Raw genomic sequence first — 70,943 nt, forward strand, 5'->3', positions numbered from 1 at the left:
CAGGGATATCTAGCAGGGGGCTACAGATCCCAGTGAGACCTCTAACGGGGGTTGGAGTCCCTCTGACTACTATTTGTGATAGTGCACTATCACAACTGCTAGTCGACTGGGAGATGGGAGCATTTCTGAGTAAGAAACCTATCCCACAGAGAACACCTTTGGGATGTACTTTGAAGCACTGGGAAGACATCGGGGGTGATGACCCACTAACTCGGAAACCATTAATTGAATATTGCAATCATTGGTGCCCAACGTATCAATTGGAAGGTGGGCACGAATGGCCAGAACAGGAGACATTGCAATATCATACCATCTTGCAATTAATGTTGTTTTGTAAAAAGGGAAGGCAAATGGGAAGAAGTGGCATATGTTGATTTGTTCTTTACACTGTGGAATCATCCAGCGTGGCAGAAACAGCGTGAGATATGTCCACAGGATTCTACGGCAATGTTTCTGAAAAGAGGAAAATGTGGTGAGAACTTGAAGTGTTGCTCTACTTGTGATACTGGATACTTCACTTGATGGAACTGACAAGAAAATAGTATTGAATACAGCCAGAAGGCAGGTGCAGGGAGCACATGCTAACAGGAATTTACAGAGAACAACGAATAAGAATTTTCCATCTACAAATCCCGAGTGGGACCCTAATCAGCCAGGACCCAGGGGAATGTTGACTAGATGTCAGAGACAGATTTTATTTGGAGTAAGACATGCAATGCCAAAAGCCATAAATTCTGACCCATTTATTAAGTGAGACAAGAATTAAAGGAGTCCCCTTCAGCCTTTATGGAAAGACTGAAGGTGACCACCAGAAAATATACTCATTTGAACCCAGAAAAAAACAGAAAAAGCAATTCAGTTGGTCTCTATATTCATAAGACAATCAGCCCCAGATTGGGGGGGGCGGGGGGGGGGGAGTAAAAAAACCTTCAGAAACTAGAAGAACCTGAATCCAGAGATCTGGGTAAAATGCTTGAAGTAGCTTGGCATGAAGGAGACCAGAGGAATCAACCCTAGCTGAACACCTGGTTACACTGAAGCTAGGGAATGAAGAAATAGAATTTTTGGTAGATACGGGAGCCACTTCTTTGGTATTGAATACACGTAAAGAGAAAGTTGATCATAAACCAGTAGGTGTTGTTAGTGCGACAGGGCAAAGAAAAATTAGCCTTTCTTAGAGCCATTAAAGTTTAAATTGGAGAAGCAATGGGCAACTCACCAGTTTCTGTATATGCCTGAATGTCCACTGCCTCTGTTATGATGAGATCTATTAAGTAAATTAGATGCTCAAGTAACTTTTAAAGATGGAGAGATTAAATTACTAATACCAGAACAGAATCAAAAGCCACAGAGGCGAGAGCGTTTATGTTACAGGATTCCTCCAGGGAGGAACAGGTTCCCGAAGAAGTGGAAAACGTAGTAATTCCTTTGGTTTGAGCGAGCGGAGCTCCGGAGCGACCTAAGCGGGCAGAGCCGGTAAAAGTAACCTTAAAGCCTGGAGCCAAGCCGGTAAGACAAAAACAATACCGTATTAAGCGAGAGGCTCGAAAAGGATTAGAGAAGTTAATTATAAATTTTTTTCAGAATATGAGCTCTTAATAGAATGTGAATCAGAATATAGTACTCCTGTGCCGCCAGTAAAGAAATCTAGAGGCAAAGAGTATTAGCTGGTTCACGATTTAAGGGCTATATCTCAGGTGGTCCAAGATCTACATCCGGTAGTAGCTAATCCATACACTTTACTGACCTCTTTTAAAGGAGGAGCATAAATGGTTTACTGTACTAGATTTGAAGGATGCCTTCTTTTGCATACCTCCAGGCATAAAAAGTCAAAGCCTATTTGCTTTGGAATGGGAAAGCCCCACCACAGAATGAAAGACACAGCTAACATGGACCGTACTTCCACAAGGATTTAAAATTAGTCCTACGATATTTGGGACTCAGCTGGCAAGAAAAAAAATTAGAAATATAGAAATGTATAGAAAAAACAGAACCCAGGGAGAGGCATACTGTTACAGAATGCAGACGACATTCTGATAGTGGCAGAAAGTAAAGAATAATGTTTTGAAATTTTTAAATTTTCTGGGCCAAGGAAGATGCGGAGTTTCCAGAAACAAAACCCAAATAGGAGAAGCAACAGCCATTTATTTAGGATTCGAAATATCTCAAAGACAAAGACAATTAGAAAGTGAAAAGAAAGAAACTATTTGTCAAATTCCCGAACCTTGCGGCCCGAAGGAACTGAGAGCTTTTCTGAAAATAGTGAAATAGCGTCAGCTCTGGATTCTGAACTACAGACTGTATGTAAAACCATTATACGAGGCACTGAAAGAATCAAAGGATAAATATTTAACCTGGACGCCCGGATGCCAAACGGCATTCAAAGAACTGAAAAGAGCCTCAGTGATGGCCCCTGCATTAGGCCTACCCGATTTCGCTAAACCTTTTGAGCTGTTTGTCCACGAAAGACAACATTTAGCCCTTGGAGTGCTGACACAGCGACTGGGAACCTGGAAGAGACCCGTGGGCTACTTCTCCAAACAACTCGACCACGTGAGTAAAAGATGGCCTGGATGTTTACGGGCAGTGGCAACAGCAGCGCTGCCGATCCAGGAAGCCCCAAAGTTAACAATGGGACAAAAGATGACAGTATGTGTCCCGCACATAGCGGTGACTGTTTTAGAACAAAAGGGGGGTCGTTGGCTATCCCTTAGCAGAATGTTGAAATATCAAGTTGTTCTGTTAGAACAAGACCATGTGGAATCGAAGACTACTGCTATACTGAATCCTGCTATGTTTTTAACAACAGAAAACCTTACGGACAATTTCGAACACGATCGCTTGCTAACTATTGAACAAGTCTATTCCAGCAGACCAGGCCTGAGACACAAACCTCTGGGAAAATCCTGATCTGGAGTTGTTTACAGATGGAAGCAGCTCTGGGCGAGAAGAGAATGGCCGGATATGCTGTCGTTATCACCGCCGAGGGAATGGAGTCAGGGGCGCTGCCTGCGAACACCTCAGCACAGAAAGCAGTATTGGTAGCGTTGAAGCGAGCTCTGCGAATGGCAGAAGGACGAAGGATAAATATCTAGACTGATTCCAAACATGCATTTGGTGTGATCCACGATCATGGAGCTACTGGGAAGGAAAAAGGACTGCCATCAGCCCAAGAATCATTGATACAGCATAAAGAAGACATTCTCCAACTTCCGGAAGACGTGCAGAAACCAAAAGAAGTGGCGGTAAAGCGTTGCAAAGCTCATCGATTCGGCCAGACGGCTGTAAACATAAGCAAACGATTGACAGATAAAGCTGCAAAGAGGACTGCAGAGCAAGGTATCCTTGCACTAGTACCAGTAAAACAGATCGGAATTCCAAAGTTGAAACCGAGATTATTATAATAAATTGGATGAGCAATTAGCAGAACAATTGGAAGCATCACAAAACACAGAGAGATGGTAGGTAACACCAGAAAAACAAGTAATAATAATAACAACCCCACAAGTTATGACAGAACTTGCAAAAGAAAAGCATGAGCAAACACATTAGGGTGTAGATGCTACGGTTTTGAGTTTAAAAGCATCTGTAGCGTGTGTAGGCATGACAAGAATAATTAAACCCATGGTAGCTAAGTGTCCAATCTGTCCTAGAAATAATCCCCTGAACCAAAGGAAACCACCTTTAGGAGTAACAAAACAAAAAATTCTCCCGGAAATTATTAGCAAATTAAGTTCTCTGAGTTACCCAGACAAAATAGATATAGCAGTATTTGTTAGTGATGATGGACAAGTTTTCTAGTTGGCCAGAAGCTTTCTCGTGCTGCACCAACAAAGCTAGAGTAGTAGTTAAAATGTTGCTGAAAGAAATAATACCAAGATTTAGAGTGCCAACAGGAATGTCCTCTGGGAGAGGACCACATTTTTTTGCAGAGGTAGTTCAACAAATTAATAAAATTTTGGGTATAAAATGGAACCTGCATATGCCCTAGAGACCACAATCAAGTGAAAACTTTGAGAAGATGAACCAAACACTGAACTGACATAGTGGAATATTATTGATCTAGGATGGAAGTATTGAGAAAATGATTATTTCAAAACTTCCAAAGGGGGGAAATGTAACCAAAGCGATGAAATCAACCAACCAGAGACGGTGTTCCATTACGGGAACACGGAGCGTACGAATCAGCGCATCTGTCGATCTGCATTTTAGTCCCTAGGCGATCGTTAATGTCAGCAGAACAACAGACAACGTGCTTCTGTCAGAAACGGATGACAAAACGCGGTTTCGTGTAGCGGACTGAGAAAACTAGCCAAGACTGCCAAGATTAAGAGCCAAGAAGGTAAAAGGCAATTCTGGCAGGGGGAGATCGCGACCACCGACTCACGGACCACCACCGAGCCTGCGCAGCGATTTACATACGGAACGAGCAAGTTTGTACCGATCAGTAGACAGGACGATAATGAATATGTATGAATACGTAAAATTTTGATCTACAAATTCTACGGGAAAGGTGTGTGAGGTACGCACGCCAGGAGAAGCGATCCCCCGTGCATCTGGCGCCGTGAATAAAGAACGCCTGCTCTTTAATACTAAATCGGCGTTGAGGAGTTGTTTCCGATTTTACCGCGTTTTTCGGTAACACACGGAGTCAGACCAAGAGGGCCAGAGAAAGACAAAATACCGACAGGCTACAGAACAGAGCAGGAGGAATAAAAAAATAAAAACGGAGCCAGAGCCAGGCAGAGAGAGGCGGAGAAAGAACAAGTAGCCACAGGCTACAGGACAGAGAGAGGGAGGCCTGAAAAGACGGGGAGGCAGGGAGCCACTCAGAGCGAGATGGAGAAAGAAGGGGCGGGGGGGCGCCAAAAAAAAAAAAAAATAATTTTGCAGCAGGTAAGGAAAGAGAGGGGGCCAGGGGGGAGAGACAGGGAGGGCCCAGGACGCACAAGAGAGGCAACGGGGCCCCAGTGGCCCAGGACTCACCGCGACTCTCGCTCTCAGCGCTGCTGGCACAATTTAGCCGTTCAGATGCTTCTTTCCCCTCCTCTCCGCCCTGCCTCTTCTGCAGCTCCAGACTCTAGGCCGTCCTCCACCTAAAGAGGATACACGGGTGTCTTACCGCTCTTACGAGATGAGGCTTCCTAGGCACGTAGCGTAGCCTAGCTCGCTCGTGCCGGAGCTGGGGGCAGGAGCACGGGGCAAGGGGGGCCAGGGGAGGCTGAGGGGGAGCTCTGGTGAGCTGGGGAGTCGGCTATCTTCTGCACCCTGGGCAGGGGGAAAAGGTCATCCTCCTCCTCCTCCTTTCCCTCTTCCCTTCTATCAGCTCCCGGGTAACTCCTGGGGCTGCCCTCACCCGCTCGCCTTTAGCATACCAGAAGCCTGCCTCGGCAGGTCGTTTGAAGCTTCCCATCCCACCAGCCCCAGTAGTGCAGGCACACAAGGAGACACCCCTGCACCCACCAAAGGGGCTCGCTCACCTCGCCGGCAGCCCTAGGCCTCACCCGACACAGGGAATCGTGTCCGACACACCACCACGCTGCAGCAGGAGCGGAGGAGGCCTTTCCTTACCAGGAAGCAGCAACGAGCACGGCGGCATCACCTCGCAGGCACCGCAGCATCGCAGGGCTGTCACCTGCGGAGAGAGCAATGGGGATCACAGGGACGCCACCGCGCGTGCGCGGCTCCCGGGCTCAGTACCCAACTCTGGTCGCTGGGCAGCAGCATTATCTGAATTACTCTTCTCGATTAATACCATCCAGAAACCGTAACTTGGCTGCATCCACAGAGCTTCTATTCCTCTGCACCTTTCCCCCTCGCAGCCCCAGCAGCACCGTTCATTGCCTCTGCACCAAACAGCAAAGCGTCTCGAGCATTTCAGTCCTTTCCTCTCGACTGCTTAAAAAAATCTGGTGCTTGCTACTGTCCATGCCACTGCCCGCCCCCCCCCCATGCCCGAGGGAGGAGAAGCAGCACAGCAAACCTGGGGAACAAGGTTGGGTCCCCCACCCCCGCAGAATAAGCCCCAGGAACTGCTTGTAGGCATGTGGCATCAGGGTTGTGATAGGGTTTTGTTTTGGTTTTCTTTTTTTTCCCCTGCCTTCTTTACATAATGTATTAATTGGGGTTGCTTTTCCAAACTACTGAGTTCTGTGGGGACTTTTTGTGCTTTTACCCTACAAAAAATGGTCATTTTCACTTTCGGTTTTGTGCATGAGAATGGTTGGTGGGTGCTTTTAGGTGGTTGTTCCTTCCCCACCACCACCCTTTTTTTCCCTTTCCAGCTGCACAAATCCAGCTGGAGTTGGCTTTCCCAGAAGCCCCAAGTTGTTTTCTTTCCACCAGAATTCTTCCTGTATTTTCACCCCCCATTGCAGACCCAGAGTCAGGGGGTTTGAGGTATTTTTGTGCCCAGGCAGCAGCTCCCAGGCTGCATAAGCAGCCCCACAGGGGGAAGTCCCCGTTTGAGGGAATCGGCCCCAAATTGGGATGGGAAAGTGAAGACAAGGGAAAAAAAAACCTGAATAACCTGAAAAAGAACACCTACTCCAGCCCACCAAGCACCGGTCACCTTGCCTGACTCACCTCCAGGGCCCAGATCACGCTCGGCTCATCGCTTAGCGCCCTCGGATCACAAAAAAAAAGAGTAAAACCCATAATGGAGCCCTATAGCCATCAGTCACATCTTCCCTCCAGTACTACACAGACTCACCTTCTTCCAGCGCTCCCCTGGGCTCTCCTCCGTTGCCCTGCACGACTCATCCACCTGCACCTGGAAAAACAGTGTTACTGAACAAGTCACCTGGAGGCACAGCAACAGCTTAACCATTCCACAGCTCTTGCGCCCCCGTAGGAATACCATCTAGAGCCCAACTACAGCCTGCCGTTAAAGGAAATGCGTTAAATCAAACGTTAAGCCCTCGCACGTACAAGCCGGAACAGCAAACACACGGCACGCTCGCGCACCCAGGGCGCAGCCCGACGGAGGTCCACGGGCACCTCGCCGGTCTGATGCGGAGCCGCCCAGCATCCCTGCGAGCACAGCTGCAGGCGCAACAGCAGTTTCACCTACACCCATCTCAGCGCGCAGCGCTTCTGAAGCTTTAAGCTGAAAGCCCTACCTTGACCCTTGGCCACACTAGAAGCGAGCCGTGGCTAGGACTCCACAGAAACACAGCAACACAAATTGCACACCCACAGCGGCGACAGCCTTGCAACTATTTAGACCAGGAACAACAGAGAAAAGTAAAACAGCTTCATCACCCGCACAGGAAAAGCAGCAGACGGAGACAAAGGGTCAGCATTCACAGCCCTTACAGAACACAGGCGTTCTCTCTCCTTCCACTCCTAAACCCATCCCCACTCAGGTCTAAGTATCGCAGCCCTGCTGGGGCAATATCGAGAGCGGGGAACAAGAGCCCTGCCGCCGGCCGTTTGTGCGGCAGGACACAAAAACAGAGGGACATGTTTTGCCACACACAACCCTGAATCTCCTGAAAATTTATGTTTACCAAAAATAGCCATTTGGAACATATTCCCAAAAACATTCGGCAATGAAACGCTTACGTGCTTGACACCCGCACATTTTTGGGGAACTTGCTATTTGCTTCCTGGTTTTGCTGGTCTTCCCTCAGAAGTTCTACCTGCAGCCAAGTTATTCCCACCCGCCCGACCGGTTCAACCGTTCACCTTCCTGGTATTACCAGCACATTGACACAGGCGAGGAACTTAACTGCTCTTCTAAAACTATCCAAATGACAATTACAGCCCTGAAAGAGGAGTGGAAGAGAAGAAAAGGAGAGATCAGGCAGCAAAGATGCCCTGCAGGCTGCTGCCAGCCAACACTGCACTCTTTTGTTAAAGCCACCCCACCCCCCCAAACGCAAAAATAAACCCCCCATGACTTTGTGGAGTGCGGTTTTTTTTTCTTTTCCGCAGTCCTTCTGGAGCTCATCCCTGTCTCAGCATCTTGTCTTGTCAGAGCATGAAGATGCAGATGATCTGTATCCCGACGACATCTGCATGGGATGAATACATTTTCAGAAATAGACCAGATCTGTGAGACTCCTGTCACCTTTGTGGTTTTAATAATCATAACTCAATTTTGTCGACTGACACACTTGTGAGAACTAACTTTGAAACTTAGCCTCTCCTTGGGGAAAAAAACGTGTCAGACACCAAATGAAACTGATTCAGAGCTCCGAACCACGATGGAGCCGATAGAGCTGCTGTGACTTAGTTTGTATGATTAATTAATTGGTTAATAACTATCCTAAGCAGCACAGAAAGAAGAGCTGGACCCAAAGAGGGTGCGCTACGCTGGATCCAAAAAGCACCCTTCCTCCAGAGACCCGCCTCAGGTGGCGAGTTCGCTCTGGTGCATGCCGGCCTCCCGAACTTCGGGGTCCGATGTGACCGGACCCCCACCTCCGGGGAGGGTCCGCGTACCCTGCCCAACCCCTGCTTTCCCCTGCAGCCCCCAATGCCCCCACCCCACCCCAACCCCCCAGCCTGCACAAGCAGCCAAACCAGCTTCTGCTTTTGGCCCCCAAACCAGCTCACTTTGGGACCGTTTCTGAGCGAAAAAGCCCAGCTGCTGAGCCTGTTCTCAAGTCCCAAAAATGCAGCACTCGACCTCTGCTCCTCAGCCCCAAACCACACGACTTAGTCCCCTCGGTCAGGCCCTCAAAACGCACGACTCGATCTGTTTCAGGGCCCCGGCGTCAGCCACAGGAGCCTGCTCTCACGGCCCAGGAACAGAAGAGCTGCGCTCTCCCCGCTCAGGGACCAAACCAGCTGAGCCTGGCTGCGTCCCGGCCCCCTCCGCAGTCCCCACGGGCAACGCTCAGGGCCGCGGAGAGCGCAGCCACCCCGCAGCCCCGCACCCCCACGGCCCACGCGGGCACTGTCGGGGAGGCCTCGGGAACTGAACTGCGCGGGCCCGGCCCCGCACCCCGGCGGGGCAGCCCAGCGCCGGCCCGGCAGCGCTTTCCTCCTGCTCTCGCAGGCCTCGTTTCCCCGGCACCGCCGGGCCCGCACCCCAACCCCACAGGGGGCCGGGCCCAGCCCGCCTCCAGCAAACCGCGGCGGCAGCAGCCGGGGTCCCTGCCTGCCTCGCGGGCAAGGGGGGGACCCGCCCGGCACCGCAGGGGCCCCCGCCGGGGTCGCCGCCGCCGCCCGACCCCGACGAGGAGCAGCCGAGAGCCGGGTGGGGCTGCCCCTACTTCCCCACGGCCGGGCACGGGCTCGGCCCCAAAACCCAACCACCGACCCACGACAGCGCTCGGCCCGGGGCCGCTGCTGCCCGCAACCCCCCCCCCCCGGGGACTCCGCGGACCGGGAGACCCCACAGCCGAAACCCGCCGACCCACAGCGCGCCCAGCCACGCACGCGGCTCCTCACCTGCCCCCCGGCGCGGCTCCGGCTGCCCCACGGCCCGGCACGGAGCCGAACCCGGCCACCGGACCATCCGCCGCCCCCCCGCAACCCCCGGACGCTCCGGGCCGGTTCTCGTCCCTTTTCGCTCCGACGCCTCGAGCCGAGCCGGCCCCGCTCCTCCGAGCTACCGGCGGTGCCCGCTCTGCTGCTCGGGGCCGGGCCCTGTTCTCACCCAGCCGCGAGAAGCCGCCCCGGGGTCTCCTCGGTGCGTCCAGCCCCGTGCCGTGCCGGAGCGGGGAGAGCCGGGTACGAGCGCGGAGCCCTGGGGCAGGGGTTGCCCCAGTGCCGCCGACGGTGTGGGGGTGTGTGTCGTCGTCCCCCGCCCCACGCGGGGGGCGCACACACGGTACACCCGCGGGCAGGGGCATCCCCGGGGAGCCGTGCGGCCGGGCTGCGCCGTAGGAGGGGAAGGTGATGTTGGTTTCCCATTTTCCCCGCAGCCTGATCCTCCCCCCTCCCCCGTACTGAGTTGCCCCCCCCGCCCACCCCTTCCCGCGCGTTACAGCCCGCGAAAAAGCTTTTAACAACCCCATCGACAACACTCCCTTTATCCCTCTTCCAGCAGCAGCAGCAGCGAGAGATTAAGCCAACTGCAGCAGAGAGGAGGAAGGCAAGGAGAGCCTTTTCAAGCAAGGGCAGGACAAAAATGCACGGCGTGGACAGGCACAGGAGAGGCTGCGTTATCTGGAAAGCACAACACCTACCCAAGGGCAGAAAATAAGGAACGAATCGTTTGCAAGGAGCTGCAGCAGACAGGTCACCTTTTTCTTTATTGCTCTCCTGCCCTTTGTTATCCAAAGCGATAGGCATCACCACCGGGCAGAAAATAGCTGCCTAGATTTACACGGACAACCAGAAACAATCAAGCCACCCAGGAAAAAGTTCACAGCAGAGGTATAACACATCAGCAGCTAAAACATTTGTTACGCAGGCACAACCAGGCACTAAACAAAGGCTTTCCAACATTGGAGATCTAGAACAGGTAGACATTAGCACAGAAGCGCAAGGGGCTCCGTCACCCTGCACAAATCTCCCCGTGCCTACACACGCACACGTTCAGAAGTTTTTTATCAGAAAACGCCTGACTGAGCCATTTGCCACAGTCACGAGACTCACGACATGACACACGAGGTGGGCCCAGAGTTTTAAGGCAAAAATACCTCCCCCGCCCCCCACCCGAGATCTTTCAGGCTCCAGACCTGCCATCTCCCCGCACCAAACCTCCCCGGCCAAAGGGTTTCAGGTGGCCCAAAACACAGTACACAGAAAATAAACGGGGAAAGCCCTACATTGTGCAAAAGAGAACGATGCCCGACCAGGGCTTCTCTGCGGGGCCCGAGCTCGGCACGGAGCCCCCCCCCGGCACGAGCACGGGCCCGGGCCGGTCACGGAGCCCCCCCCCGCCCGGCCCCGGGCCCGGCACGGAGCCGACCCAGCCCCCCCCCCCCCCCGCCCGGCCCCGGGCCCGGCACGGAGGAGCCAGCCCCCCCCTCCCCCGCCCGGCCCCGGGCCCGGCACGGAGGAGCCAGCCCCCCCCTCCCCCGCCCGGCCCCGGGCCCGGCACGGAGGAGCCAGCTCCCCCCTCCCCTCCCCCGGGCCGGGCCCGGCACGGAGGAGCCAGCACCCCCCTCCCCCGCCCGGCCCCGGGGCCGGCACGGAGGAGCCAGCTCCCCCCTCCCCTCCCCCGGGCCGGGCCCGGCACGGAGGAGCCAGCACCCCCCCGGCACGAGCCCGGCCCCGGGGCCGGCGCGACGGAGCTCCCCCCGCCCGGCACCGAGCCCGGCCCGGGCCGGCGACGGAGCCCCCCCCAGGGTCGGGCCCGCACGGAGCCCCCCCCACCCCCGGCCCACACGGAGCCCCCCCCACCCCCGGCCCACACGGAGCCCCCACCGCTGCCCGAACTCACCCACCAGCGCTCTCCGGCCCCCGGCTACGGCCGCGCTGCTCTCTCAGGCGGCTGCCGCAGACGAGGATCGGGAGCCGCCAGGCCTCCAGGAGTCCCGAGGGGCTGCCGGCCACCGCAGGGGATGGCTGCCTGCGGCCGGACTGCCGCGGCGCTCCCCGCCCAGCTCCGAGCAGTCTCCGCCGGCCACGGGCTTCCCACGCCGGGCCGCAGAGGGGCCCCGGCACCGCAAAGAGACCCCTCGCGACCCGGCCGCCCCACGCACCTCTCCCACCTCCGCTCCGCCGCGCACGCGCCACCGGAAGCCCGGGCCCCGCGGGGCGGCCCTTAGAGGGCGGCCGGAAGGACCGGCCCCCACCGGCCCCGCCCCCGCGCCGGACCGCCCCCGCGCCCAGCCGGTGAGCGCCAGCGCCCCCTGCTGGCCGGGCCGCGCTCAGCTCGCGAGGGCGCCGAGGGCCGGGCGGGGCGGGACGCGCCGGCTCGGGGCCGGCTCCTTTCGGGGCGAGCGGGCGAGCGAGAGACCCCTGCGGGCCCCGGTCACGGCCGGGCAGAGCCGCGCGCCCTCCGGGAGCGGCTGAACGGGGCTGCCGCTCGTGACACGTACCGAGCCGTCCGCGACGGGAGCGAGCAGAGGAGGAAGGGGCCGGCGGCCGCGGGGCCCTGCCCGCAGGCACGGGGGGGGGGTGCGGGCTGGGGCCCGTGGGGCCGCCCTGCTGGGCCGCTGCCCTGCGCCGCACCGCGCTGGGGGCTGGGGCCCGACCGGCGCCGGGGGACCGGGGGCAGCCACGAGCAGGGGGCCTGAGCTTAGCCACGGCCTGCAAAACACCCCGCAGCGTGAGACGCTGCGAGGCCAAGGTGGTCCTTGGCAATGGGGGCGCCTGGGCTCGGCCTCCGCCGTACCCGTCCTGGGTCTGCGTGGCGTTCCAGGGGAACGGTGTTCTCCTTGTGCGGAAGGTGGGCTGGCCGTTCGGCCGTGCCCCGGCCGTTACCGATACTGCCAGAGGCGCTCGCACGCTCTGGCCCGTTACTGCTGCGGTACCGCGCCGTAGCCGAAAGAAGAGGTGTTGTGTTTTCTCACAAAAAAGCCTCCTACGGTCAGTGGAAGAAATAACCTCCTTCCGTGGCACTGACTCTTTTCGTCCAGTCCATAGCCGGCTTTCGGCTTTTGTCTTTACAGCATTCAGTTTGCTTTCTGCCAAGCTTTCTACCTGCTGTGAAACATTTGGATGGTTTTTTCTTGTTGCTTTTTTTCCCCCCTACTTGCTCCACAGCTCCCACACCAACCACCCAGCGCGGCTCGCCTTTCAGCCCCCAGACCCAGGAGCCTTGCCCTGGGACGGCCCGTACATGTCAGCAGAGTTGTTCCAGCTCTCACCCTGTCCCTACCCAGCTGAGGACGTCTGTGTCCGTGGCAGACACCCAGACACTGCCCCTGCAGCATGGCAGTCCCCTGCCCCGTCAGTGAAAACTGCGGCAATATCGGCTAAGTTTAAAAGCGTCGGCAGGAGGTGCAGGATACGTAAATAAAGCGGCGGTTGGCTGCCGGGTATGGGTGCGATATAAATACATTTTGTTTACAGGCCTTCGTGCCTATTCAGCGTTGAACGGCACCGCAGCCCACCCACCCCGGGGCTCACGGGGCTCGGAGAAGGGTCTCTCCAAGGGCACAACCTAAGGCAGCGCAGGAAGCCCAGCTGCCACGCTCCCAGTCGCTACGGGACGCTTGCTTACAGCTACACCGACGAGGGTGCGGATGAGGCTGGAACTAGCAGAAATGCTGACTCTTCTGGCCTTTTATTTGCGGAAGGCACAGCGCGCGAGCCTCGGCGGCTCACAGGAGAAGCGTGCGGCGCTGCCGGACTCTCATTCTCAGCTCACGTACTACTGCCAAAGCTCCTGCCCTGTGCTGTGCCAGATGCCGGCTGGCGTGAGCACCTGGGCTCCTGAGGGACCCCCTTGTCCTGAGAGCCAGAGGTACTCGCTTCCCTTTGCATGAGGCCTGTAGGAGATAGACCCTGCAATTTAAAAAATCTGTATCAAACGTGGCAGACTCAAAGGGGGGCATTTTAAAAAAGGCAGGTTTGTTTTCTTTTTTAACTTTACGATCTACAGCCTAGCAAAGAGCTCCCTTTCAGTGTCAGTCGCTTGGCCTTCTCCCCTACTGACGAGGTCCCAGCCTCCCGGTGAGATCTCGCTGGAGATATTCTCAGTTTCCCTCAGGTACGGGGCTGCCCTGGCCCGAGGCCAGCGAAGAAGCTGACTTTGCCCGTGCCCGAATCAGCAACACGTCCAGCAGGCGACTTGCAGAGCCCAGGGAACCCTCGTAAAGAGGTCTGGGGGTGGGCCGCGCCACATCTGCGGCATCGGCCGTGGGAAAGGACCGGCACAGTAAAGCAGGTGGGTGAAACCGCGGTCCGCGCCAATACGTGCTGCTGCCTGGGGCATGGCTTTGCTGCGGGTCAAGTCAGATGCTCTCTGTAAGAGTCAGTCAGGGCAAAGGCCGCAGCAGATGTCTTTTCTGCTCATTTTAACAAAGGCTGGACGGAGCCCATAGAGGAAGGCACTACGCGTCTTGCTGGGTCTGTTTGCCTGCCTTCTCGTAAGCCGTCGCGGAAACTTGCACGAGCAAAGCCTGTGCAAGCTGATGACAGCCACGCACGGTTGAAGAGGGAGCAGACGGTGAGAGCAGAGGTGCGCGCTCAGGCTGTGCGCTGGAAGCTAATGCTAATGCTGCAAAATAAAGAGTGGATTTTCTTTTTTGGGTTTAGGTGAGCGCTAAACATGACATGTGCGTGTGTGCGTGTGTCTCTCGCAGGTTTTTGTCATACACCCCACCCCCCCGCCCCAAAAAAACCACCCGCACATGCCACGCGTTAAACAGTGGTTTTCCATTGTACTTAGACGTGCTTACATAGGTGTGTTGGTTTTTTTCTTTTTTAATGCAGAAACAGCAATACGATAGATTTAATACAGCTAGCAATTAGATGGGTGTAGCTTTAGAGCGTCGGCTGTTTACAAAGCAACTGCACACCTTCTTTAACTCACAGTTTAAACAGGTAAACTTGCAGTGCATCACACGTGCTTTGTACAGTCACGGTCCACACGGCAGGCCAGATGCTTCCCCCTGCCTTGTCCTTGTTCCCCCGACTCCGACGGGACCGCCGAGGCCACCCTGGGGACAGCGCCGCTTTCTAGCAGCTGGGTTGCTTGCCTGGACGCCCCACAGACAAACAGTCATTTCCCCACTGAACCTCTTCTCAAATATTTTCCTAGCCCTGCAGGCCCCAGGTCCTTTGGTTCATATTTCCTTTTTTCCGGGCTTGATGCACAGGACCGACGATTTCCAGAAACAGAAACAGAGGCTGATTCAGTCCAGGCTAAACATTCTCTGACCTAAACCAAACTGCCTTCGAAGAGATAGCTGTACTGTAGGCACCACCTCGGGAACAGAAGTTGCCCTGTCATTAAAAAAAAAAAAAAAAAAAAAGCAGGAAAACAAGGCATTTCAGGCTGAGGAGGCTGAACAGTGTGCTGGGGGCGGTGGGGGGCTGGAAAGAAACAGTTCAGACGATTAGAGCGAGCTTGGCGTTGCAAAGCGTGCCATTATTTTTAATTCGGCAGTCAGAAGAAAATAGATTCTGACACTGATTTCCTGCGTGCTGCGGGAGTTCTCTCCTCAGCATTCCTGTGCACCATTTTACTTTTGTGTCCCGTCCGCTTCGCTTTTGCGCTGTAGCTCTCCGGTTCTAGCTACGCTTCCCACCACCCCCATTACGCTTTGACAAGCCCAGCTCTCACTGTGCTTCCCTTCCCTTCCCTTCCCTTCCCGTATGCGCGTGCAGGGAAAAGCCCGCGCGTCTGCCACTACAGGACACGCTCTGGGGGGCAGGAGAGATGACGACGCTCCCTGACAGAGGACACAGCTGAGGGGCGGTCCGCCGGGGCCGGGGAGATGGCAGCACCTTCCCTCAGCTGCCCCATCCGAGCACAGGTGCAGGTGCGCACTGAGGAGAGACAAGCAGGCAGGAGCTGCAGAGCGAGAGAGAAAATAAAATTCACGGGCGGGTGCTACTTGCGTCTCATTTTTAGCGCAAGACATTAATTCTCAGCACATTCTTGGAGCTGCCCCTTTGGGACTCACGGAGAAGAGGGAGGTTGGCCACGCGGTGCAGCCCAGCTCTGCTTCCCCTAAATGGTTTTACTGTTCAGGTGTTGCCCTAATCTGGCCGGTACCCCCGCAAAGAGTTTGGGATTTCTGCTGCCTCTCCGGGCCAGCCACAGACCCCGACTTCATCGCAGCGAATGACCCTGCACTCGTCAGAGCGGTTGCCGAGTCACATCCCGCTGCCTTCCCTGCAGAACTGGAGACCCTTTTTCAGCCCTTGCCCCCTCTTCTCTCAGCTCGTCGCCCATCCCTTTATCAGTGCCGGCACCGATCCTGCCTCCAGCTCGCCCTGTCCCCACCTGCGAGCGCCCAACAGGAGCTAAATGTCTCCTCAAGGATGCACGGAAGAGACGCGCAGGTAACCCAGCACAGACCCCCTGCAAACATCTTCTTTCCATTTGCTTTCCTCTCCTGACACGAAGGGATGACTTAGGAAAAGCGTACTGCTCGCGTTTCACATGCACCGCTTCTACTTTCACTCTCGCTCTCCTTGGCAGTAATTAATAGCGGTGGCGGGGGGGGGCTGGGGCATTCCCCCAAAGCGGCTGCGGTTACATCCGGGCGGTTGTGGCACTCCATTAGCTCTGTAGTTTTTAAATCTAAATCTTCTGGAATTGTTAGTTCTGGTCAGGAATCACCCGTACCTGCAAATTTTCTTAATAGCTACGCTTGACCCCAGCCACTGTTTAACAGCTCACCTTTATTTCTCTTCATTTAAGAACCTAAAGCTTCGTTTACTGCTTGGGTTGGAAGCAGGAGCTGTCGCTGCCTCTGAACTTTCTAACAGCCCTGTTACAATTTCAGTACTACCCGCTCCCAATTTAGCTTTCCGGGTCGATTTTCATTCTAGATTCTAAAATTTCCTTATTTTGTTTCTGATCAGGAGTCATTAATGCCTGCAGTTGATTTAATAACGGCTGCATTTAGATTGAGCTATTAATGACTCGCAACTCTATTTATGGCATAAAAAAGGACTGCCTTTATTTTTTTTAATTACAGATTAGGAATAATGACTGCCTGGTTTGTTCAGTAATAGCTGCGATTAAATTGAGTCACGACTCCTCCCTAAATAATATGTGTTTATTTGCACTCCTACAATTTAACCTCCCCTTCACCGGTCAGGGGCACCGACAAGTGCCCGCGCGTACCTCCGCGCCCCCTGCGCCGGCTCCCCAGGGAGCAGCCTCGTACCCTGACCAGAGTCTGCAGCGGCCCGTTGTCGGCCCAGCTCCTCGCCCTCGAGCGGCGGATCCGCTGCTGCCCAGAGGGGACGGAAATGGCGCGGGGTAAATGATAATGTGAAATGATAAACGAATAAAATGATCTCACAAGGGGGAAGAAAACCAGCAAAGCAAAAACCAAACCCCAAACAGAACACCATACCACTAAACCGCCTCACCGCCCCCTCAGCGCCCAAAACAGCATCCCGGGAGAAAAAAAGCAAAGCAGGCCACAAGGGACCTTTCTAGTACAGCTGCTGCCAAAGAGTGCCAAGCTCTGGAAGCCTTACCTCAGGCAACGCCTCCGCTTCTCTAAACGCCAGAGCACGCCTGCCCGGGGGGCTGAGACAGCCCCAGAGCTGCGACCGCCCGAGGGAACACGGGAGCCCCGGCGCCAGAGGAGCCCGGGGGCAGCGAGAGCTGCCCGAGCCCCGGCTGGGGCTCTTCGACCCCCGGGCCCCGCCCCCGCCCTTCCCACAGCGCCCCGCGAAAGGGGCGGGCCGAGCCCCCCGAGGGGTGAAGGCCCCGGGAGCCGTACGGGAGCCGCCTGGAGCTCCCGGCGCGGGAGGGGGGGGGGAGAGAAAACACCCAAACCGAGCCCCCCCCCGAGCGGAGCAAACACAGGCCCGGGCCGTTGCCGGGGGGCGGGGCCTGTCGCTACGGGGAGAGAGCCGGCACCGCCCCCCGGGCCGTTGCCAGGGGGCGGGGCCTGTCGCTAAGGGGAGAGAGCCGGCACCGCCCCCCGGGCCGTTGCCAGGGGGCTGGGCCTGTCGCTAAGGGGAGAGAGCCGGCACCGCCCCCCGGGCCGTTGCCAGGGGGCGGGGCCTGTCGCTACGGGGAGAGAGCCGGCACCGCCCCCTGGGCCGTTGCCAGGGGGCGGGGCCTGTCGCTAAGGGGAGAGAGCCGGCACCGCCCCCCGGGCCGTTGCCAGGGGGCGGGGCCTGTCGCTAAGGGGAGAGAGCCGGCACCGCCCCCTGGGCCGTTGCCAGGGGGCGGGGCCTGTCGCTAAGGGGAGAGAGCCGGCACCGCCCCCCGGGCCGTTGCCAGGGGGTGGGGCCTGTCACTAAGGGGAGAGAGCCGGCACCGCCCCCCGGGCCGTTGCCAGGGGGTGGGGCCTGTCGCTAAGGGGAGAGAGCCGGCACCGCCCCCCGGGCCGTTGCCAGGGGGCGGGGCCTGTCGCAAAGGTGGGTGGGGCCAGGTGGGTCAGCCATCAGACCGCCTGCCCGCCCATCGCCGGGGGCGGGGCCCGTTGCTAAGAGCGTGGCGAGGAGTATCAGCACCACCCTCACCGGGCTATCGCAAGGGGTCAACACCTGTCGCTAAGGGCTGTGGTACACGGCTCCAGCCCCCACGGTGCCGTCACCAGGTAGCGGGGGGGGGGTGTCACTAAGTGGCGGGGAGAAGTGAGCGCGGCGAAATGTCGCTACAGCCCGTGCACGGCTGCTGGCCGCAGTACCGCGGTTTGGTCGCACGGTGGCGGCAGAGAGCAGGAAAGGGCGCCACTGCGCATGCGCGGCTGCCCGCCTGCAGTACCGCGGTTTGGTCGCACGGTGGCAGTAGAGAGCAGCAAAGGGCGTCACTGCGCATGCGCGGCTGCCCGCCTGCAGTACCGCGGTTTGGTCGCACGGTGGCGGTAGAGAGCTAAAATGGCGCCACTGCGCATGCGCGGCTGCCCGCCTGCAGTACCGCGGTTTGGTCGCACGGTGGCGGCAGAGAGCAGAAAAGGGCGCCACTGCGCATGCGCGGCTGCCCGCCTGCAGTACCGCGCCTTGGTCGCACGGTGGCGGCAGAGAGCAGAAAAGGGCGTCACTGCGCATGCGCGGCTGCCCGCCTGCAGTACCGCGGTTTGGCCGCACGGTGGCGATAGAGAGCTAAAATGGCGCCACTGCGCATGCGCGGCCGCCCGCCTGCAGTACCGCGGCTTGGTCGCACGGTGGCGGCAGAGAGCAGAAAAAGGCGCCACTGCGCATGCGCCGCTGCCCGCCTGCAGTACCGCGGTTTGGCCGCACGGTGGCGGCAGAGAGCAGAAAAGGGCGCCACTGCGCATGCGCGGCCGCCCGCCTGCAGTACCAGCATCTGCTTGCTCGGCAACAGCAGCGGCCAGAGGAAAACTTCCCCCTCGGGAACGGGCGGCTTCCCGTCTGCCGTACCCGGTTTTGATCGACCGGTAGCTGCCGCGAACGGATAAGGGGCGGGGGGAAATCTCTACCAGGGTAGCGGAGCTCCCGCCTGCAGTCCTGGGCTCGGTCGCTCGGTGAAAGCAGCGAGCAGAAAACAACAGGTGGCCAGTGCGCATGCGCGGCTGCCCGCCTGCAGTACCGCGGTTTGGCCGCACGGTGGCAGCAGAGAGCAGCAAAGGCGCCACTGCGCATGCGCGGCCGCCCGCCTGCAGTACCGTGCCTTGGTCGCACGCTGGCAGCAGAGAGCAGCAAAGGCGCCACTGCGCATGCGCACTGTCCTCCCGCCTGCCCCACTCGCCCCCACCCCACGCCCGAGGGAGGAGAAGGAGCACAAACCACCTGGGGAAAAATGTCCCCTTTCCCACCCCCACACCCCCCCGGAGTAAGCCCCATCAGTTGCTGTAGGCCTGCGGCATCAGGGCTGGGACAGGGAGAGCAGCAAGTCAACAGGTCCTGGAGGGTTAAAGAAGAAAATCCATCAGGGGAACACAGCTGCCCTTCTGAAGGCAGGCTGCCCGGGGTGAGGGGGCAGCTGTGCGTCGGGGCACAGGGCAGCCAGGCAGACCAGATGCCAGCGGCTGCCCTGCAAAGGAGTTGTGCGCTGCTGAGCCTTGGGCTTCGTTGGCTTGGCAGCGCCTCGCCTCGCCACTGCTCATCCTGCGTAAGCACGAGGCTTCAGCGAGCACAGAACAGGAGGCCAGGGGAAGCGGGGGGGAGGAATGTCACCGGGGAAAAAAAGTCATGCAGGGGGGCCATCTCAGGGGACAGCGTCTGGGAGGGCACAGACACACGCAGAGGGAGGGCGGGGGAGGAGGCGGACACTGCCAGACAGGGGCATGTCTGGGCAGACACGCCATGGGGAACATGCATGGGGATGACTGACACCAGGGGGGTCCCCCCAGGATAATCCACAATGGGCAACTCACCTGGGCTCACCTGCAGCAGATGATCCGCTCCAGATAACCGACCCGCTCCGGAGAATCCATTCCGGATAAGCCCCAGCAATGCCCCTCAAACTGCTGCTGTTTCACCCCAAATTTTCCCCAATTTGGGGTTTTTGGGGCGGTCGTTTGGTGGTGGTGATTTCTGTTTGGATGGCTTGGCTTTTTTTGTTGTTGGGGGTTTTGGGGGTTTTACCTTATGGAAAAGCAAAAAAAGCCAAAGGAACAAAGTTGGGATTGCTTTTCCAAACGGTTCACTTCTGGGTCTCTTTGGCCCTTTCCACAACAAAGAAATCGGTGATTTTTGCTCCTGGTTTTGTGCATGAGAATGGTTAGTGGGGTTCCAACCCATCCAACCCCCCACCGCTTTTTTTCCCCCCCCCTTCCTTTCCAGCTGCACAAACCCAGCAGGAGTGGGCTTTCCCAGGAGCCCCCAATTGTTTTCTTTCCCCCAAACCTGTTTGGGTGTTTTGCCTGTTTGGGGTTTTTCACCCCCCATTGCAGACCCAGACTTGGGGGCTTTGGGGTGTTTGTCTGCCCTGGCAGCAGCTCCCAGGCTGCCTGCGCAGCCCCAGAGGGGGAAGTCCCCATCTGGGGGAATCGGCCCCAAATCGGGATGGGAGAAGGAGAACGGGAAAGGGGCAGCATTTGAAAGCGCTTTTGTGTCTTCAGTTGATTGGGGGGTGGGGGTGGGGTGTGTGTCCAATTTTTAAATCCTCTCTATAAACATCTCTGTCAACATGGTTTCTTTGCATTTTAAAACCTTATATAGCATAGACATTTGCACTTGTGTGTCTACTTACACATCCTTACAGAGTACATCTATATTTTATATATACTATCTATTTTACATTTACATACAACACCTGTTTAGACTTAGCTATTAAATTTACACTTACACCTACTTAGGCTATTTACACTTACACAGCATATCTATTTACACATACCTGTTCAGACTTCCATATTAACACGTATATAAACCACCTATTTAGGCTAGCTATCTGCTTACTTACCCTTTGACACTTCAATCTTTTTCGACTTCTCTATTTAGACATCTACTTACAGTTATACCTAGGCTTATTTCACTCTATATAACCTCTATTTAGATTACACATCTGCTTAGACTATGTAACACACACTAAGCGTAGATGCTCGCTCTAGTCAGACTTTCTTCTGCTTTGAATTCCTTCATCTATCCTTTTTCTTCATTTTAAACTCCTTTATTTTTTAATTTAGATATTTAGACAGTCGAGTTACTTTTGTGGTTTAAAACCCTGTATCTCAATGTAGAATTTTTGTATCCTGAAATCCGTTATATAATATAGGAGAGAGAAGTTCTTATTTTAAAATCCCTTTATACATCTATCAATTAATATGACATGTCAATATATATAAAATAAGAGGTTTTTGTAATAGCCCCCCTCAATTTTCAGGCATTTTGGGGCTGCAACCCCCCTTTTTGGGGGGGAACCCCTACATGACGCCCCCACTCACCTGTTCCTCTGACGCATTATCAGCTCCCCCAGTGACACCGGGGCGCCCCGCATGACATCATCACACCGCCCCCCCCCCCCCCCCCCCCCAATTTTATTCACCCCCAAGAAGGGCACTAAACAAGGGAATCTACTCCAACCTGCAGCTCATTACTTTAATAGTGCCATTTACAAAGGTACACACACACACACACACCCCACCCCCCAGAAAAGGGGGAGCTCTGCTAAAATCTAAAAGGTGGGGCAGCCCCCCAAACAGCTGCAGCCCCCCCAGCCCCTGTCCGCAGGCTAGCGGCCGCCCCACGGCGGAGCGGGAGCGTGCCAGAGGACGGTGTCACGTCTCTCTCGGGCTCTGCTCGGACATGTTCCCGCGCTGGGACGGGCTCCCCGGGGCGACAAACAGCCCCGGTCCCTGGGGGCCCCGACTCTCCCCACCAGGCAGCCCTCGCGGCCGCACCTGCGGGGCACCCGCTGGAGACAGAGCCGGGAGCCCCCAGGCAGAGGGATGGCCCCTTACCTTCACCACGCTTAACGACCGGCAGGCAAACCCGGGCCGGGGGGCATCTCTTGAGCATCACGAGACACTGAGAAGACATCTGAAAAACAGAAATCCCAAACTATATTTCAGCACGTGAATAAAATAGCACAGAAGAAAATGGAGGAGCTCAGTCAGCACAAGGGATAGGAAGGAAATTGAGCCGCAGCAAGATTCTGGGCAAACGGGTCATGTCAAAACACAACACCTCCTTTAAAAGCTAGAGGGACTGGAACACTTGAAAACGGTATTAAGACTAACCGATACCATTTTGAACAGATTCTTCGCGTAACACTGAACGCTCTGGCTGGTGCTGGAAAACGTCTCATCCCTTCCTTACGGCACCGCTGCGGGGAGATAACCCCGTGAGGCTGCGGGGCAAAGTTGTACCGGAACCGGAACCTCCGCTTACAGATCCGCCGCAGCAGCTACAGCCCTCGCCCTGCCGCCACACGTCTTGCTGCCTGGCTCCATGAAGCCTGAAGCGAAGCGTCAAACTTGAAAGAGTAACGTAAAAAATTAAGAATAAATCTCAGTAATGCACTTTGTGCTGAGAAGGCGGGCGCGTGTTTACGCACATCCAATATGAGCGTCTAGGCTCTGAAAGCTTTCCATTTTCCTTCTGCGCTCATTTAACTCACACAGCCGTTCACACCCGCCATAAGATTATCTATCTCCAAAATACACAGCAGCAACGTGACTGGGGGGTTTTGGCGTGTTATGGAGTCGGGAGGGACGTCCGCCCAGCTGCCCCGCCCGAGAGATGCTGCTGAACTGCCAGGGAAACGCGCATCCAAAGCGAGACTGAAATAAAATACTTAAGAGCGCTCCCTCAAAATACCGGCGGGAAAAAACCGCCCCCACCCCAACATTCAGTCGCCCCTCGTTAAATATTTACAACAAATACCTACCTGCTTAATTACACCTAACAAATCGTACGCTACATCTGCTCGGCAGTTACAGCTGAAACAGCGCAAGTCACGTCGTAAATCAGACGCTGTTAGCTTTTTTTAAACTTTCATTTATGACAGAAGAATCGGTGAGTTAAGAGATCCCCGATACGGTTTTAATTCTTTTGGGGAAAAAAAATACCACAACAAAAACCCACGCAAATCAAATCCCCAGTGTTGCAATACATGGGGCTACCAAGAAGGACCGGCAGATATGCTAATGCGTTTGGCTGTACCGAAGCATGCAGGGGAACCGTATTTTTATGGGATCTCGACTGTTACAACTGAGAACCCAAGCACTACCAATGCCATCAACATTTGGAGTATGTGCTGTGCTTGGATCTCCGCAAGGACCATTGATTTTTTCATCTTAGAAAAAAAAGCAGTACTTCGCAAGTCTTGTGCTGATGAGTTCTACTGACAAAGACATTGTCTCTAAGATGCACTCTGATGGCAAGTTCATAGAATGCAACCTCACTGAATAAGAAATATCTCAATTTTTCAAGATCTCTTCCTAACAAAAGTCACACTGTGGGGCTTTCAGATGGGCCAGATTATGAATCCTTTCACAACAAGAAACACACCAGCTAACCAGGATATTCTCGCAGTGGCCAGGTGCCTCTTCATCACGTGAAAAAAAAAACCAACAAAAAAAAACACCCCAAAAAACACCAGAGCCAGCAATAAGTATCACACGGGTCAACACAGCTCTCTTCCAGAGCACCCCCCTCATCAAAAGGAACATGCCCATCGGCTCACCTGCTCTGCACAGGTTCCAGCATCACACCCCGCTTCCGTCATCGCTTGTGGCACCAAATGTATCAACACACAGTAAACTACCGTTACGCTCGTGAGAAATCACCGCCCCGTGACTTCCTCGTTACTACCCAGCTCGCTTCTAATGCTCATACGCCGTTCCAAAGACGGCCCACGTGTTACCTACAAAACTGAAGAGCTCGACGACGGACCACAGCATTCTCTGGTCTCAGATGCTGGCCGCTGCCCCACCTTCTCAGACCTCTCATAGGCACGCGGCAGCACCGCTCCGAGCCTGCCAGCGGCACCTGCAAAAAGCCAAGCGAAAAGGCACCTCCCGAGATGCTGCCCGATGCCACAGCCTGCCCGCACCGATCCCCGTCTCGCACCCCTTTCCCTCGACAGCCTCCCTCCCAGCCTACGCTACGCCACTTCCAGGTGCCGTGTCCAGCTCGCCCGCCGTCCGTAACACCCAAACAACACGCATTGCTTATAACTTCCCCAGCAACACAACACCTCAGAAAAGAGCTGCTACTTCAGCCCACCAATCACCACTCGCCTTGCTCGACTTGCCTCCTTTGCTCATTGCTACGCTACTTCAAACCCAAAACAAAAGACAAACGCAAGGAGCAACGGAGTCATAGAGCCATCGGTCACATCTTCCCTCTATATACACCACGCACCACCTCACCCGCTTACATCGGTCCCCTCAGTTCCCCTCCGTCGCCCTGCACGACTCGTCCCTCGGCATCTCCAAAACCAATACCAAACAAGTCGCCTGGTTGCACAGCAGTACCTTAACGGTTCCTGAAGACCGACTATAACCTGCCATCAAAACAAACAGATGACTTCAAACATGAAGCCCTACGCACGTACAAGCTTGAACACCCTGCAGAGGTAATCTGCTCAGCTGAACTCTAGCCGCCTCTCCCAGACAGCTACGGTCACGGCCTCCGAGCCCACAAAATGTCACGGTGATTACGGTCCTCGCCCGCTGAGGAGGGCCACTCAATCCGAGATGACGGTACAACCTTTCCCCCAACAGCCTTGGCACAGCAACAGATGAACCCTAACCTCTCATCGCTGTGCCACCTACCCGACTCTACAGGGCCAGCAAGGCGGTCCGAGACAAACTCAAACGCACACACCAACGCTATGAGAAACGCTACAAACTGCGCGCCTCCGAGACGAGAGAACGCTCTCGGCAAACAGAGAGACAACTGGACGGAAGAGCTCGTCCAGCAACAAGACCTGCGGAACCCTGACAGTGACGCAAGGAGGCCCTAACGCGATCCAAAAAGATTAGAAGAGCGTCAGGGCCCGTGACAAGAAGTTCCTCTCAAAACTGAGAGGGAGGAGGCACAAGAAGCCCAGCTACAAGACCTAAGACTGTAAGGATGCAGGAAAGAAATCACGCTCCCTGAAAATGGACAGCAACAGAGCAGAGCTGTTCATGCATCTGGGAACGACGCCGCAGACAACTGCCCAGAAACTCCTCAAACACCAGAGTGACCCACACTTTAAACTGTAACGCAAAAAATGAGGCACCCGATGGGCGCCGGCCCCACAATTAGAACCTTGCCAGCCCCTAGGGATAGCGCTGTGCTCCTGAGAGCAAAGAGAACAAAGTCACCAGCCCCATGAGCCTCCTCACTGCGACCCAGCTCACCTGAAATGCTCCTCAAATAGCCTTCAGTCGCATCTTCCCTTTAATCCTGCACACGGACCCGCCGCCTTAGTGTGCTCTACTCAGCTCTGCTCTATCACCCTGCACAGCTCCATCTTCATCCTCTGCAAGAACAGCATGATAGAACAAGTCACCTGGACGCACAGCAACAGCTTAACCATTCCACAGGTCTTGCTTCCACGTAGGAATACCATCTAGAGCCCAACTACTGCATGCCATTAAAGGAAATACCTTCAATCAAATGTTAAGCCCCACGCACGTACAAGCTTGAACAGCTGAGAGATGCCCTCTGCTCAGCTAGCACTCTAGCTGCCTCTCCCAGACGGCTACGGTCATCCCCTCGGCACCCACAAAACGCCCCGGAAATTACCGTCCTCGCCCGCTGCCAACGGCCACTCGCTCCAACGAGGGTTGTACGGGCGTTGCCAAAACAGTCTACGCACATTAACGTTAACCATATACTCTTATTGCTGTTCTTTCCCCCGCTCTACCATTGCTACACCCCCAGGCGGAGGAGCAGCTCTGACACAGGCATCGACGTGCACGGACCGACACTGCTCACAAATACTACAAGCGACGTGATCGCGGCACCTCAGAAAATTCTCACCGAGACCACGGACTTCCGGCCCAGAGATGCCACCGGGCGAGAAGATCTGCAGGGCAGCGAGGAAGCAGCTATAGCATCCGCGGAGATGTCACGTACCATCACCACCTGCGAAAAAACCATATACCCACAACTAGGACGACGCACGAGCGACGAGCCGCTCTTAAAGACCTCAGAACGTTCAGGTGCAGGGAACAGGTCCCAGAAAAGGGCCCTGCGTATTCAGACTGCTCTTCAGCAGCAGTACTGAGGCCGCCTTAATCACCGCCGCAAAAAGATGACCTTCTATAAAGGTCTAATATTTAAGACACAAGACAAATCTATGCAGTAGACTTAAAATGCGAGAAAGGAAGCTCTCGGTTACCATTATGCCGATGAGCCAGGGCTTGCAAAACCCTCAATATTGCTACCTAGGTGCCTGCTCAGCACGGAGAACAGACACATCGAGACCCGAGTACAGGAAGGAACAAAGACAGACTACAAAATCCACACAACAGCACAAGCACAGGCAGGAACTCCCCTGCCTGGCAGATGCTTCTGTTTTGCAGAAAGGACAACACAACCTCTCTCGGCCCAAACGTGTCCGGTCTCTGAACGGTCCCCTCCACTGATTTGACAACCCCTGCCTGCCCCCCCTGCGCTTCCCGCAACCGACCGGCCACCTGCACAAAGACCGCATCGGCCCCTCAGCTTCGCTTCCAAATCCGGGGGCTCAAAAGCCATCCTTTAAAAAGGCCACACAGGCTACGTAGGATGGGGCTGCGGTCACACAGACACTCTTCATCTCCAAACGTGCGGTGCCATCACTCAGCGTCGCACCACTCAACGCCGGCCACTTCCGCAACGACAGCCTCCTCGGAAGCGCCGTGAACTTCCGCTCGCCCACGCTCTAATGAGGCTGGATGTCGTGGCCGCCGCCACCTACGGCGCCTAGAGAACCAGAGAGACAAGGTGACCGCTGCGCCTGGAAGCGGCCGCCCGCTCACAAACAATTCCACACCTCAAAAATAACCGCTGCTACAGTTTCCTGTTCATCGCTCACCTTGCCCGACGAGCTCGGGGCAGACATCCCGCTTTGCATGTAGTTTTGTGAGTCCCTTCGTTAACTAGTCACATAGGTGCTCGCACTGCACGACCCCTCCGTTGTCACGTGCTGACCTACCTTCTCACAATGCTCTGTTCGCCCCCTCCCTCCCGTGTCCGGCTCCCTGCCGTGCATCTCCACCAACAGCCACATTCCAGACTCATCCTTTCCCCTACCATGCCAACACGGCTCCCTCACCTCCCGATCCGTGCCTCCCGGGTCAGTGGCCGCGTCAGGCGCCTGCTCGCATACTCGGTCCGTCCCCGATGGCTGGGAACTGTCACCTTCAATGCCGGGCCCACTTCTGGGGAAATACGGAGAGGCACACAGATATTAGACACTGCTTTCCAAAAGCAAGAGCTCACCACGCAAAACAAACTAACAAATCGTTTTGACTGACTTGTTTGGCAACACAGAGACCCCAAAGGCAGAAATCCCAGACGAGTGACCGCACAGCCCGCCCCGTCACAGCACACGACGCCATCTGCTCGCCTTTGCTGCCACGCCTCGCTCGACTGTCCTGCTTAACCCTAGACCTATGACTTAAAGTGCAAGAAAAAGTCAAACCACGCAACACACAAAAATTACACCGATAGGGCAAACACCAAAAGCAGTACGGGAAGCAAACGGGCGTGGCTGGTGTAGTGACACACTCTCCCTTTGTAGGTAACTCACTCCTGAGCGACTCCGTGAACAGCCGCGTGGAGAACCTCTCGGCAGACAGCACGCTCGAGCGGCCGCGCTGACACATACGGGGAAGGAGACTGGGCTACCGGAGGCTGCTTGCACACAGAACGCGACCATTAGCTAACACTTGAACACCCCTTTCCCAACCATCCCCCGGTACCAAGACTTCAAAAACCCCTCCTCTCCTCCTGAACTGTCAGGGAAGGAACCTCACTCCTTCCCGACAGCTCCCGCCCTGTATTTGCACCCCTAAAGCCCCTCTGTCAGCCGCTCCTCGGGAGCTGCCCTTCCCACCTCTGCCCCGCGCTCTGCGAGCACCTCCCACCTTCCGGCTTCCCGCAGACTCCGTGCTCTCTACAGGCCCACAAAATAACGGAAGCCCCGATGCTTATAATCTACGAGGGACCTGCCGCAAGCTGCAAAGGTTCTCGGGACAACGTGGTACTCTGCGGGCGATCGGGAAAGGCGACGAGCAGTTCCGTACCCCGACACACACTATGCGTTACGTCCCTGCTGCTTTCTGAAGGAAGGCTAGAGCTCCACATACAGACGCGTACAACACGCTCACCCTAACCCCTACCGCAGCATCTCAGCATCAGTCCTATTGAGAGATAACGTCAACAACTTGCACAACACACAGGCAAAACTGGTGGGAAAAATATACGCTTCTACCCTCGGCCAAGTCATAAAATTCCTGCAAAACCAACCAAACAAAAAACCTACCACACACAAAAACAAAACACCAAAAAAACCCCAGACAAAACCATAACACTCCCACAAAACCAAACAATCCAAAACACACTATTAGACCATCTTGCTACCCCTGAACATCCAACACAAACTTACTGACCCGAGGAAAAACAAAAGCTCGTACAAGTATACTTCCTAGTATATATCTGCTGCTCAACTTTGACTGCTCTCTTACCTCAGCCAGAAACCTCCCCCTCTCTAAATGTCAAAACACACCTACCCAAAGAGCTTAGACAGCTCAAAACCTGCAACCAACTCAAGGAACAGTACCAGAGAAGCCCAGGAGCAGAATGAGCCTCCCGAAGAAAGGCTGGGGCTCATCTACGCCAGCAGAATGGCAAAGCAGAATGAAATCTTTTAAGAGCCCCTTCTCAAAAATTATCTCTGGTTATAAAGTAAATCATTTACTGTAAAACCATCAACCATTCGGAGTCACCTCAATGCTCTCTCTCGCTCAGTCCCTTAACAGAACTGAATCAGTCTCAAAGGACAAAAAACATGAAAAGAAACGTGGAAATATACAAGCGTATCGGGAACGGTACGAAGCAGCTAAATTAACACCTCAGTAGCTGGGACAAAACTAAATTGTAAAGGACAACAAAAAACCACCCCAGGAGACGCATCGATAAAAACAGAGGAAGGCTCTCTCTACTCACAGAAGCTCACGGAGAGACCTGAGCCAACGGTACACAGCTTTGGGGTAGCCGATACCGAAAAGAAACATACTCGAGACAGAAAACAGACTGCTGTGGAGCACAAAGGTGGCTTTGGCAAAGGTTCTGCCAGGACAAGAGTCACAGTTACAGGGAACGGACAGCGGCCGGCAGGGGAAACGCCGTCGGCGTGGCGGGGCCAGCGCGGGAAATGCCGCCCTCAGCTAACGCTGCGCTATCAAGCCTTAAGTGAAAACTGCAGAGTAGTTACAGGAGACGGGCATAAGACGGATGCTGAATATCACTTGATGGTCACAAAATCTCATGGGGATGGGCACCACGTAGCCTCGTGGACACCCCTTAGACCCAAACGCTTAACGAGAGACGCTTCTTGCCAAAATACAAGCTCGACGAGGAAAAGCCAACGGGGATGTGGGGGCAACTACCAAAATCTCAGTATGTGAGCAGGCGTTACTTAAGATGGTGCAGTGGTTCTGCCGGGTCCGTCCAACCTGAGCAACGGGTTCTAACGCCTGTCCAGCAGCGTCCATGATCTCTCTCACGGCCTCCCACATCATAGACACCTCCCCTGCCTGGGACCGCGTTTTCCATGTCCCACCCCTCCCCATCCCCGCAATGAAAATCAAACACAACAAATAAGTACTCCACTTCATCTTCTTGGCCTCCAAAAGAAGCTTCCTTCCACTGCTGAGCATCGACACCGACATCCTCATGCTGTTCCTCAAAAGCAGGCTGGCCCTCGGGTGCCCGTACTGCCAAAGGAAGAGAAAATGATTATGCTCTTATGATGAGCTCCATCATCCTCTCCTTCAGGAAATCAAATCCCGATCGCTACATACCAGAAGTTTGTGCAGGAGATGGCCGAGGCCAGCCCCATATATGAGGCACTCTGTGACCCTGCTCTCTCTTTTGGCCACAGCACCCGCCACCGGGGAGCCCCAAACCCCTTGTGACTCCCAAGGAAAACCAGATAAAACTAGTTCAAAACAACTGGCAGGTGAGAGGTGACCGACAAACACGTATAGCCCACCTCAAACCAGCCAGAGAGCTGACTACCTCCCCCACTAAACTCTCATCTTCGACAAATACACCAAACAGAACAATGTTTACGCTGAACAGAACAAAACCCTTACCCTCTGACACTCTGAAAAGGATTTGTGCACCCACAAAATATATATATATTCATGCTATCGACCGACGGACCACACTTCCTCAGGGTCAGCCCTGCAAAGACAGGAGGACGCCCGATGCTCTCTCCATAAATATAAAATAAAAAACTGAGCCAGAGCCAGGCAGAGAGAGGCGGAGAAAGAACAAGTAGCCACAGGCTACAGGACAGAGAGAGGGAGGACCAAAAAGACGGGGAGGCAGGGAGCCACTCAGAGCGAGATGGAGAAAGAAGGGGCGGGGGGACGCAAAAAAAAAAACCTAAAAATAATTTTGCAGCAGGTAAGGAAAGAGAGGGGGCCAGGGGGGAGAGACAGGGAGGGCCCAGGACGCACAAGAGAGGCAACGGGGCCCCAGTGGCCCAGGACTCACCGCGACTCTCGCTCTCAGCGCTGCTGGCACAATTTAGCCGTTCAGATGCTTCTTTCCCCTCCTCTCCGCCCTGCCTCTTCTGCAGCTCCAGACTCTAGGCCGTTCTCCACCTAAAGAGGATACACGGGTGTCTTACCGCTCTTACGAGATGAGGCTTCCTAGGCACGTAGCCTAGCTCGCTCGTGCACTACACGCCCGTACCCAACTCCCGGTTACGCGTACAGACCCTGCGGTGCACGTTGGTGGCCTGGCCCGCTGCGGGCTACGAAGGGGGATCCTCCCTCCCTCACCTGCAGGGACAGGCTCTCTCTTGCCTGCGGCAGGAAGGCAGCTGGCAGCCAGAGCGCCTTCAGTTTCTTCTGCTTTACCTTTCGTTGGCGTCTCCAGCTTCAGCCGAGGCAGCTCCTGTCCACAGCCGGGAAGGGCTCTGTGTGTCCCTTTTCGCCCCCGCGCTGCGAGGATGGCAACGCCGGGCAGAGAGAAGCCACGCAAGCCTGAGACGGCCGCAGTCAACGGCATCCCCGGGGGAAGGACAGACAACCACGTCCTCAGCACGGTCTCTGCGAGAGGGAAAGAAGAAACAGCGACCGTCATTACCGTCGATCGACCCTGGCCAAAGCCCCTCCTTGCGCAGGGGCTTCTGGACACACCGCCCCTTCCCCGCGCTACTGCTAAGGGCCCCTGCGCCGAGGGGGAATCCAGTGCGCTCGAGGGCCGGCTCGCTGCCTTCACGACAGGGCCTGGGGGCGGCCAAGGGCTACGCAGCACGCTTCAGGGGAGGTGCCGGGGCTGGGGGCAGGCGCACGGGGCAAGGGGGGGGCCAGGGGAGGCTGAGCGGGAGCTCCGGTGAGCCGGGGAGGCGGCGGCCATCATCTGCGCCCTGGGCAGGGGGAAAAGGTCCTCCTCCTTTCCCTCTTCCCTTCTGTCAGCTCCCGGGGAACTCACCGCTTCTCGGGGAGCGGCCGCACCTGGAAGCCCCCAGAAATCAACACGAATCCAACCCCAAAAATACACCGCGCCTACCGTACGCGGCACGGCCGCCCGGCACCCGAGCGCCGGAACACCGCGCCTCCCGCCGCGCCCCGGCGAGCCACGTGACAGGGCCGGCAGCCACTGCGCCAGGACTACAGCTCCCGGCACGCTCTGCGCCACAACACGGCCGCCCGGCAGCCCCCCGCCACAAGGACTACAGCTCCCGGCACGCTCTGCGCCACAACACGGCCGCCCGGCAGCCCCCCGCCGCAAGGACTACAGCTCCCGCCATGCTCTGCGCCACAACACGGCCGCCCGGCAGCCACCCGCCGCAAGGACTACAGCTCCCGGCATGCTCTGCGCCACAACACGGCCGCCCGGCAGCCCCCCGCCGCAAGGACTACAGCTCCCGGCATGCTCTGCGCCACAACACGGCCGCCCGGCAGCCCCCCGCCACAAGGACTACAGCTCCCGCCATGCTCTGCGCCACAACACGGCGGCCCGGCAGCCCCCCGCCGCAAGGACTACAGCTCCCGGCATGCTCTGCGCCACAACATGGCCGCCCGGCAGCCGCGCGCCACAAGGACTACAGCTCCCGGCATGCTCTGCGCCACAACACGGCCGCCCGGCAGCCCCCCGCCGCAAGGACTACAGCTCCCGGCATGCTCTGCGCCACAACACGGCCGCCCGGCAGCCCCCCGCCGCAAGGACTACAGCTCCCGGCATGCTCTGCGCCACAACACGGCCGCCCGGCAGCCCCCCGCCACAAGGACTACAGCTCCCGCCATGCTCTGCGCCACAACACGGCGGCCCGGCAGCCCCCCGCCGCAAGGACTACAGCTCCCGGCATGCTCTGCGCCACAACATGGCCGCCCGGCAGCCGCGCGCCACAAGGACTACAGCTCCCGGCATGCTCTGCGCCACAACACGGCCGCCCGGCAGCCCCCCGCCGCAAGGACTACAGCTCCCGGCATGCTCTGCGCCACAACATGGCCGCCCGGCAGCCGCGCGCCACAAGGACTACAGCTCCCGGCATGCTCTGCGCCACAACACGGCCGCCCGGCAGCCGCGCGCCGCAAGGACTACAGCTCCCGGCATGCTCTGCGCCACAACACGGCCGCCCGGCAGCCCCCCGCCACAAGGACTACAGCTCCCGGCACGCTCTGCGCCACAACACGGCCGCCCGGCAGCCCCCCGCCACAAGGACTACAGCTCCCGCCATGCTCTGCGCCACAACATGGCCGCCCGGCAGCCCCCCGCCACAAGGACTACAGCTCCCGCCATGCTCTGCGCCACAACACGGCCGCCCGCCCAGCCGGCAGACGCACCACCACAGCTCCCGCCACGCCGCGAGCCCGCCCTCCCCGCTCTCTCACCCTGCGGGGCACCGTCCCTCCCGCCGATGCACCCGGAAGCCCCACCGAGCCCTCAGCACAGCCTCGCTCTCCCCACCGCCCGCTCCGACCCGCCGCTGCCCCGCCGCAGCCCTCCTCGGGGCTTGACCCGGCACGCAGCGGCCCCCCACCCAGCCCCCGCTCACCTCCTCCCTCGCTACACTCGCAGCCCGCTGACGCTCGGCCACAGCTCCGCTCCGCTCCGCCCTCGGCTCACACTGGCCCCCCGGAGCAGGGCACCACCCCTTTTCCAGGGAGGAGCCGGCACCGGCAGCCCCACTGCCCGCACCTGGGGCTCCTCCAGCCAGACCCCGCCCACAGCTGAGGCGCAGCAGCAACGGGGGGCCCCCTCCCCTCACCCCCACAGTGCACCACCTCCTCCCCCGGGCTCCATCACAGCCCCTTGCCCCACGCCAAGGGAGCGCAAACGCAGCCCTCAGGCCAAAGGAGAGGGCAGCTGTTTGTGCAGGCGCGCACGTAACAAGTCCCAGGAGCGATTCGTGGCTCAGGGTCCCCAACGCTCCCCCTGCCCCAAGGCCACCTCGGCCGCCGTTGCCGCAGCCGCACGGAGCTGGTGGTGGCTGGGATAGTGCTCATTTTCTCCACAGTAGCTAGGAAGGGATACGTTTTGGATTTATGCTCAAAACACCGTTAATAATGTAGAGATGTTTTGGTTCTTGCTGAGCACTGCTTCCACAGTCAGGGCCTCTTCTGGTTCTCTCAGTGCCCCACCAGCAAGTAGGCTGGGACAGCTGGGAAAGCTTTCTCAGCTAACTGACCAAAGGGATATTCCATACCATTTGACATCATGCTCAGCACACGCAGCTGGGGGAAGAAGGGGGAGTCCTTGGGGGGGGGGGGGGCTACGGCATTTCTCTCCCTAAGTAACCATGACACATGACAGAGCCCTGCTTTCCCAGAGGTGGCTCAACACCTGCCCGCCGAAAAGGAGGAGTGAATTAATTCCTTGCTTTGCTTCCACGCACAGCTTTTGCTTTACCTATTAAACAGTCTTGATCTCAGCCCATGATTTTTCTCACTTTTACCCTTCCAGCTCTCTCCCCCAGCCCACTGAGGGTGGAGCGAGCAAGCAGCTCCCTGGTGCAGAGTTGCCAGCTGGGGCTAAACCACGGCACGCACTTGTCCGCGTTTGGCAGGGAAGGGACCGTCCGTCGCCTGGCTCCTGGAGCGACGGGCTGCTGGGCAGAGGGGGAGGCCGCCAAAGGTGAGGAGCAGGGCACAGGACAGTAGGAAGAGAGAAGAGAAGAGAAGAGCGGCAGCCAGCTGGACGGGGGCGGGGGGGCGTGTGTGCGTGTAGTGAGAAGGCACGAGGCAGGGAACAGGACGGCCAGAGAAGGACAGGGAGCCTGACGGAGGTGGAGATACAAGCAGCAGAGAGAGGGGAAGAGAGGCAGCAGAAAGAGGGGGGAAGAGCAGGACACAGACCAACAAAGAAGGAAGAGGAGCAGGCTGGAGACGCACAAAGAACCTGGGGCAGGCAGCACGACAGCGAGGGAGGAAAGAAGAATAGGGGCAGGAAGCTGGACCGAGCGCGATGGAGACAGACAAGACAAGCGACAAGAACAGGGCAGAAAGGGAAGAATGAAGCCACGGGGACAGGGAGCCGAGACAGCCAACAACGGAGGGAAGGGGCCGGGGAGGGAACACCACAAAACAAACCATGGGGCTACGTGGTACAGCGCATGAGAAGGCAGAGAATTAAGAATTAGGGACAGGGAGCCAGAGAAACAACAACAAAAAAAAACACCCAAAACAAAAGGAGATGGGGAGCAAAAGGAATCGCAATGCGTACAGAAAGGAGAGAGAAACAATTCTAAAACAGGGTCATGGGGAAGCCAGAGACAGCAAGATGGAGAAAGGACAAAAGCTACAGGCTACAGGGCAGAGAGGGAAGAATTAATGAATAGACACAGAGAGCTGGGCAGAAAGAGATGGAGAAAGGCTGAAGATCACACGGCCAACAGGGAAGAGAGAAGAGAGGGAGGAATTTTCAAAACAGGGGCAAGAAGCCAGAGAGAGGGAGAGAGGCGCAACAATAAAATGGGGACAGGCCACAGGGCGGCGAGGAGGGAATCGATGAATAAGAACAGGAGACCAAAGAGAACACAATGTAGAATGGAAAAAAGGAACAGCGGCCTACAGGGAAGGAGGAATTAAAGATCAGGCACTGGGAGGCAGACAGAGACACATGAAGAAACAAGTAGGAAAAAAAAAAAAAAACCACACAACGGCAATGGGCTACAAAGACAGACAGAGAGGGAAGAAATAAAACATAGCAGCAAGGAGCTGGACAGAGAGAGATGAGGACAAACAAACAGCACGGGTCTACGTGACAGAGAACGTGGAATTAGAACACAGAGAGGGGGAGCCGGACAGAGAGAGAGGCCGAGAGAAAAATCTAGACGGGCTACGGCGGGCAGAGGCAGGAATTAAAACCTAGGGACAGGGAGCTGGACAGAGGGAGACGGAGATCACAGGGAACAGCGGCGGGTGCAGGAAGAACAGGAATTCAAGAATAGGGAAAGGGAGCTGGACAGAGAAGAACTCAGGCAGGCAAGTAACAGTAGCAGGGTACAGAGCAGAGCAGACGAACTAAAAAGCGCGGCGGGAGCGTTGAGGCAGACAGAGAGAGATTAAGAAAAAAGTCACGGGCTACGTGGCAAAGCAGGAGGAACTCAGAAACGGGGATGGCAACCAAGGGAGAGTGAGCTGGTGAAGGATAACGGGTATTCAAAGTGAGGGACGGGGAGCTGGGAAAAGCGAGGCAGAGAAAAACAGAATCACAGAGAGAATCACACAAAGCCAAAAAAGAAGAAACTGAACAACAGGAACAGGTGTCACCAAAGCGATGAAATCAACCAACCAGAGACGGTGTTCCATTACGGGAACACGGAGCGTACGAATCAGCGCATCTGTCGATCTGCATTTTAGTCCCTAGGCGATCGTTAATGTCAGCAGAACAACAGACAACGTGCTTCTGTCAGAAACGGATGACAAAACGCGGTTTCGTGTAGCGCACTGAGAAAACTAGCCAAGACTGCCAAGATTAAGAGCCAAGAAGGTAAAAGGCAATTCTGGCAGGGGGAGATCGCGACCACCGACTCACGGACCACCACCGAGCCTGCGCAGCGATTTACATACGGAACGAGCAAGTTTGTACCGATCAGTAGACAGGACGATAATGAATATGTATGAATACGTAAAATTTTGATCTACAAATTCTACGGGAAAGGTGTGTGAGGTACGCACGCCAGGAGGAGCGATCCCCCGTGCATCTGGCGCCGTGAATAAAGAACGCCTGCTCTTTAATACTAGATTGGTGTTGAATAGATATTTCCGATTTTACCGTGTTTTTTGGTAACAGTTTTGGCACCCCAGATGGGAACCTGCTTTTGAATCTCGACGGATCCGCAGGACCGTGGGACCTGCAGCCAGCCCCAAGGAATTCTTGGGGAGAGCTTCCGATCCCCAGGCCAGAGAATTCTGAGAAAGATCCCCTGGACTGAAGTAAACAAGGCATTCGTTTACGAAGAAACTTAGGTAGAATAATATGTGGCGTTAGCTTCCCACATAGGATAGGATAGTGGGTTTGAGTCCCACAGGCCTGCCCGTAAGGCGCGGCAAAAGCCACGCAGGGTTGGGGCCAAGAGGTACCTCGGTTGGTAAGTCTCTGCTAGGCGAAAGCCTGTGGAGCGGGACCCGAGGGTAGGGGGGTCTTCAACAGGGGGTTGAAGTCTCCAGGGATATCTAGCAGGGGGCTACAGATCCCAGTGAGACCTCTAACGGGGGTTGGAGTCCCTCTGACTACTATTTGTGATAGTGCACTATCACAACTGCTAGTCGACTGGGAGATGGGAGCATTTCTGAGTAAGAAACCTATCCCACAGAGAACACCTTTGGGATGTACTTTGAAGCACTGGGAAGACATCGGGGGTGATGACCCACTAACTCGGAAACCATTAATTGAATATTGCAATCATTGGTGCCCAACGTATCAATTGGAAGGTGGGCACGAATGGCCAGAACAGGAGACATTGCAATATCATACCATCTTGCAATTAATGTTGTTTTGTAAAAAGGGAAGGCAAATGGGAAGAAGTGGCATATGTTGATTTGTTCTTTACACTGTGGAATCATCCAGAGTGGCAGAAACAGCGTGAGATATGTCCACAGGATTCTACGGCAATGTTTCTGAAAAGAGGAAAATGTGGTGAGAACTTGAAGTGTTGCTCTACTTGTGATACTGGATACTTCACTTGATGGAACTGACAAGAAAATAGTATTGAATACAGCCAGAAGGCAGGTGCAGGGAGCACATGCTAACAGGAATTTACAGAGAACAACGAATAAGAATTTTCCATCTACAAATCCCGAGTGGGACCCTAATCAGCCAGGACCCAGGGGAATGTTGACTAGATGTCAGAGACAGATGTTATTTGGAGTAAGACATGCAATGCCAAAAGCCATAAATTTTGACCCATTTATTAAGTGAGACAAGAATTAAAGGAGTCCCCCCCTTCAGCCTTTATGGAAAGGCTGAAGGTGACCACCAGAAAATATACTCATTTGAACCCAGAAAAAAACAGAAAAAGCAATTCAGTTGGTCTCTATATTCATAAGACAATCAGCCCCAGATTGGGGGGGGTGGGGGGGGGGAGTAAAAAAACCTTCAGAAACTAGAAGAACCTGAATCCAGAGATCTGGGTAAAATGCTTGAAGTAGCTTGGCATGAAGGAGACCAGAGGAATCAACCCTAGCTGAACACCTGGTTACACTGAAGCTAGGGAATGAAGAAATAGAATTTTTGGTAGATACGGGAGCCACTTCTTTGGTATTGAATACACGTAAAGAGAAAGTTGATCATAAACCAGTAGGTGTTGTTAGTGCGACAGGGCAAAGAAAAATTAGCCTTTCTTAGAGCCATTAAAGTTTAAATTGGAGAAGCAATGGGCAACTCACCAGTTTCTGTATATGCCTGAATGTCCACTGCCTCTGTTATGATGAGATCTATTAAGTAAATTAGATGCTCAAGTAACTTTTAAAGATGGAGAGATTAAATTACTAATACCAGAACAGAATCAAAAGCCACAGAGGCGAGAGCGTTTATGTTACAGGATTCCTCCAGGGAGGAACAGGTTCCCGAAGAAGTGGAAAACGTAGTAATTCCTTTGGTTTGAGCGAGCGGAGCTCCGGAGCGACCTAAGCGGGCAGAGCCGGTAAAAGTAACCTTAAAGCCTGGAGCCAAGCCGGTAAGACAAAAACAATACCGTATTAAGCGAGAGGCTCGAAAAGGATTAGAGAAGTTAATTATAAATTTTTTTCAGAATATGAGCTCTTAATAGAATGTGAATCAGAATATAGTACTCCTGTGCCGCCAGTAAAGAAATCTAGAGGCAAAGAGTATTAGCTGGTTCACGATTTAAGGGCTATATCTCAGGTGGTCCAAGATCTACATCCGGTAGTAGCTAATCCATACACTTTACTGACCTCTTTTAAAGGAGGAGCATAAATGGTTTACTGTACTAGATTTGAAGGATGCCTTCTTTTGCATACCTCCAGGCATAAAAAGTCAAAGCCTATTTGCTTTGGAATGGGAAAGCCCCACCACAGAATGAAAGACACAGCTAACATGGACCGTACTTCCACAAGGATTTAAAATTAGTCCTACGATATTTGGGACTCAGCTGGCAAGAAAAAAAATTAGAAATATAGAAATGTCTAGAAAAAACAGAACCCAGGGAGAGGCATATTGTTACAGAATGCAGACGACATTCTGATAGTGGCAGAAAGTAAAGAATAATGTTTTGAAATTTTTAAATTTTCTGGGCCAAGGAAGATGCGGAGTTTCCAGAAACAAAACCCAAATAGGAGAAGCAACAGCCATTTATTTAGGATTCGAAATATCTCAAAGACAAAGACAATTAGAAAGTGAAAAGAAAGAAACTATTTGTCAAATTCCCGAACCTTGCGGCCCGAAGGAACTGAGAGCTTTTCTGAAAATAGTGAAATAGCGTCAGCTCTGGATTCTGAACTACAGACTGTATGTAAAACCATTATATGAGGCACTGAAAGAATCAAAGGATAAATATTTAACCTGGACGCCCGGATGCCAAACGGCATTCAAAGAACTGAAAAGAGCCTCAGTGATGGCCCCTGCATTAGGCCTACCCGATTTCGCTAAACCTTTTGAGTTGTTTGTCCACGAAAGACAACATTTAGCCCTTGGAGTGCTGACACAGCGACTGGGAACCTGGAAGAGACCCGTGGGCTACTTCTCCAAACAACTCGACCACGTGAGTAAAAGATGGCCTGGATGTTTACGGGCAGTAGCAACAGCAGCGCTGCCGATCCAGGAAGCCCCAAAGTTAACAATGGGACAAAAGATGACAGTATGTGTCCCGCACATAGCGGTGACTGTTTTAGAACAAAAGGGGGGTCGTTGGCTATCCCTTAGCAGAATGTTGAAATATCAAGTTGTTCTGTTAGAACAAGACCATGTGGAATCGAAGACTACTGCTATACTGAATCCTGTATGTTTTTAACAACAGAAAACCTTACGGACAATTTCGAACACGATCGCTTGCTAACTATTGAACAAGTCTATTCCAGCAGACCAGGCCTGAGACACAAACCTCTGGGAAAATCCTGATCTGGAGTTGTTTACAGATGGAAGCAGCTCTGGGCGAGAAGAGAATGGCCGGATATGCTGTCGTTATCACCGCCGAGGGAATGGAGTCAGGGGCGCTGCCTGCGAACACCTCAGCACAGAAAGCAGTATTGGTAGCGTTGAAGCGAGCTCTGCGAATGGCAGAAGGACGAAGGATAAATATCTAGACTGATTCCAAACATGCATTTGGTGTGATCCACGATCATGGAGCTACTGGGAAGGAAAAAGGACTGCCATCAGCCCAAGAATCATTGATACAGCATAAAGAAGACATTCTCCAACTTCCGGAAGACGTGCAGAAACCAAAAGAAGTGGCGGTAAAGCGTTGCAAAGCTCATCGATTCGGCCAGACGGCTGTAAACATAAGCAAACGATTGACAGATAAAGCTGCAAAGAGGACTGCAGAGCAAGGTATCCTTGCACTAGTACCAGTAAAACAGATCGGAATTCCAAAGTTGAAACCGAGATTATTATAATAAATTGGATGAGCAATTAGCAGAACAATTGGAAGCATCACAAAACACAGAGATGGTAGGTAACACCAGAAAAACAAGTAATAATAATAACAACCCCACAAGTTATGACAGAACTTGCAAAAGAAAAGCATGAGCAAACACATTAGGGTGTAGATGCTACGGTTTTGAGTTTAAAAGCATCTGTAGCGTGTGTAGGCATGACAAGAACAGTTAAACCCATGGTAGCTAAGTGTCCAATCTGTCCTAGAAATAATCCCCTGAACCAAAGGAAACCACCTTTAGGAGTAACAAAACAAAAAATTCTCCCGGAAATTATTAGCAAATTAAGTTTTCTGAGTTACCCAGACAAAACAGATATAGCAGTAGTTGTTAGTGATGATGGACAAATTTTCTAGTTGGCCAGAAGCTTTCTCGTGCTGCACCAACAAAGCTAGAGTAGTAGTTAAGATGTTGCTGAAAGAAATAATACCAAGATTTAGAGTGCCAACAGGAATGTCCTCTGAGAGAGGACCACATTTTTTTGCAGAGGTAGTTCAACAAATTAATAAAATTTTGGGTATAAAATGGAACCTGCATATGCCCTAGAGACCACAATCAAGTGAAAATTTTGAGAAGATGAACCAAACACTGAACTGACATAGTGGAATATTATTGATCTAGGATGGAAGTATTGAGAAAATGATTATTTCAAAACTTCCAAAGGGGGGAAATGTAACCAAAGCGATGAAATCAACCAACCAGAGACGGTGTTCCATTACGGGAACACGGAGCGTACGAATCAGCGCATCTGTCGATCTGCATTTTAGTCCCTAGGCGATCGTTAATGTCAGCAGAACAACAGACAACGTGCTTCTGTCAGAAACGGATGACAAAACGCGGTTTCGTGTAGCGGACTGAGAAAACTAGCCAAGACTGCCAAGATTAAGAGCCAAGAAGGTAAAAGGCAATTCTGGCAGGGGGAGATTGCGACCACCGACTCACGGACCACCACCGAGCCTGCGCAGCGATTTACATACGGAACGAGCAAGTTTGTACCGATCAGTAGACAGGACGATAATGAATATGTATGAATACGTAAAATTTTGATCTACAAATTCTACGGGAAAGGTGTGTGAGGTACGCACGCCAGGAGGAGCGATCCCCCGTGCATCTGGCGCCGTGAATAAAGAACGCCTGCTCTTTAATACTAGATTGGTGTTGAAGAGATATTTCCGATTTTACCGCGTTTTTCGGTAACACAGGGAGTCAGACCAAGAGAGCCAGAGAAAGACACAATACCGACAGGCTACAGGACAGAGCAGGAGGAATGAAAAAATAAAAACGGAGCCAGAGCCAGGCAGAGAGAGGCGGAGAAAGAACAAGTAGCCACAGGCTACAGGACAGAGAGAGGGAGGCCTGAAAAGACGGGGAGGCAGGGAGCCACTCAGAGCGAGATGGAGAAAGAAGGGGCGGGGGGGGGTGCAAAAAAAAAAAACTAAAAAAAATTTTGCAGCAGGTAAGGAAAGAGAGGGGGCCAGGGGAGAGACAGGGAGGGCCCAGGATGCACAAGAGAGGCAACGGGGCCCCAGTGGCCCAGGACTCACCGCGACTCTCGCTCTCAGCGCTGCTGGCACAATTTAGCCGTTCAGATGCTTCTTTCCCCTCCTCTCCGCCCTGCCTCTTCTGCAGCTCCAGACTCTAGGCCATCCTCCACCTGAAGAGAATACAAGGGTGTCTCACAGCTCTTACGAGATGAGGCTTCCTAGGCACGTAGCCTAGCTCGCTCGTGCCGGAGCTGGGGGCAGGAGCACGGGGCAAGTGGGGCCAGGGGAGGCTGAGGGGGAGCTCTGGTGAGCTGGGGAGTCGGCTATCTTCTGCACCCTGGGCAGGGGGAAAATGTCATCATCCTCCTCCTCCTTTCCCTCTTCCCTTCTATCAGCTCCCGGGTAACTCCTGGGGCTGCCCTCACCCGCTCGCCTTTAGCATACCAGAAGCCTGCCTCGGCAGGTCGTTTGAAGCTTCCCATCCCACCAGCCCCAGTAGTGCAGGCACACAAGGAGACACCCCGGCACCCACCAAAGGGGCTCGCTCACCTCACCGGCAGCCCTAGGCCTCACCCGACACAGGGAATCGTGTCCGACACACCACCACGCTGCAGCAGGAGCGGAGGAGGCCTTTCCTTACCAGGAAGCAGCAACGAGCACGGCGGCATCACCTCGCAGGCACCGCAGCATCGCAGGGCTGTCACCTGCGGAGAGAGCAATGGGGATCACAGGGACGCCACCGCGCGTGCGCGGCTCCCGGGCTCAGTACCCAACTCTGGTCGCTGGGCAGCAGCATTATCTGAATTACTCTTCTCGATTAATACCATCCAGAAACCGTAACTTGGCTGCATCCACAGAGCTTCTATTCCTCTGCACCTTTCCCCCTCGCAGCCCCGGCAGCACCGTTCATTGCCTCTGCACCAAACAGCAAAGCGTCTCGAGCATTTCAGTCCTTTCCTCTCGACTGCTTAAAAAAATCTGGTGCTTGCTACTGTCCATGCCACTGCCCGCCCCCCCCCCATGCCCGAGGGAGGAGAAGCAGCACAGCAAACCTGGGGAACAAGGTTGGGTCCCCCACCCCCGCAGAATAAGCCCCAGGAACTGCTTGTAGGCATGTGGCATCAGGGTTGTGATAGGGTTTTCTTTTGGTTTTCTTTTTTTTCCCTGCCTTCTTTACATAATGTATTAATTGGGGTTGCTTTTCCAAACTACTGAGTTCTGTGGGGACTTTTTGTGCTTTTACCCTACAAAAAATGGTCATTTTCACTTTCGGTTTTGTGCATGAGAATGGTTGGTGGGTGCTTTTAGGTGGTTGTTCCTTCCCCACCACCACCCTTTTTTTCCTTTCCAGCTGCACAAATCCAGCTGGAGTTGGCTTTCCCAGAAGCCCCAAGTTGTTTTCTTTCCACCAGAATTCTTTCTGTTTTTTTCACCCCCCATTGCAGACCCAGAGTCAGGGGGTTTGAGGTATTTTTGTGCCCAGGCAGCAGCTCCCAGGCTGCATAAGCAGCCCCACAGGGGGAAGTCCCCGTTTGAGGGAATCGGCCCCAAATTGGGATGGGAAAGTGAAGACAAGGGAAAAAAAAATCCTGAATAACCTGAAAAAGAACACCTACTCCAGCCCACCAAGCACCCGTCACCTTGCCTGACTCACCTCCAGGGCCCAGATCACGCTCGGCTCATCACTTAGTGCCCTCAGATCACAAAAAAAAAAAAAAAAGAGTAAAACCCATAATGGAGCCCTATAGCCATCAGTCACATCTTCCCTCCAGTACTACACACAGACTCACCTTCTTCCAGCGCTCCCCTGGGCTCTCCTCCGTTGCCCTGCACGACTCATCCACCTGCACCTGGAAAAACAGTGTTACTGAACAAGTCACCTGGAGGCACAGCAACAGCTTAACCATTCCACAGCTCTTGCGCCCCCGTAGGAATACCATCTAGAGCCCAACTACAGCCTGCCGTTAAAGGAAATGCGTTAAATCAAACGTTAAGCCCTCGCACGTACAAGCCGGAACAGCAAACACACGGCACGCTCGCGCACCCAGGGCGCAGCCCGACGGAGGTCCACGGGCACCTCGCCGGTTTGATGCGGAGCCGCCCAGCATCCCTGAGAGCACAGCTGCAGGCGCAACAGCAGTTTCACCTACACCCATCTCAGCGCGCAGCGCTTCTGAAGCTTTAAGCTGAAAGCCCTACCTTGACCCTTGGCCACACTAGAAGCGAGCCGTGGCTAGGACTCCACAGAAACACAGCAACACAAATTGCACACCCACAGCGGCGACAGCCTTGCAGCTATTTAGACCAGGAACAACAGAGAAAAGTAAAACAGCTTCATCACCCGCACAGGAAAAGCGGCAGACGGAGACAAAGGGTCAGCATTCACAGCCCTTACAGAACACAGGCGTTCTCTCTCCTTCCACTCCTAAACCCATCCCCACTTAGGTCTAAATATCGCAGCCCTGCTGGGGCAATATCGAGAGCGGGGAACAAGAGCCCTGCCGCCCGCCGTTTGTGCGGCAGGACACAAAAACAGAGGGACATGTTTTGCCACACACAACCCTGAATCTCCTGAAAATTTATGTTTACCAAAAATAGCCATTTGGAACATATTCCCAAAAACATTCGGCAATGAAACGCTTACGTGTTTGACACCCGCACATTTTTGGGGAACTTGCTATTTGCTTCCTGGTTTTGCTGGTCTTCCCTCAGAAGTTCTACCTGCAGCCAAGTTATTCCCACCCGCCCGACCGGTTCAACCATTCACCTTCCTGGTATTACCAGCACATTGACACAGGCGAGGAACTTAACTGCTCTTCTAAAACTATCCAAATGACAATCACAGCCCTGAAAGAGGAGTGGAAGAGAAGAAAAGGAGAGATCAGGCAGCAAAGATGCCCTGCAGGCTGCTGCCAGCCAACACTGCACTCTTTTGTTAAAGCCACCCCACCCCCCCAAACGCAAAAATAAACCCCATGACTTTGTGGAGTGCGGTTTTTTCTTCTTTTCAGCAGTCCTTCTGGAGCTCATCCCTGTCTCAGCATCTTGTCTTGTCAGAGCATGAAGATGCAGATGATCTGTATCCCGATGACATCTGCATGGGATGAATACATTTTCAGAAAACGCCCGACTGAGCCATTTGCCACAGTCACGAGACTCACGACATGACACACGAGGTGGGCCCAGAGTTTTAAGGCAAAAATACCTCCCCCGCCCCCCACCCGAGATCTTTCAGGCTCCAGACCTGCCATCTCCCCGCACCAAACCTCCCCGGCCAAAGGGTTTCAGGTGGCCCAAAACACAGTACACAGAAAATAAACGGGGAAAGCCCTACATTGTGCAAAAGCGAACGATGCCCGACCAGGGCTTCTCTGCGGGGCCCGGGCTCGGCACGGAGCCCCCCCCCGGCACGAGCCCGGCCCCGGGCCGGTCACGGAGCCCCCCCCCGCCCGGCCCCGGGCCCGGCACGGAGGAGCCAGCCCCCCCCTCCCCCGCCCGGCCCCGGGCCCGGCACGGAGGAGCCAGCCCCCCCCTCCCCCGCCCGGCCCCGGGGCCGGCACGGAGGAGCCAGCCCCCCCCTCCCCCGCCCGGCCCCGGGCCCGGCACGGAGGAGCCAGCCCCCCCCTCCCCCGCCCGGCCCCGGGCCCGGCACGGAGGAGCCAGCCCCCCCCTCCCCCGCCCGGCCCCGGGCCCGGCACGGAGGAGCCAGCCCCCCCCTCCCCCGGCCGGCCCCGGGCCCGGCACGGAGGTGCCAGCCCCCCCCTCCCCCGCCCGGCCCCGGGCCCGGCACGGAGGAGCCAGCCCCCCCCTCCCCCGCCCGGCCCCGGGCCCGGCACGGAGGAGCCAGCCCCCCCCTCCCCCGCCCGGCCCCGGGCCCGGCACGGAGGAGCCAGCCCCCCCCTCCCCCGCCCGGCCCCGGGGCCGGCACGGAGGAGCCAGCCCCCCCCTCCCCCGCCCGGCCCCGGGCGCGGCACGGAGGAGCCAGCCCCCCCCTCCCCCGCCCGGCCCCGGGGCCGGCACGGAGGAGCCAGCCCCCCCCTCCCCCGCCCGGCCCCGGGCCCGGCACGGAGCCGACCCAGCCCCCCCCCCCCCCGCCCGGCCCCGGGCCCGGCACGGAGGAGCCAGCCCCCCCCTCCCCCGCCCGGCCCCGGCACGGAGGAGCCAGCCCCCCCCTCCCCCGCCCGGCCCCGGGCCCGGCACGGAGGAGCCAGCCCCCCCCTCCCCCGCCCGGCCCCGGGCCCGGCACGGAGGAGCCAGCCCCCGCCTCCCCCGTCCGGCCCCGGGCCCGGCACGGAGGAGCCAGCCCCCCCCTCACCCGCCCGGCCCCGGGCCCGGCACGGAGGAGCCAGCCCCCCCCTCCCCCGCCCGGCCCCGGGCCCGGCACGGAGGAGCCAGCCCCCGCCTCCCCCGCCCGGCCCCGGGCCCGGCACGGAGGAGCCAGCCCCCCCCTCACCCGCCCGGCCCCGGGCCCGGCACGGAGGAGCCAGCCCCCCCCTCACCCGCCCGGCCCCGGGCCCGGCGCGACGGAGGCGTCCCCCGCCCCGCCCGGCCCCGGGCCCGGCGCGACGGAGCTCCTCCCGCCCGGCACCGAGCCCGGCCCAGGCCCGGCGCGACGGAGCCCCCCCCGCCCGGCCCAGGGTCGGGCCCGCACGGAGCCCCCCCCACCCCCGGCCCACAAGGAGCCCCCACCGCTGCCCGAACTCACCCACCAGCGCTCTCCGGCCCCCGGCTACGGCCGCGCTGCTCTCTCAGGCGGCTGCCGCAGACGAGGATCGGGAGCCGCCAGGCCTCCAGGAGTCCCGAGGGGCTGCCGGCCACCGCAGGGGATGGCTGCCTGCGGCCGGACCGCCGCGGCGCTCCCCGCCCAGCTCCGAGCAGGCTCCGCCGGCCACGGGCTTCCCACGCCGGGCCGCAGAGGGGCCCCGGCACCGCAAAGAGACCCCTCGCGACCCGGCCGCCCCACGCACCTCTCCCACCTCCGCTCCGCCGCGCACGCGCCACCGGAAGCCCGGGCCCCGCGGGGCGGCCCTTAGAGGGCGGCCGGAAGGACCGGCCCCCACCGGCCCCGCCCCCGCGCCGGACCGCCCCCGCGCCCAGCCGGTGAGCGCCAGCGCCCCCTGCTGGCCGGGCCGCGCTCAGCTCGCGAGGGCGCCGAGGGCCGGGCGGGGCGGGACGCGCCGGCTCGGGGCCGGCTCCTTTCGGGGCGAGCGGGCGAGCGAGAGACCCCTGCGGGCCCCGGTCACGGCCGGGCAGAGCCGCGCGCCCTCCGGGAGCGGCTGAACGGGGCTGCCGCTCGTGACACGTACCGAGCCGTCCGCGACGGGAGCGAGCAGAGGAGGAAGGGGCCGGCGGCCGCGGGGCCCTGCCCGCAGGCACGGGGGGGGGGTGCGGGCTGGGGCCCGTGGGGCCGCCCTGCTGGGCCGCTGCCCTGCGCCGCACCGCGCTGGGGGCTGGGGCCCGACCGGCGCCGGGGGACCGGGGGCAGCCACGAGCAGGGGGCCTGAGCTTAGCCACGGCCTGCAAAACACCCCGCAGCGTGAGACGCTGCGAGGCCAAGGTGGTCCTTGGCAATGGGGGCGCCTGGGCTCGGCCTCCGCCGTACCCGTCCTGGGTCTGCGTGGCGTTCCAGGGGAACGGTGTTCTCCTTGTGCGGAAGGTGGGCTGGCCGTTCGGCCGTGCCCCGGCCGTTACCGATACTGCCAGAGGCGCTCGCACGCTCTGGCCCGTTACTGCTGCGGTACCGCGCCGTAGCCGAAAGAAGAGGTGTTGTGTTTTCTCACAGAAAAGCCTCCTACGGTCAGTGGAAGAAATAACCTCCTTCCGTGGCACTGACTCTTTTCGTCCAGTCCATAGCCGGCTTTCGGCTTTTGTCTTTACAGCATTCAGTTTGCTTTCTGCCAAGCTTTCTACCTGCTGTGAAACATTTGGATGGTTTTTTCCTGTTGCTTTTTTTCCCCCCTACTTGCTCCACAACTCCCACACCAACCACCCAGCGCGGCTCGCCTTTCAGCCCCCAGACCCAGGAGCCTTGCCCTGGGACGGCCCGTACATGTCAGCAGAGTTGTTCCAGCTCTCACCCTGTCCCTACCCAGCTGAGGACGTCTGTGTCCGTGAGAGACACCCAGACACTGCCCCTGCAGCGTGGCAGTCCCCTGCCCCGTCAGTGAAAACTGCGGCAATATCGGCTAAGTTTAAAAGCGTCGGCAGGAGGTGCAGGATACGTAAATAAAGCGGCGGTTGGCTGCCGGGTACGGGTGCGATATAAATACATTTTGTTTACAGGCCTTCGTGCCTATTCAGCGTTGAACGGCACCGCAGCCCACCCACCCCGGGGCTCACGGGGCTCGGAGAAGGGTCTCTCCAAGGGCACAACCTAAGGCAGCGCAGGAAGCCCAGCTGCCACGCTCCCAGTCGCTACGGGACGCTTGCTTACAGCTACACCGACAAGGGTGCGGATGAGGCTGGAACTAGCAGAAATGCTGACTCTTCTGGCCTTTTATTTGCGGAAGGCACAGCGCGCGAGCCTCGGCGGCTCACAGGAGAAGCGTGCGGCGCTGCCGGACTCTCATTCTCAGCTCACGTACTACTGCCAAAGCTCCTGCCCTGTGCTGTGCCAGATGCCGGCTGGCGTGAGCACCTGGGCTCCTGAGGGACCCCCTTGTCCTGAGAGCCAGAGGTACTCGCTTCCCTTTGCATGAGGCCTGTAGGAGATAGACCCTGCAATTTAAAAAATCTGTATCAAACGTGGCAGACTCAAAGGGGGGCATTTTAAAAAAGGCAGGTTTGTTTTCTTTTTTAACTTTACGATCTACAGCCTAGCAAAGAGCTCCCTTTCAGTGTCAGTCGCTTGGCCTTCTCCCCTACTGACGAGGTCCCAGCCTCCCGGTGAGATCTCGCTGGAGATATTCTCAGTTTCCCTCAGGTACGGGGCTGCCCTGGCCCGAGGCCAGCGAAGAAGCTGACTTTGCCCGTGCCTGAATCAGCAACACGTCCAGCAGGCGACTTGCAGAGCCCAGGGAACCCTCGTAAAGAGGTCTGGGGGTGGGCCGCGCCACATCTGCGGCATCGGCCGTGGGAAAGGACCGGCGCAGTAAAGCAGGTGGGTGAAACCGCGGTCCGCGCCAGTACGTGCTGCTGCCTGGGGCATGGCTTTGCTGCAGGTCAAGTCAGATGCTCTCTGTAAGAGTCAGTCAGGGCAAAGGCCGCAGCAGATGTCTTTTCTGCTCATTTTAACAAAGGCTGGACGGAGCCCATAGAGGAAGGCACTACGCGTCTTGCTGGGTCTGTTTGCCTGCCTTCTCGTAAGCCGTCGCGGAAACTTGCACGAGCAAAGCCTGTGCAAGCTGATGACAGCCACGCACGGTTGAAGAGGGAGCAGACGGTGAGAGCAGAGGTGCGCGCTCAGGCTGTGCGCTGGAAGCTAATGCTAATGCTGCAAAATAAAGAGTGGATTTTCTTTTTTGGGTTTAGGTGAGCGCTAAACATGACATGTGCGTGTGTGCGTGTGTCTCTCGCAGGTTTTTGTCATACACCCCACCCCCCCGCCCCAAAAAAACCACCCGCACATGCCACGCGTTAAACAGTGGTTTTCCATTGTACTTAGACGTGCTTACATAGGTGTGTTGGTTTTTTCTTTTTTAATGCAGAAACAGCAATACGATAGATTTAATACAGCTAGCAATTAGATGGGTGTAGCTTTAGAGCGTCGGCTGTTTACAAAGCAACTGCACACCTTCTTTAACTCACAGTTTAAACAGGTAAACTTGCAGTGCATCACACGTGCTTTGTACAGTCACGGTCCACACGGCAGGCCAGATGCTTCCCCCTGCCTTGTCCTTGTTCCCCCGACTCCGACGGGACCGCCGAGGCCACCCTGGGGACAGCGCCGCTTTCTAGCAGCTGGGTTGCTTGCCTGGACGCCCCACAGACAAACAGTCATTTCCCCGCTGAACCTCTTCTCAAATATTTTCCTAGCCCTGCAGGCCCCAGGTCCTTTGGTTCATATTTCCTTTTTTCCGGGCTTGATGCACAGGACCGACGATTTCCAGAAATAGAAACAGAGGCTGATTCAGTCCAGGCTAAACATTCTCTGACCTAAACCAAACTGCCTTCGAAGAGATAGCTGTACTGTAGGCACCACCTCGGGAACAGAAGTTGCCCTGTCATTAAAAAAAAAAAAAAGAAGAAAAACAAGGCATTTCAGGCTGAGGAGGCTGAACGGTGTGCTGGGGGCGGTGGGGGGCTGGAAAGAAACAGTTCAGACGATTAGAGTGAGCTTAGCGTTGCAAAGCGTGCCATTATTTTTAATTTGGCAGTCAGAAGAAAATAGATTCTGACACTGATTTCCTGCGTGCTGCGGGAGTTCTCTCCTCAGCATTCCTGTGCACCATTTTACTTTTGTGTCCCGTCCGCTTCGCTTTTGTGCTGTAGCTCTCCGGTTCTAGCTACGCTTCCCACCACCCCCATTACGCTTTGACAAGCCCAGCTCTCACTGTGCTTCCCTTCCCTTCCCTTCCCGTATGCGCGTGCAGGGAAAAGCCCGCGCGTCTGCCACTACAGGACACGCTCTGGGGGGCAGGAGAGATGACGACGCTCCCTGACAGAGGACACAGCTGAGGGGCGGTCCGCCGGGGCCGGGGAGATGGCAGCACCTTCCCTCAGCTGCCCCATCCGAGCACAGGTGCAGGTGCGCACTGAGGAGAGACAAGCAGGCAGGAGCCGCAGAGCGAGAGAGAAAATAAAATTCACGGGCGGGTGCTACTTGCGTCTCATTTTTAGCGCAAGACATTAATTCTCAGCACATTCTTGGAGCTGCCCCTTTGGGACTCACGGAGAAGAGGGAGGTTGGCCACGCGGTGCAGCCCAGCTCTGCTTCCCCTAAATGGTTTTACTGTTCAGGTGTTGCCCTAATCTGGCCGGTACCCCCGCAAAGAGTTTGGGATTTCTGCTGCCTCTCCGGGCCAGCCACAGACCCCGACTTCATCGCAGCGAATGACCCTGCACTCGTCAGAGCGGTTGCCGAGTCACATCCCGCTGCCTTCCCTGCAGAACTGGAGACCCTTTTTCAGCCCTTGCCCCCTCTTCTCTCAGCTCGTCGCCCGTCCCTTTACCAGTGCCGGCACCGATCCTGCCTCCAGCTCGCCCTGTCCCCACCTGCGAGCGCCCAACAGGAGCTAAATGTCTCCTCAAGGATGCACGGAAGAGACGCGCAGGTAACCCAGCACAGACCCCCTGCAAACATCTTCTTTCCATTTGCTTTCCTCTCCTGACACGAAGGGATGACTTAGGAAAAGCGTACTGCTCGCATTTCACCTGCACCGCTTCTACTTTCACTCTCGCTCTCCTTGGCAGTAATTAATAGCGGTGGCTGGGGGGGCTGGGGCATTCCCCCAAAGCGGCTGCGGTTACATCCGGGCGGTTGTGGCACTCCATTAGCTTTGTAATTTTTAAATCTAAATCTTCTGGAATTGTTAGTTCTGGTCAGGAATCACCCGTACCTGCAAATTTTCTTAATAGCTACGCTTGAACCCAGCCACTGTTTAACAGCTCACCTTTATTTCTCTTCATTTAAGAACCCAAAGCTTCGTTTACTGCTTGGGTTGGAAGCAGGAGCTGTCGCTGCCTCCGAACTTTCTAACAGCCCTGTTACAATTTCAGTACTACCCGCTCCCGATTTAGCTTTCCGGGTCGATTTTCATTCTAGATTCTAAAATTTCCTTATTTTGTTTCTGATCAGGAGTCATTAATGCCTGCAGTTGATTTAATAACGGCTGCATTTAGATTGAGCTATTAATGACTCGCAACTCTATTTATGGCATAAAAAAGGACTGCCTTTATTTTTTTTAATTACAGATTAGGAATAATGACTGCCTGGTTTGTTCAGTAATAGCTGCGATTAAATTGAGTCACGACTCCTCCCTAAATAATATGTGTTTATTTGCACTCTAACAATTTAACCTCCCCTTCACCGGTCAGGGGCACCGACAAGTGCCCGCGCGTACCTCCGCGCCCCCTGCGCCGGCTCCCCAGGGAGCAGCCTCGTACCCTGACCAGAGTCTGCAGCGGCCCGTTGTCGGCCCAGCTCCTCGCCCTCGAGCGGCGGATCCGCTGCTGCCCAGAGGGGACGGAAACGGCGCGGGGTAAATGATAATGTGAAATGATAAACGAATAAAATGATCTCACAAGGGGGAAGAAAACCAGCAAAGCAAAAACCAAACCCCAAACAGAACACCATACCACTAAACCGCCTCACCGCCCCCTCAGCGCCCAAAACAGCATCCCGGGAGAAAAAAGCAAAGCAGGCCACAAGGGACCTTTCTAGTACAGCTGCTGCCAAAGAGCGCCAAGCTCTGGAAGCCTTACCTCAGGCAACGCCTCCGCTTCTCTAAGCGCCAGAGCACGCCTGCCCGGGGGGCTGAGACAGCCCCAGAGCTGCGACCGCCCGAGGGAACACGGGAGCCCCGGCGCCAGAGGAGCCCGGGGGCAGCGAGAGCTGCCCGAGCCCCGGCTGGGGCTCTTCGACCCCCGGGCCCCGCCCCCGCCCTTCCCACAGCGCCCCGCGAAAGGGGCGGGCCGAGCCCCCCGAGGGGGGAAGGCCCCGGGAGCCGTACGGGAGCCGCCTGGAGCTCCCGGTGCGGGAGGGGGGGGGAGAGAAAACACCCAAACCGAGCCCCCCCCCGAGCGGAGCAAACACAGGCTCGGGCCGTTGCCGGGGGGCGGGGCCTGTCGCTAAGGGGAGAGAGCCGGCACCGCCCCCCGGGCCGTTGCCAGGGGGCGGGGCCTGTCGCTAAGGGGAGAGAGCCGGCACCGCCCCCCGGGCCGTTGCCAGGGGGCGGGGCCTGTCGCTAAGGGGAGAGAGCCGGCACCGCCCCCCGGGCCGTTGCCAGGGGGCGGGGCCTGTCGCAAAGGTGGGTGGGGCCAGGTGGGTCAGCCATCAGACCGCCTGCCCGCCCATCGCCGGGGGCGGGGCCCGTTGCTAAGAGCGTGGCGAGGAGTATCAGCACCACCCTCACCGGGCTATCGCAAGGGGTCAACACCTGTCGCTAAGGGCTGTGGTACACGGCTCCAGCCCCCACGGTGCCGTCACCAGGTAGCGGGGGGGGGGGTGTCACTAAGTGGCGGGGAGAAGTGAGCGCGGCGAAATGTCGCTACAGCCCGTGCACGGCTGCTGGCTGCAGTACCGCGGTTTGGCCGCACGGTGGCGGCAGAGAGCAGGAAAGGGCGCCACTGCGCATGCGCGGCTGCCCGCCTGCAGTACCGCGGTTTGGTCGCACGGTGGCGGCAGAGAGCAGGAAAGGGCGCCACTGCGCATGCGCGGCTGCCCGCCTGCAGTACCGCGGTTTGGTCGCACGGTGGCAGCAGAGAGCAGCAAAGGGCGTCACTGCGCATGCGCGGCCGCCCGCCTGCAGTACCGCGGTTTGGTCGCACGGTGGCGGTAGAGAGCTAAAATGGCGCCACTGCGCATGCGCGGCTGCCCGCCTGCAGTACCGCGGTTTGGTCGCACGGTGGCGGTAGAGAGCAGAAAAGGGCGCCACTGCGCATGCGCGGCTGCCCGCCTGCAGTACCGCGCCTTGGTCGCACGGTGGCGGCAGAGAGCAGAAAAGGGCGTCACTGCGCATGCGCGGCTGCCCGCCTGCAGTACCGCGCCTTGGTCGCACGGTGGCGGCAGAGAGCAGAAAATGGCGCCACTGCGCATGCGCGGCCGCCCGCCTGCAGTACCGCGGCTTGGTCGCACGGTGGCGGCAGAGAGCAGAAAAAGGCGCCACTGCGCATGCGCCGCTGCCCGCCTGCAGTACCGCGGTTTGGCCGCACGGTGGCGGCAGAGAGCAGAAAAGGGCGCCACTGCGCATGCGCGGCCGCCCGCCTGCAGTACCAGCATCTGCTTGCTCGGCAACAGCAGCGGCCAGAGGAAAACTTCCCCCTCGGGAACGGGCGGCTTCCCGTCTGCCGTACCCGGTTTTGATCGACCGGTGACTGCCGCGAACGGATAAGGGGCGGGGGGAAATCTCTACCAGGGTAGCGGAGCTCCCGCCTGCAGTCCTGGGCTCGGTCGCTCGGTGAAAGCAGCGAGCAGAAAACAACAGGTGGCCAGTGCGCATGCGCGGCTGCCCGCCTGCAGTACCGCGGTTTGGCCGCACGGTGGCAGCAGAGAGCAGCAAAGGCGCCACTGCGCATGCGCGGCTGCCCGCCTGCAGTACCGCGGTTTGGCCGCACGGTGGCAGCAGAGAGCAGCAAAGGCGCCACTGCGCATGCGCGGCTGCCCGCCTGCAGTACCGCGGTTTGGCCGCACGGTGGCGGCAGAGAGCAGAAAAAGGCGCCACTGCGCATGCGCGGCTGCCCGCCTGCAGTACCGCGCCTTGGTCGCACGGTGGCAGCAGAGAGCAGCAAAGGCGCCACTGCGCATGCGCACTGTCCTCCCGCCTGCCCCACTCGCCCCCACCCCACGCCCGAGGGAGGAGAAGGAGCACAAACCACCTGGGGAAAAATGTCCCCTTTCCCACCCCCACACCCCCCCGGAGTAAGCCCCATCAGTTGCTGTAGGCCTGCGGCATCAGGGCTGGGACAGGGAGAGCAGCAAGTCAACAGGTCCTGGAGGGTTAAAGAAGAAAATCCATCAGGGGAACACAGCTGCCCTTCTGAAGGCAGGCTGCCCGGGGTGAGGGGGGCAGCTGTGCGTCGGGGCACAGGGCAGCCAGGCAGACCAGATGCCAGCGGCTGCCCTGCAAAGGAGTTGTGCGCTGCTGAGCCTTGGGCTTCGTTGGCTTGGCAGCGCCTCGCCTCGCCACTGCTCATCCTGCGTAAGCACGAGGCTTCAGCGAGCACAGAACAGGAGGCCAGGGGAAGCGGGGGGGAGGAATGTCACCGGGGAAAAAAAGTCATGCAGGGGGGCCATCTCAGGGGACAGCGTCTGGGAGGTCACAGACACACGCAGAGGGAGGGCGGGGGAGGAGGCGGACACTGCCGGACAGGGGCATGTCTGGGCAGACACGCCATGGGGAACATGCATGGGGATGACTGACACCAGGGGGGTCCCCCCAGGATAATCCACAATGGGCAACTCACCTGGGCTCACCTGCAGCAGATGATCCGCTCCAGATAACCGACCCACTCCGGAGAATCCATTCCGGATAAGCCCCAGCAATGCCCCTCAAACTGCTGCTGTTTCACCCCAAATTTTCCCCAATTTGGGGTTTTTGGGGCGGTCGTTTGGTGGTGGTGATTTCTGTTTGGATGGCTTGGCTTTTTTTGTTGTTGGGGGTTTTGGGGGTTTTACCTTATGGAAAAGCAAAAAAAGCCAAAGGAACAAAGTTGGGATTGCTTTTCCAAACGGTTCACTTCTGGGTCTCTTTGGCCCTTTCCACAACAAAGAAATCGGTGATTTTTGCTCCTGGTTTTGTGCATGAGAATGGTTAGTGGGGTTCCAACCCATCCAACCCCCCACCGCTTTTTTTCCCCCCCCCTTCCTTTCCAGCTGCACAAACCCAGCAGGAGTGGGCTTTCCCAGGAGCCCCCAATTGTTTTCTTTCCCCCAAACCTGTTTGGGTGTTTTGCCTGTTTGGGGTTTTTCACCCCCCATTGCAGACCCAGACTTGGGGGCTTTGGGGTGTTTGTCTGCCCTGGCAGCAGCTCCCAGGCTGCCTGCGCAGCCCCAGAGGGGGAAGTCCCCATCTGGGGGAATCGGCCCCAAATCGGGATGGGAGAAGGAGAACGGGAAAGGGGCAGCATTTGAAAGCGCTTTTGTGTCTTCAGTTGATTGGGGGGTGGGGGTGGGGTGTGTGTCCAATTTTTAAATCCTCTCTATAAACATCTCTGTCAACATGGTTTCTTTGCATTTTAAAACCTTATATAGCATAGACATTTGCACTTGTGTGTCTACTTACACATCCTTACAGAGTACATCTATATTTTATATATACTATCTATTTTACATTTACATACAACACCTGTTTAGACTTAGCTATTAAATTTACACTTACACCTACTTAGGCTATTTACACTTACACAGCATATCTATTTACACATACCTGTTCAGACTTCCATATTAACACGTATATAAACCACCTATTTAGGCTAGCTATCTGCTTACTTACCCTTTGACACTTCAATCTTTTTCGACTTCTCTATTTAGACATCTACTTACAGTTATACCTAGGCTTATTTCACTCTATATAACCTCTATTTAGATTACACATCTGCTTAGACTATGTAACACACACTAAGCGTAGATGCTCGCTCTAGTCAGACTTTCTTCTGCTTTGAATTCCTTCATCTATCCTTTTTCTTCATTTTAAACTCCTTTATTTTTTAATTTAGATATTTAGACAGTCGAGTTACTTTTGTGGTTTAAAACCCTGTATCTCAATGTAGAATTTTTGTATCCTGAAATCCGTTATATAATATAGGAGAGAGAAGTTCTTATTTTAAAATCCCTTTATACATCTATCAATTAATATGACATGTCAATATATATAAAATAAGAGGTTTTTGTAATAGCCCCCCTCAATTTTCAGGCATTTTGGGGCTGCAACCCCCCTTTTTGGGGGGGAACCCCTACATGACGCCCCCACTCACCTGTTCCTCTGACGCATTATCAGCTCCCCCAGTGACACCGGGGCGCCCCGCATGACATCATCACACCGCCCCCCCCCCCCCCCCCCCAATTTTATTCACCCCCAAGAAGGGCACTAAACAAGGGAATCTACTCCAACCTGCAGCTCATTACTTTAATAGTGCCATTTACAAAGGTACACACACACACACACACCCCACCCCCCAGAAAAGGGGGAGCTCTGCTAAAATCTAAAAGGTGGGGCAGCCCCCCAAACAGCTGCAGCCCCCCCAGCCCCTGTCCGCAGGCTAGCGGCCGCCCCACGGCGGAGCGGGAGCGTGCCAGAGGACGGTGTCACGTCTCTCTCGGGCTCTGCTCGGACATGTTCCCGCGCTGGGACGGGCTCCCCGGGGCGACAAACAGCCCCGGTCCCTGGGGGCCCCGACTCTCCCCACCAGGCAGCCCTCGCGGCCGCACCTGCGGGGCACCCGCTGGAGACAGAGCCGGGAGCCCCCAGGCAGAGGGATGGCCCCTTACCTTCACCACGCTTAACGACCGGCAGGCAAACCCGGGCCGGGGGGCATCTCTTGAGCATCACGAGACACTGAGAAGACATCTGAAAAACAGAAATCCCAAACTATATTTCAGCACGTGAATAAAATAGCACAGAAGAAAATGGAGGAACTCAGTCAGCACAAGGGATAGGAAGGAAATTGAGCCGCAGCAAGATTCTGGGCAAACGGGTCATGTCAAAACACAACACCTCCTTTAAAAGCTAGAGGGACTGGAACACTTGAAAACGGTATTAAGACTAACCGATACCATTTTGAACAGATTCTTCGCGTAACACTGAACGCTCTGGCTGGTGCTGGAAAACGTCTCATCCCTTCCTTACGGCACCGCTGCGGGGAGATAACCCCGTGAGGCTGCGGGGCAAAGTTGTACCGTAACCGGAACCTCCGCTTACAGATCCGCCGCAGCAGCTACAGCCCTCGCCCTGCCGCCACACGTCTTGCTGCCTGGCTCCATGAAGCCTGAAGCGAAGCGTCAAACTTGAAAGAGTAACGTAAAAAATTAAGAATAAATCTCAGTAATGCACTTTGTGCTGAGAAGGCGGGCGTGTGTTTACGCACATCCAATATGAGCGTCTAGGCTCTGAAAGCTTTCCATTTTCCTTCTGCGCTCATTTAACTCACACAGCCGTTCACACCCGCCATAAGATTATCTATCTCCAAAATACACAGCAGCAACGTGACTGGGGGGTTTTGGCGTGTTATGGAGTCGGGAGGGACGTCCGCCCAGCTGCCCCGCCCGAGAGATGCTGCTGAACTGCCAGGGAAACGCGCATCCAAAGCGAGACTGAAATAAAATACTTAAGAGCGCTCCCTCAAAATACCGGCGGGAAAAAACCGCCCCCACCCCAACATTCAGTCGCCCCTCGTTAAATATTTACAACAAATACCTACCTGCTTAATTACACCTAACAAATCGTACGCTACATCTGCTCGGCAGTTACAGCTGAAACAGCGCAAGTCACGTCGTAAATCAGACGCTGTTAGCTTTTTTTAAACTTTCATTTATGACAGAAGAATCGGTGAGTTAAGAGATCCCCGATACGGTTTTAATTCTTTTGGGGAAAAAAAATACCACAACAAAAACCCACGCAAATCAAATCCCCAGTGTTGCAATACATGGGGCTACCAAGAAGGACCGGCAGATATGCTAATGCGTTTGGCTGTACCGAAGCATGCAGGGGAACCGTATTTTTATGGGATCTCGACTGTTACAACTGAGAACCCAAGCACTACCAATGCCATCAACATTTGGAGTATGTGCTGTGCTTGGATCTCCGCAAGGACCATTGATTTTTTCATCTTAGAAAAAAAAGCAGTACTTCGCAAGTCTTGTGCTGATGAGTTCTACTGACAAAGACATTGTCTCTAAGATGCACTCTGATGGCAAGTTCATAGAATGCAACCTCACTGAATAAGAAATATCTCAATTTTTCAAGATCTCTTCCTAACAAAAGTCACACTGTGGGGCTTTCAGATGGGCCAGATTATGAATCCTTTCACAACAAGAAACACACCAGCTAACCAGGATATTCTCGCAGTGGCCAGGTGCCTCTTCATCACGTGAAAAAAAAAACCAACAAAAAAAAACACCCCAAAAAACACCAGAGCCAGCAATAAGTATCACACGGGTCAACACAGCTCTCTTCCAGAGCACCCCCCTCATCAAAAGGAACATGCCCATCGGCTCACCTGCTCTGCACAGGTTCCAGCATCACACCCCGCTTCCGTCATCGCTTGTGGCACCAAATGTATCAACACACAGTAAACTACCGTTACGCTCGTGAGAAATCACCGCCCCGTGACTTCCTCGTTACTACCCAGCTCGCTTCTAATGCTCATACGCCGTTCCAAAGACGGCCCACGTGTTACCTACAAAACTGAAGAGCTCGACGACGGACCACAGCATTCTCTGGTCTCAGATGCTGGCCGCTGCCCCACCTTCTCAGACCTCTCATAGGCACGCGGCAGCACCGCTCCGAGCCTGCCAGCGGCACCTGCAAAAAGCCAAGCGAAAAGGCACCTCCCGAGATGCTGCCCGATGCCACAGCCTGCCCGCACCGATCCCCGTCTCGCACCCCTTTCCCTCGACAGCCTCCCTCCCAGCCTACGCTACGCCACTTCCAGGTGCCGTGTCCAGCTCGCCCGCCGTCCGTAACACCCAAACAACACGCATTGCTTATAACTTCCCCAGCAACACAACACCTCAGAAAAGAGCTGCTACTTCAGCCCACCAATCACCACTCGCCTTGCTCGACTTGCCTCCTTTGCTCATTGCTACGCTACTTCAAACCCAAAACAAAAGACAAACGCAAGGAGCAACGGAGTCATAGAGCCATCGGTCACATCTTCCCTCTATATACACCACGCACCACCTCACCCGCTTACATCGGTCCCCTCAGTTCCCCTCCGTCGCCCTGCACGACTCGTCCCTCGGCATCTCCAAAACCAATACCAAACAAGTCGCCTGGTTGCACAGCAGTACCTTAACGGTTCCTGAAGACCGACTATAACCTGCCATCAAAACAAACAGATGACTTCAAACATGAAGCCCTACGCACGTACAAGCTTGAACACCCTGCAGAGGTAATCTGCTCAGCTGAACTCTAGCCGCCTCTCCCAGACAGCTACGGTCACGGCCTCCGAGCCCACAAAATGTCACGGTGATTACGGTCCTCGCCCGCTGAGGAGGGCCACTCAATCCAAGATGACGGTACAACCTTTCCCCCAACAGCCTTGGCACAGCAACAGATGAACCCTAACCTCTCATCGCTGTGCCACCTACCCGACTCTACAGGGCCAGCAAGGCGGTCCGAGACAAACTCAAACGCACACACCAACGCTATGAGAAACGCTACAAACTGCGCGCCTCCGAGACGAGAGAACGCTCTCGGCAAACAGAGAGACAACTGGACGGAAGAGCTCGTCCAGCAACAAGACCTGCGGAACCCTGACAGTGACGCAAGGAGGCCCTAACGCGATCCAAAAAGATTAGAAGAGCGTCAGGGCCCGTGACAAGAAGTTCCTCTCAAAACTGAGAGGGAGGAGGCACAAGAAGCCCAGCTACAAGACCTAAGACTGTAAGGATGCAGGAAAGAAATCACGCTCCCTGAAAATGGACAGCAACAGAGCAGAGCTGTTCATGCATCTGGGAACGACGCCGCAGACAACTGCCCAGAAACTCCTCAAACACCAGAGTGACCCACACTTTAAACTGTAACGCAAAAAATGAGGCACCCGATGGGCGCCGGCCCCACAATTAGAACCTTGCCAGCCCCTAGGGATAGCGCTGTGCTCCTGAGAGCAAAGAGAACAAAGTCACCAGCCCCATGAGCCTCCTCACTGCGACCCAGCTCACCTGAAATGCTCCTCAAATAGCCTTCAGTCGCATCTTCCCTTTAATCCTGCACACGGACCCGCCGCCTTAGTGTGCTCTACTCAGCTCTGCTCTATCACCCTGCACAGCTCCATCTTCATCCTCTGCAAGAACAGCATGATAGAACAAGTCACCTGGACGCACAGCAACAGCTTAACCATTCCACAGGTCTTGCTTCCACGTAGGAATACCATCTAGAGCCCAACTACTGCATGCCATTAAAGGAAATACCTTCAATCAAATGTTAAGCCCCACGCACGTACAAGCTTGAACAGCTGAGAGATGCCCTCTGCTCAGCTAGCACTCTAGCTGCCTCTCCCAGACGGCTACGGTCATCCCCTCGGCACCCACAAAACGCCCCGGAAATTACCGTCCTCGCCCGCTGCCAACGGCCACTCGCTCCAACGAGGGTTGTACGGGCGTTGCCAAAACAGTCTACGCACATTAACGTTAACCATATACTCTTATTGCTGTTCTTTCCCCCGCTCTACCATTGCTACACCCCCAGGCGGAGGAGCAGCTCTGACACAGGCATCGACGTGCACGGACCGACACTGCTCACAAATACTACAAGCGACGTGATCGCGGCACCTCAGAAAATTCTCACCGAGACCACGGACTTCCGGCCCAGAGATGCCACCGGGCGAGAAGATCTGCAGGGCAGCGAGGAAGCAGCTATAGCATCCGCGGAGATGTCACGTACCATCATCACCTGCGAAAAAACCATATACCCACAACTAGGACGATGCACGAGCGACGAGCCGCTCTTAAAGACCTCAGAACGTTCAGGTGCAGGGAACAGGTCCCAGAAAAGGGCCCTGCGTATTCAGACTGCTCTTCAGCAGCAGTACTGAGGCCGCCTTAATCACCGCCGCAAAAAGATGACCTTCTATAAAGGTCTAATATTTAAGACACAAGACAAATCTATGCAGTAGACTTAAAATGCGAGAAAGGAAGCTCTCGGTTACCATTATGCCGATGAGCCAGGGCTTGCAAAACCCTCAATATTGCTACCTAGGTGCCTGCTCAGCACGGAGAACAGACACATCGAGACCCGAGTACAGGAAGGAACAAAGACAGACTACAAAATCCACACAACAGCACAAGCACAGGCAGGAACTCCCCTGCCTGGCAGATGCTTCTGTTTTGCAGAAAGGACAACACAACCTCTCTCGGCCCAAACGTGTCCGGTCTCTGAACGGTCCCCTCCACTGATTTGACAACCCCTGCCTGCCCCCCCTGCGCTTCCCGCAACCGACCGGCCACCTGCACAAAGACCGCATCGGCCCCTCAGCTTCGCTTCCAAATCCGGGGGCTCAAAAGCCATCCTTTAAAAAGGCCACACAGGCTACGTAGGATGGGGCTGCGGTCACACGGACACTCTTCATCTCCAAACGTGCGGTGCCATCACTCAGCGTCGCACCACTCAACGCCGGCCACTTCCGCAACGACAGCCTCCTCGGAAGCGCCGTGAACTTCCGCTCGCCCACGCTCTAATGAGGCTGGATGTCGTGGCCGCCGCCACCTACGGCGCCTAGAGAACCAGAGAGACAAGGTGACCGCTGCGCCTGGAAGCGGCGCCCGCTCACAAACAATTCCACACCTCAAAAATAACCGCTGCTACAGTTTCCTGTTCATCGCTCACCTTGCCCGACGAGCTCGGGGCAGACATCCCGCTTTGCATGTAGTTTTGTGAGTCCCTTCGTTAACTAGTCACATAGGTGCTCGCACTGCACGACCCCTCCGTTGTCACGTGCTGACCTACCTTCTCACAATGCTCTGTTCGCCCCCTCCCTCCCGTGTCCGGCTCCCTGCCGTGCATCTCCACCAACAGCCACATTCCAGACTCATCCTTTCCCCTACCATGCCAACACGGCTCCCTCACCTCCCGATCCGTGCCTCCCGGGTCAGTGGCCGCGTCAGGCGCCTGCTCGCATACTCGGTCCGTCCCCGATGGCTGGGAACTGTCACCTTCAGTGCCGGGCCCACTTCTGGGGAAATACGGAGAGGCACACAGATATTAGACACTGCTTTCCAAAAGCAAGAGCTCACCACGCAAAACAAACTAACAAATCGTTTTGACTGACTTGTTTGGCAACACAGAGACCCCAAAGGCAGAAATCCCAGACAAGTGACCGCACAGCCCGCCCCGTCACAGCACACGACGCCATCTGCTCGCCTTTGCTGCCACACCTCGCTCGACTGTCCTGCTTAACCCTAGACCTATGACTTAAAGTGCAAGAAAAAGTCAAACCACGCAACACACAAAAATTACACCGATAGGGCAAACACCAAAAGCAGTACGGGAAGCAAACGGGCGTGGCTGGTGTAGTGACACACTCTCCCTTTGTAGGTAACTCACTCCTGAGCGACTCCGTGAACAGCCGCGTGGAGAACCTCTCGGCAGACAGCACGCTCGAGCGGCCGCGCTGACACGTACGGGGAAGGAGACTGGGCTACCGGAGGCTGCTTGCACACAGAACGCGACCATTAGCTAACACTTGAACACCCCTTTCCCAACCATCCCCCGGTACCAAGACTTCAAAAACCCCTCCTCTCCTCCTGAACTGTCAGGGAAGGAACCTCACTCCTTCCCGACAGCTCCCGCCCTGTATTTGCACCCCTAAAGCCCCTCTGTCAGCCGCTCCTCGGGAGCTGCCCTTCCCACCTCCGCCCCGCGCTCTGCGAGCACCTCCCACCTTCCGGCTTCCCGCAGACTCCGTGCTCTCTACAGGCCCACAAAATAACAGAAGCCCCGATGCTTATAATCTACGAGGGACCTGCCGCAAGCTGCAAAGGTTCTCGGGACAACGTGGTACTCCGCGGGCGATCGGGAAAGGCGACGAGCAGTTCCGTACCCCGACACACACTATGCGTTACGTCCCTGCTGCTTTCTGAAGGAAGGCTAGAGCTCCACATACAGACGCGTACAACACGCTCACCCTAACCCCTACCGCAGCATCTCAGCATCAGTCCTATTGAGAGATAACGTCAACAACTTGCACAACACACAGGCAAAACTGGTGGGAAAAATATACGCTTCTACCCTCGGCCAAGTCATAAAATTCCTGCAAAACCAACCAAACAAAAAACCTACCACACACAAAAACAAAACACCAAAAAAACCCCAGACAAAACCATAACACCCCCACAAAACCAAACAATCCAAAACACACTATTAGACCATCTTGCTACCCCTGAACATCCAACACAAACTTACTGACCCGAGGAAAAACAAAAGCTCGTACAAGTATACTTCCTAGTATATATCTGCTGCTCAACTTTGACTGCTCTCTTACCTCAGCCAGAAACCTCCCCCTCTCTAAATGTCAAAACACACCTACCCAAAGAGCTTAGACAGCTCAAAACCTGCAACCAACTCAAGGAACAGTACCAGAGAAGCCCAGGAGCAGAATGAGCCTCCCGAAGAAAGGCTGGGGCTCATCTACGCCAGCAGAATGGCAAAGCAGAATGAAATCTTTTAAGAGCCCCTTCTCAAAAATTATCTCTGGTTATAAAGTAAATCATTTACTGTAAAACCATCAACCATTCGGAGTCACCTCAACGCTCTCTCTCGCTCAGTCCCTTAACAGAACTGAATCAGTCTCAAAGGACAAAAAACATGAAAAGAAACGTGGAAATATACAAGCGTATCGGGAACGGTACGAAGCAGCTAAATTAACACCTCAGTAGCTGGGACAAAACTAAATTGTAAAGGACAACAAAAAACCACCCCAGGAGACGCATCGATAAAAACAGAGGAAGGCTCTCTCTACTCACAGAAGCTCACGGAGAGACCTGAGCCAACGGTACACAGCTTTGGGGTAGCCGATACCGAAAAGAAACATACTCGAGACAGAAAACAGACTGCTGTGGAGCACAAAGGTGGCTTTGGCAAAGGTTCTGCCAGGACAAGAGTCACAGTTACAGGGAACGGACAGCGGCCGGCAGGGGAAACGCCGTCGGCGTGGCGGGGCCAGCGCGGGAAATGCCGCCCTCAGCTAACGCTGCGCTATCAAGCCTTAAGTGAAAACTGCAGAGTAGTTACAGGAGACGGGCATAAGACGGATGCTGAATATCACTTGATGGTCACAAAATCTCATGGGGATGGGCACCACGTAGCCTCGTGGACACCCCTTAGACCCAAACGCTTAACGAGAGACGCTTCTTGCCAAAATACAAGCTCGACGAGGAAAAGCCAACGGGGATGTGGGGGCAACTACCAAAATCTCAGTATGTGAGCAGGCGTTACTTAAGATGGTGCAGTGGTTCTGCCGGGTCCGTCCAACCTGAGCAACGGGTTCTAACGCCTGTCCAGCAGCGTCCATGATCTCTCTCACGGCCTCCCACATCATAGACACCTCCCCTGCCTGGGACCGCGTTTTCCATGTCCCACCCCTCCCCATCCCCGCAATGAAAATCAAACACAACAAATAAGTACTCCACTTCATCTTCTTGGCCTCCAAAAGAAGCTTCCTTCCACTGCTGAGCATCGACACCGACATCCTCATGCTGTTCCTCAAAAGCAGGCTGGCCCTCGGGTGCCCGTACTGCCAAAGGAAGAGAAAATGATTATGCTCTTATGATGAGCTCCATCATCCTCTCCTTCAGGAAATCAAATCCCGATCGCTACATACCAGAAGTTTGTGCAGGAGATGGCCGAGGCCAGCCCCATATATGAGGCACTCTGTGACCCTGCTCTCTCTTTTGGCCACAGCACCCGCCACCGGGGAGCCCCAAACCCCTTGTGACTCCCAAGGAAAACCAGATAAAACTAGTTCAAAACAACTGGCAGGTGAGAGGTGACCGACAAACACGTATAGCCCACCTCAAACCAGCCAGAGAGCTGACTACCTCCCCCACTAAACTCTCATCTTCGACAAATACACCAAACAGAACAATGTTTACGCTGAACAGAACAAAACCCTTACCCTCTGACACTCTGAAAAGGATTTGTGCACCCACAAAATATATATATATTCATGCTATCGACCGACGGACCACACTTCCTCAGGGTCAGCCCTGCAAAGACAGGAGGACGCCCGATGCTCTCTCCATAAATATAAAATAAAAAACGGAGCCAGAGCCAGGCAGAGAGAGGCGGAGAAAGAACAAGTAGCCACAGGCTACAGGACAGAGAGAGGGAGGCCTGAAAAGACGGGGAGGCAGGGAGCCACTCAGAGCGAGATGGAGAAAGAAGGGGCGGGGGGGCGCCAAAAAAAAAAAAAAAAAAAATTTTGCAGCAGGTAAGGAAAGAGAGGGGGCCAGGGGAGAGACAGGGAGGGCCCAGGATGCACAAGAGAGGCAACGGGGCCCCAGTGGCCCAGGACTCACCGCGACTCTCGCTCTCAGCGCTGCTGGCACAATTTAGCCGTTCAGATGCTTCTTTCCCCTCCTCTCCGCCCTGCCTCTTCTGCAGCTCCAGACTCTAGGCCATCCTCCACCTAAAGAGGATACATGGGTGTCTTACCGCTCTTACGAGATGAGGCTTCCTAGGCACGTAGCCTAGCTCGCTCGTGCACTACACGCCCGTACCCAACTCCCGGTTACGCGTACAGACCCTGCGGTGCACGTTGGTGGCCTGGCCCGCTGCGGGCTACGAAGGGGGATCCTCCCTCCCTCACCTGCAGGGACAGGCTCTCTCTTGCCTGCGGCAGGAAGGCAGCTGGCAGCCAGAGCGCCTTCAGTTTCTTCTGCTTTACCTTTCGTTGGCGTCTCCAGCTTCAGCCGAGGCAGCTCCTGTCCACAGCCGGGAAGGGCTCTGTGTGTCCCTTTTCGCCCCCGCGCTGCGAGGATGGCAACGCCGGGCAGAGAGAAGCCACGCAAGCCTGAGACGGCTGCAGTCAACGGCATCCCCGGGGGAAGGACAGACAACCACGTCCTCAGCACGGTCTCTGGGAGAGGGAAAGAAGAAACAGCGACCGTCATTACCGTCGATCGACCCTGGCCAAAGCCCCTCCTTGCGCAGGGGCTTCTGGACACACCGCCCCTTCCCCGCGCTACTGCTAAGGGCCCCTGCGCCGAGGGGGAATCCAGTGCGCTCGAGGGCCGGCTCGCTGCCTTCACGACAGGGCCTGGGGGCGGCCAAGGGCTACGCAGCACGCTTCAGGGGAGGTGCCGGGGCTGGGGGCAGGCGCACGGGGCAAGGGGGGGCCAGGGGAGGCTGAGCGGGAGCTCCGGTGAGCCGGGGAGGCGGCGGCCATCATCTGCGCCCTGGGCAGGGGGAAAAGGTCCTCCTCCTTTCCCTCTTCCCTTCTGTCAGCTCCCGGGGAACTCACCGCTTCTCGGGGAGCGGCCGCACCTGGAAGCCCCCAGAAATCAACACGAATCCAACCCCAAAAATACACCGCGCCTACCGTACGCGGCACGGCCGCCCGGCACCCGAGCGCCGGAACACCGCGCCTCCCGCCACGCCCCGGCGAGCCACGTGACAGGGCCGGCAGCCACTGCGCCAGGACTACCGCTCCCGGCACGCTCTGCGCCACAACACGGCCGCCCGGCAGCCCCCCGCCGCAAGGACTACAGCTCCCGGCATGCTCTGCGCCACAACACGGCCGCCCGGCAGCCCCCCGCCACAAGGACTACAGCTCCCGGCATGCTCTGCGCCACAACACGGCCGCCCGGCAGCCCCCCGCCGCAAGGACTACAGCTCCCGGCACGCTCTGCGCCACAACACGGCCGCCCGGCAGCCCCCCGCCACAAGGACTACAGCTCCCGGCACGCTCTGCGCCACAACACGGCCGCCCGGCAGCCCCCCGCCACAAGGACTACAGCTCCCGGCATGCTCTGCGCCACAACACGGCCGCCCGGCAGCCCCCCGCCACAAGGACTACAGCTCCCGGCATGCTCTGCGCCACAACACGGCCGCCCGGCAGCCCCCCGCCGCAAGGACTACAGCTCCCGGCATGCTCTGCGCCACAACATGGCCGCCCGGCAGCCCCCCGCCACAAGGACTACAGCTCCCGGCACGCTCTGCGCCACAACACGGCCGCCCGGCAGCCCCCCGCCGCAAGGACTACAGCTCCCGCCATGCTCTGCGCCACAACACGGCCGCCCGGCAGCCCCCCGCCACAAGGACTACAGCTCCCGGCATGCTCTGCGCCACAACACGGCCGCCCGGCAGCCCCCCGCCACAAGGACTACAGCTCCCGCCATGCTCTGCGCCACAACACGGCCGCCCGGCAGCCCCCCGCCACAAGGACTACAGCTCCCGGCACGCTCTGCGCCACAACACGGCCGCCCGGCAGCCCCCCGCCACAAGGACTACAGCTCCCGCCATGCTCTGCGCCACAACACGGCCGCCCGGCAGCCCCCCGCCACAAGGACTACAGCTCCCGGCACGCTCTGCGCCACAACACGGCCGCCCGCCCAGCCGCCACACGCACCACCACAGCTCCCGCCACGCCGCGAGCCCGCCCTCCCCGCTCTCTCACCCTGCGGGGCACCGTCCCTCCCGCCGATGCCCCCGGAAGCCCCACCGAGCCCTCAGCACAGCCTCGCTCTCCCCACCGCCCGCTCCGACCCGCCGCTGCCCCGCCGCAGCCCTCCTCGGGGCTTGACCCGGCACGCAGCGGCCCCCCACCCAGCCCCCGCTCACCTCCTCCCTCGCTACACTCGCAGCCCGCTGACGCTCGGCCACAGCTCCGCTCCGCCCCGCCCTCGGCTCACACTGGCCCCCCGGAGCAGGGCACCACCCCTTTTCCAGGGAGGAGCCGGCACCGCCAGCCCCACTGCCCGCACCTGGGGCTCCTCCAGCCAGACCCCGCCCACAGCTGAGGCGCAGCAGCAACGGGGGGCCCCCTCCCCTCACCCCCACAGTGCACCACCTCCTCCCCGGGCTCCGTCACAGCCCCTTGCCCCACGCCAAGGGAGCGCAAACGCAGCCCTCAGGCCAAAGGAGAGGGCAGCTGTTTGTGCAGGCGCGCACGTAACAAGTCCCAGGAGCGATTCGTGGCTCAGGGTCCCCAACGCTCCCCCTGCCCCAAGGCCACCTCGGCCGCCGTTGCCGCAGCCGCACGGAGCTGGTGGTGGCTGGGATAGTGCTCATTTTCTCCACAGTAGCTAGGAAGGGATACGTTTTGGATTTATGCTCAAAACACCGTTAATAATGTAGAGATGTTTTGGTTCTTGCTGAGCACTGCTTCCACAGTCAGGGCCTCTTCTGGTTCTCTCAGTGCCCCACCAGCAAGTAGGCTGGGACAGCTGGGAAAGCTTTCCCAGCTAACTGACCAAAGGGATATTCCATACCATTTGACATCATGCTCAGCACACGCAGCTGGGGGAAGAAGGGGGAGTCCTTGGGGGGGGGGGGGGCTACGGCATTTCTCTCCCTAAGTAACCATGACACATGACAGAGCCCTGCTTTCCCAGAGGTGGCTCAACACCTGCCCGCCGAAAAGGAGGAGTGAATTAATTCCTTGCTTTGCTTCCACGCACAGCTTTTGCTTTACCTATTAAACAGTCTTGATCTCAGCCCATGATTTTTCTCACTTTTACCCTTCCAGCTCTCTCCCCCAGCCCACTGAGGGTGGAGCGAGCAAGCAGCTCCCTGGTGCAGAGTTGCCAGCTGGGGCTAAACCACGGCACGCGCTTGTCCGCGTTTGGCAGGAAAGGGACCGTCCGTCGCCCGGCTCCTGGAGCGACGGGCTGCTGGGCAGAGGGGGAGGCCACCAAAGGTGAGGAGCAGGGCACAGGACAGTAGGAAGAGAGAAGAGAAGAGCGGCAGCCAGCTGGACGGGGGCGGGGGGGCGTGTGTGCGTGTAGTGAGAAGGCACGAGGCAGGGAACAGGACGGCCAGAGAAGGACAGGGAGCCTGACGGAGGTGGAGATACAAGCAGCAGAGAGAGGGGAAGAGAGGCAGCAGAAAGAGGGGGGAAGAGCAGGACACAGACCAACAAAGAAGGAAGAGGAGCAGGCTGGAGACGCACAAAGAACCTGGGGCAGGCAGCACGACAGCGAGGGAGGAAAGAAGAATAGGGGCAGGAAGCTGGACCGAGCGCGATGGAGACAGACAAGACAAGCGACAAGAACAGGGCAGAAAGGGAAGAATGAAGCCACGGGGACAGGGAGCCGAGACAGCCAACAACGGAGGGAAGGGGCCGGGGAGGGAACACCACAAAACAAACCATGGGGCTACGTGGTACAGCGCATGAGAAGGCAGAGAATTAAGAATTAGGGACAGGGAGCCAGAGAAACAACAACAAAAAAAAACACCCAAAACAAAAGGAGATGGGGAGCAAAAGGAATCGCAATGCGTACAGAAAGGAGAGAGAAACAATTCTAAAACAGGGTCATGGGGAAGCCAGAGACAGCAAGATGGAGAAAGGACAAAAGCTACAGGCTACAGGGCAGAGAGGGAAGAATTAATGAATAGACACAGAGAGCTGGGCAGAAAGAGATGGAGAAAGGCTGAAGATCACACGGCCAACAGGGAAGAGAGAAGAGAGGGAGGAATTTTCAAAACAGGGGCAAGAAGCCAGAGAGAGGGAGAGAGGCGCAACAATAAAATGGGGACAGGCCACAGGGCGGCGAGGAGGGAATCGATGAATAAGAACAGGAGACCAAAGAGAACACAATGTAGAATGGAAAAAAGGAACAGCGGCCTACAGGGAAGGAGGAATTAAAGATCAGGCACTGGGAGGCAGACAGAGACACATGAAGAAACAAGTAGGAAAAAAAAAAAAAACAAAACACACAACGGCAATGGGCTACAAAGACAGACAGAGAGGGAAGAAATAAAACATAGCAGCAAGGAGCTGGACAGAGAGAGATGAGGACAAACAAATAGCACGGGTCTACGTGACAGAGAACGTGGAATTAGAACACAGAGAGGGGGAGCCGGACAGAGAGAGAGGCCGAGAGAAAAATCTAGACGGGCTACGGCGGGCAGAGGCAGGAATTAAAACCTAGGGACAGGGAGCTGGACAGAGGGGACGGAGATCACAGGGAACAGCGGCGGGTGCAGGAAGAACAGGAATTCAAGAATAGGGAAAGGGAGCTGGACAGAGAAGAACTCAGGCAGGCAAGTAACAGTAGCAGGGTACAGAGCAGAGCAGACGAACTAAAAAGCGCGGCGGGAGCGTTGAGGCAGACAGAGAGAGATTAAGAAAAAAGTCACGGGCTACGTGGCAAAGCAGGAGGAACTCAGAAACGGGGATGGCAACCAAGGGAGAGTGAGCTGGTGAAGGATAACGGGTATTCAAAGTGAGGGACGGGGAGCTGGGAAAAGCGAGGCAGAGAAAAACAGAATCACAGAGAGAATCACACAAAGCCAAAAAAGAAGAAACTGAACAACAGGAACAGGTGTCACCAAAGCGATGAAATCAACCAACCAGAGACGGTGTTCCATTACGGGAACACGGAGCGTACGAATCAGCGCATCTGTCGATCTGCATTTTAGTCCCTAGGCGATCGTTAATGTCAGCAGAACAACAGACAACGTGCTTCTGTCAGAAACGGATGACAAAACGCGGTTTCGTGTAGCGCACTGAGAAAACTAGCCAAGACTGCCAAGATTAAGAGCCAAGAAGGTAAAAGGCAATTCTGGCAGGGGGAGATCGCGACCACCGACTCACGGACCACCACCGAGCCTGCGCAGCGATTTACATACGGAACGAGCAAGTTTGTACCGATCAGTAGACAGGACGATAATGAATATGTATGAATACGTAAAATTTTGATCTACAAATTCTACGGGAAAGGTGTGTGAGGTACGCACGCCAGGAGGAGCGATCCCCCGTGCATCTGGCGCCGTGAATAAAGAACGCCTGCTCTTTAATACTAGATTGG

General features: G+C 56.3%; 3 long non-coding RNA genes across 4 annotated transcripts; all 3 read right to left on the reverse strand.

The window, feature by feature from the left end:
• Positions 1–4,667: 4,667 nt before the first annotated feature.
• LOC135311008 (uncharacterized) lies at positions 4,668–31,676 on the reverse strand. Its single transcript, XR_010370911.1, has 4 exons — positions 31,552–31,676; positions 30,975–31,166; positions 30,607–30,716; positions 4,668–5,096 (listed from the first exon to the last, which is right to left on the reverse strand). It is a non-coding gene; the product is annotated as an uncharacterized LOC135311008 (long non-coding RNA).
• Positions 26,537–29,814, reverse strand: LOC135311021 (uncharacterized). Of its 2 annotated transcripts, none has more exons than XR_010370924.1 (3): positions 29,716–29,814; positions 27,155–27,260; positions 26,537–26,802 (listed from the first exon to the last, which is right to left on the reverse strand). It is a non-coding gene; the product is annotated as an uncharacterized LOC135311021 (long non-coding RNA). The 2 variants fall into 2 exon arrangements; XR_010370923.1 differs by having other exon boundaries at positions 29,711–29,814.
• A 10,184-nt stretch (positions 31,677–41,860) lies between the features above and the next one.
• On the reverse strand, positions 41,861–46,645 carry LOC135311009 (uncharacterized). The gene is made up of 3 exons (XR_010370912.1): positions 46,365–46,645; positions 43,450–43,509; positions 41,861–42,363 (listed from the first exon to the last, which is right to left on the reverse strand). It is a non-coding gene; the product is annotated as an uncharacterized LOC135311009 (long non-coding RNA).
• Between the last annotated feature and the right edge of the window lie 24,298 nt (positions 46,646–70,943).

The sequence above is a fragment of the Phalacrocorax carbo genome, unplaced genomic scaffold, assembly GCF_963921805.1.
Source record: "Phalacrocorax carbo unplaced genomic scaffold, bPhaCar2.1 SCAFFOLD_60, whole genome shotgun sequence".
NCBI classification, from domain to species: domain Eukaryota; kingdom Metazoa; phylum Chordata; class Aves; order Suliformes; family Phalacrocoracidae; genus Phalacrocorax; species Phalacrocorax carbo.